A 72089-nucleotide genomic window follows, 5' to 3' on the forward strand; every position below is an offset into this window, starting at 1 on the left:
AAGAAGGTATGTAGACTTGTTAAGTCTCTTTACGGACTAAAACAAGCACCCAAACAATGGCATGCGAAATTTGACCAAACAATGTTGTCAAATGGTTTTAAGATAAATGAATGTGATAAATGCGTGTACATTAAAAATGTTCCAAATCACATAGTCATTGTTTGCCTATATGTGGATGATATGTTGATAATGAGTAATGACATTGCCAACATAAATGCTACTAAGCGTATGCTCAATAGCAAGTTTGATATGAAAGACTTGGGAGTTGCTGATTTAATTCTGGGAATTAAGATCAATAAGACTCCTCAAGGTCTGGCATTGTCACAATCTCATTATATTAAGACAGTACTTGAAAAATTCAAGCACTTGGGCTTTAAAGTTGCAAAGACTCCAATTGACGTGAATCTTGCATTAGCAAAGAACAAAGGCCAAAGCATATCACAATTGGATTATGCTCGTGTATTGGGATGCTTAATGTATATCATGAATTGTACACGACCAGACATAGCTTGTGCTATAAGTAAACTGAGTCGATATACGAGCAATCCAGGCCAATCTCATTGGATGGCAATGAAACGAGTTTTGGGATATTTAGAACATACCCAGAACTTTGAATTGCACTACAGTAATTTCCCTGCGGTGATTGAGGGATACTGTGATGCAAATTGGATCACCGGTTCAACTGATTCTAAGTCCACGAGTGGATATGTATTCACTATTGGTGGAGGAGCGGTATCTTGGAAGTCGTCCAAACAAACATGTATTGCCCGCTCTACAATGGAGGCTGAATTCATAGCCTTAGATAAAGCCGGTGAAGAAGCTGAATGGCTCCGGAATTTCTTGGAAGACATTCCATTTTGGCCCAAACCGTTGGCACCAATATGCATACATTGTGATAGTCAAGCGGCAATTGGAAGGGCTGGGAGCGTCATGTATAACGGTAAATCTCGTCATATACGACGAAGACATAAAACCGTTAGGCAATTACTCTCTAGAGGAATTATCACAATTGACTATGTAAAGTCAAGTGATAATGTGTCGGATCCACTTACAAAAGGCCTAACTAGAGAGGTAGTTGAGAAATCATCAAGGGGAATGGGGCTATGGCCGAGAACAAGTCATTGTGGCGGTAACTCTACCTAGAAGACTGGAGATCCCAAGATCTAGGTTCAAAGAGATCAAACAAAGTCATTAATGACGGTTCAACATTGTCAAATAAAATTTTAGTCCATTCTCGTGATGAGACAATGTTCAGTACCAAGGATAAAGCATTAAGGCTTTTTAATGATTTCTAAATTTGATACGAGGTATATCAAATAGTGTATCTACAGGATGACACGTTTAGGAATCACCTATTTAAGTGTGAAGTGTGAGCCGCTTCAAGGAGAACTTTGTAAGGCCAGTTCTCTACGCACTTATGAAACCAGGCGGTGTTCATGGCTGAAACGAACACAACAATGAGAACCAAAGACGGTTAAGGGTTGATTGTGTGACTTATGGTTGTCTAGGTATACACCAAAGATCGACGGTTCAAAGATATCAAATCTACCGATTGACCGAGTATATCCGACATAAGTTTACTACGGAAAGTTCAAAGGAAAACCTACTTATCCAGATGCAATTAATCCTTGCTTGTAAATCACACAGTTTTTTCATGCATACTTCCGTGATATAGCCATTCCCCATTCATGTGGGGGATTGTTAAGGTTTTATTTTAAGATGTAATATTCTTAAAATGAGGGTGAATGGGAAATGGAGGGAAAATGAAATTTTGAGTAAAATTTTAAGTTTCCCCCTCTTAACAATGAGACATTGTCCCATATTGGAAGTGGAAGTCATTTTTGGTGGGTATATATATAATTGCTCTTCTTGTAGCTCTTAAAGAGTTAAGAAGAAAGCAAGCCTCGCGCCCGTCGTCGTCGTCGCTCGCTCGGCTCGGCTTCGGCTACGGCTACGGCTTCGGCTTCGGCTTCGGCTTCGGCTTCGGATTTGGATTTGGATTTGGTCAAATGATCGATTGATTGATTAATTTTTTGGACTAAATTTATTTGTTAATAGTAAATATTAACGTAAGATTATCCGTATTTGTAAACGGATATTTTCCAATCCGTGTATTGATAATTTGGCAGCCGGATAATGGTCTTCCCACCATGAAGTGCTTTCTCCACAAACATGAAGTGCTTGCTCCACAAACATGTAATGCTTGCTCCACCATGAAGGGTGGACGTTTGGTCTTGCACTCCTTCTTGGCTGCTATATATATGAGCAGCAAATGTTGAAGAAAGATACTCAACTCAACATACAATTCGCTCAACAAATTGGCTATACATTGCATTCCTTCCTCTCAGAACTTCCATACGTTTTTCTGAGTATATACTCCTTCGTTCTGCATTGTTTTTTTAACTTCAAACAAAGCAACTGTAAGTGTGATTTGCTACCGAACTTTGTGTTCGCCGAAACACTGGGGTTTGAAGTACCGCTACACCAGTGTGTTATTCGTTCTATCCTGGGAGGAAATAATCCATTACCTTGGGTACTAGGAGGGGATTAAATTCCTTAAGGAAACACTGTGAATTCAGTGGGCTCGAATTTATTATTATTGTTTCATTACGTTAACTTATATTTTGCAGAATTAATATTTACAAATACAGCAATATTGACCGGGAATAACAATCTTAAGGAATTTAATATTTATTTCTGTACTTGTGTTATTCTTATTATTCTGCAAACTAAAACCTTTGTGGTTTGTGTACTCCCGTTTTGGAGAGTTAAGCCTTCGTGGCGTTTTGTTGGATATTAAAATTTACGTGATTTTTACTCCAGTTTGAAAACGTGTATTAAACGTTTGTTTGTGTCATTCTTTTACTAAAAGATGATGACTGAAAACGAAAACCAAGCTGTTCCGATGGCGACTGCCAACGCAACGACAAGCCGAACACCGGCGTTGGCACCGGCAGAAAAACCCGGAAAATTTTCCGGGATTGATTTCAAACGCTGGCAGCAGAAGATGTTCTTCTACTTAACTACGTTATGTCTACAGAAGTTCATCAAGGAAGATGTTCCTGATCTGCCGGATAAAACTCCAGATAATGAACGCTTTCTCGTGATTGAAGCGTGGAAGCATTCTGATTTTTTATGCAAGAATTATATTCTTAGCGGACTGGATGATAATCTGTATAATGTATACAGTAGCATGGAGACATCCAAAGAATTGTGGAATGCGCTTGAAAAGAAATATAAGACTGAAGATGCCGGGATGAAGAAATTCGTTGCCGCAAAATTTCTGGACTACAAAATGATAGATAGCAAGTCTGTTATTACTCAAGTCCAGGAATTGCAAGTGATTATTCATGATCTACTTGCTGAAGGTCTTGTAATCAACGAAGCATTCCAAGTAGCAGCAATGATTGAGAAGTTGCCTCCGTTGTGGAAGGACTTCAAAAATTATTTGAAACACAAACGAAAGGAAATGTCCCTTGAAGATCTCATTGTTCGGTTGAGAATCGAAGAGGACAATAAAGCTGCTGAAAGGAGAGGCCGTGGAAATTCAACAATAATGGGAGCAAATATTGTTGAAGCTAACAAAAAGAGGAAGAAGGCTTCTGGTCCGAAATACAACCCAAGCAAGAAGCGGTTCAGTGGAAACTGCTACAACTGTGGGAAAACCGGACACAAATCTACGGAGTGTCGTGCTCCGAAGAAAGACAAGAAAAGGGGTCAAGCAAACATGGTAGTAAACCATGATGATGTTGATAACTTGTGTGCCATGCTCTCTGAATGTAACTTGGTGGGAAATCCTAAACTGTGGTGGTTTGATTTAGGAGCCACTCGCCATGTTTGTGCAGTTAGAGAGGCTTTTGCTACCTATGCTCTTGCTGAACCCGGAGAGACAGTTTATATGGGAAATGCTTCAACAGCAAAAGTTGAAGGATATGGGAAGGTATTTCTAAAAATGACTTCTGGCAAGGTCATGACTTTGAACAATGTCCTTCATGTTCCCGAAATGAGAAAGAATTTAGTCTCTACTGGACTTCTTGTTAAGCACGGTTTTAAGTGCGTTTTTGTATCCAACAAGGTTGTAATTAGTAAGAATGGAACATTTGTGGGAAAAGGTTACCTCACCGAGGGCCTTTTCAATCTAAATGTAATGGTTGTTGAAAATAATAATAATATTTCAGCTTCTTCTTACTTACTTGAGTCAAATGATTTATGGCATGTACGTTTGGGTCATGTCAATTATAAAACCTTGCGAAAAATGATTAACTTGGAAGTACTGCCCAAGTTTGAATGCGAAAAATCAAAATGTCAAATATGTGTGGAATCTAAGTATGTTAAACATCCTTATAAGTCAGTTGAAAGGAATTCAAATCCTTTAGACTTAATTCACACAGATATTTGTGACATGAAGTCAATACCATCTCGCGGTGGAAAGAAGTATTTCATAACTTTTATTGACGATGGTACTCGATATTGCTATGTTTACTTACTGAATAGTAAAGATGAAGCAATAGACGCATTCAGACAATACAAAAATGAAGTTGAAACGCAACTTAACAAGAAAGTAAAAATGATAAGAAGTGATAGGGGTGGTGAATATGAATCTCCTTTTGAAGAAATATGTTTAGAATATGGAATTATTCATCAAACAACAGCCCCTTACACGCCCCAATCTAATGGGATTGCGGAAAGAAAGAATCGCACATTAAAGGAGATGATGAATGCGTTGTTGATAAGTTCTGGTTTGCCACAGAACTTGTGGGGGAAGCCATTCTTACGGCTAATCGAATATTAAATCGAGTGCCCCATAGCAAAACACAATCCATTCCTTATGAACAATGGAAAGGAAGGAAGCCCAACTTGAATTATTTTAAAGTGTGGGGGTGTTTGGCAAAAGTGCAAGTTCCTAAACCCAAAAGGGTAAAGATAGGACCGAAAACCGTTGATTGTGTTTTCATAGGATATGCGACAAATAGTAAAGCATATCGATTTCTGGTTCATAAATCAGAAAATCCCGACATTCATAATAATACGGTTATAGAATCAGATAATGCTGAGTTTTTTGAAAATATATATCCGTATAAAAAGGAATGTGAATCGTTTGGTGAAGGATCTAAACGACCTCGGGAAGAAACAAAAGAAAGTACATGTAATCAGGAGAATCCAAGACGTAGTAAACGTCAAAGAACGTCTACTTCATTTGGACCAGATTTTGTGACTTTCTTATTGGAGAATGAGCCTCAAACATTTAAAGAAGCTATGACTTCTTCGGAATCATTGTTTTGGAAAGAGGCAGTCAATAGTGAAATAGAATCCATATTGAACAACCATACATGGGAATTGGTTGATCTTCCTCCTGGAAATAAACCTTTGGGTTCTAAATGGATTTTTAAGAGAAAAATCAAAGATGATGGCACTATTGATAAATTCAAGGCAAGGCTCGTAGTCAAAGGGTATAGACAACGAGAAGGTCTAGACTACTTTGATACATACTCTCCAGTTACAAGAATTACGTCCATACGGATGTTAGTAGCATTAGCTGCAGTGTATGGTCTTGAAATTCATCAAATGGATGTTAAGACGGCTTTCTTAAATGGAGAGTTGGAGGAAGAAATTTACATGGAACAACCTGAAGGGTTTGTGGTTCCAGGTAAAGAAAAGAAGGTATGTAGACTTGTTAAGTCTCTTTACGGACTAAAACAAGCACCCAAACAATGGCATGCGAAATTTGACCAAACAATGTTGTCAAATGGTTTTAAGATAAATGAATGTGATAAATGCGTGTACATTAAAAATGTTCCAAATCACATAGTCATTGTTTGCCTATATGTGGATGATATGTTGATAATGAGTAATGACATTGCCAACATAAATGCTACTAAGCGTATGCTCAATAGCAAGTTTGATATGAAAGACTTGGGAGTTGCTGATTTAATTCTGGGAATTAAGATCAATAAGACTCCTCAAGGTCTGGCATTGTCACAATCTCATTATATTAAGACAGTACTTGAAAAATTCAAGCACTTGGGCTTTAAAGTTGCAAAGACTCCAATTGACGTGAATCTTGCATTAGCAAAGAACAAAGGCCAAAGCATATCACAATTGGATTATGCTCGTGTATTGGGATGCTTAATGTATATCATGAATTGTACACGACCAGACATAGCTTGTGCTATAAGTAAACTGAGTCGATATACGAGCAATCCAGGCCAATCTCATTGGATGGCAATGAAACGAGTTTTGGGATATTTAGAACATACCCAGAACTTTGAATTGCACTACAGTAATTTCCCTGCGGTGATTGAGGGATACTGTGATGCAAATTGGATCACCGGTTCAACTGATTCTAAGTCCACGAGTGGATATGTATTCACTATTGGTGGAGGAGCGGTATCTTGGAAGTCGTCCAAACAAACATGTATTGCCCGCTCTACAATGGAGGCTGAATTCATAGCCTTAGATAAAGCCGGTGAAGAAGCTGAATGGCTCCGGAATTTCTTGGAAGACATTCCATTTTGGCCCAAACCGTTGGCACCAATATGCATACATTGTGATAGTCAAGCGGCAATTGGAAGGGCTGGGAGCGTCATGTATAACGGTAAATCTCGTCATATACGACGAAGACATAAAACCGTTAGGCAATTACTCTCTAGAGGAATTATCACAATTGACTATGTAAAGTCAAGTGATAATATGTCGGATCCACTTACAAAAGGCCTAACTAGAGAGGTAGTTGAGAAATCATCAAGGGGAATGGGGCTATGGCCGAGAACAAGTCATTGTGGCGGTAACTCTACCTAGAAGACTGGAGATCCCAAGATCTAGGTTCAAAGAGATCAAACAAAGTCATTAATGACGGTTCAACATTGTCAAATAAAATTTTAGTCCATTCTCGTGATGAGACAATGTTCAGTACCAAGGATAAAGCATTAAGGCTTTTTAATGATTTCTAAATTTGATACGGGGTATATCAAATAGTGTATCTACAGGATGACACGTTTAGGAATCACCTATTTAAGTGTGAAGTGTGAGCCGCTTCAAGGAGAACTTTGTAAGGCCAGTTCTCTACGCACTTATGAAACCAGGCGGTGTTCATGGCTGAAACGAACACAACAATGAGAACCAAAGACGGTTAAGGGTTGATTGTGTGACTTATGGTTGTCTAGGTATACACCAAAGATCGACGGTTCAAAGATATCAAATCTACCGATTGACCGAGTATATCCGACATAAGTTTACTACGGAAAGTTCAAAGGAAAACCTACTTATCCAGATGCAATTAATCCTTGCTTGTAAATCACACAGTTTTTTCATGCATACTTCCGTGATATAGCCATTCCCCATTCATGTGGGGGATTGTTGAGGTTTTATTTTAAGATGTAATATTCTTAAAATGAGGGTGAATGGGAAATGGAGGGAAAATAAAATTTTGAGTAAAATTTTAAGTTTCCCCCTCTTAACAATGAGACATTGTCCCATATTGGAAGTGGAAGACATTTTTGGTGGGTATATATATAATTGCTCTTCTTGTAGCTCTTAAAGAGTTAAGAAGAAAGCAAGCCTCGCGCCGTCGTCGTCGTCGCTCGCTCGGCTCGGCTTCGGCTACGGCTACGGCTTCGGCTTCGGCTTCGGCTTCGGCTTCGGCTTCGGCTTCGGCTTCGGATTTGGATTTGGATTTGGTCAAATGATCGATTGATTGATTAATTTTTTGGACTAAATTTATTTGTTAATAGTAAATATTAACGTAAGATTATCCGTATTTGTAACGGATATTTTCCAATCCGTGTATTGATAATTTGGCAGCCGGATAATGGTCTTCCCACCATGAAGTGCTTGCTCCACAAACATGTAATGCTTGCTCCACCATGAAGGGTGGACGTTTGGTCTTGCACTCCTTCTTGGCTGCTATATATATGAGCAGCAAATGTTGAAGAAAGATACTCAACTCAACATACAATTCGCTCAACAAATTGGCTATACATTGCATTCCTTCCTCTCAGAACTTCCATACGTTTTTCTGAGTATATACTCCTTCGTTCTGCATTGTTTTTTTAACTTCAAACAAAGCAACTGTAAGTGTGATTTGCTACCGAACTTTGTGTTCGCCGAAACACTGGGGTTTGAAGTACCGCTACACCAGTGTGTTATTCGTTCTATCCTGGGAGGAAATAATCCATTACCTTGGGTACTAGGAGGGGATTAAATTCCTTAAGAAAACACTGTGAATTCAGTGGGCTCGAATTTATTATTATTGTTTCATTACGTTAACTTATATTTTGCAGAATTAATATTTACAAATACAGCAATATTGACCGGGAATAACAAGTATACATTGTTGAGTGGTCTATTTCTTGATCTTCTCTCCTTTTTCGTGTTACAAAGAATACTACCTTAGTTCTGTATTACAATTAGTCAAGTTAGTCACTATGTTCATGTAATTCTTTACTGATAGTCACAGAAAATAACAATAAGCTAACTGCACGTCACTGATGGTACACAAACCAGCTTTACTGCACCTTCAAATGCATAACATACTTAAGATGGTACAATCGTTACTGAGAAACCAGTCACCAGTAAACTAGAGAATCTATAATAAATTGTGCTATTATCTCACATAATTTCTATCTATGATAAAAATGAACGTTTTAACTACTCTTGTGATAGGAGGAGAATGATAATTTTGAATAGAAGGGAACACTGATAACTGGTACTCTGCTCTTCTATCTCATAGCCTTTTACTTCTCAAGAAATGGAATTTCTCCACCTTCTAGGTGTCTTTGTAGTCTGTTCAGCATTTGGGACCTGACCGTTGAAGTCATGTGTTTCTATATTCGTCGTTTTTGTGAGCTTGCCTAACTTTTTCCACCCTGCAGTCCATGCTGAGGCTTGTTTTGGTTTTGCAATCTTATCAAACTGTCTCTGTAAGTTATCCATGTCGTTTTGGAGTTCTCGGTACTTAGTCTTCACAGTTTCTAGTTCAAACTTAAGAGTGTTGATGTCCTTCTTGGCTGCTGTCCATCCCTCTTGAAATGATTGTGGCGTTGCTTCAAGCAATGACTTACGGTTAGATACCAGAGGTTGATAATGAGATTCTCCTGGATCTTTGAGAGAGATATTAGCCATTGCATTGCTTATTTTCACCTGCTCAGAGAAGAGAACTTGCACCACCACTCGTAGTGGGAGCCTTTCGTTCTGAGCAGCGTGCATGCAAGCATCGACAGAGAGTTTCTGGCAATCCATCACCCTGCACAGCCTCTTTCTTTCATGTTCTGAGAGCGTAGGATGGGCCTGTCGCACGTGTTGTATATCAATGAGCTTTCTGATAAAAAGAGAAGCATGTTGGGCTGGAATTCTAGAGATGCAGACAACATAATTGCAAAGGTGTGGTATTTGCAGATGATTTACTTCTATCCGATCATTAGATATTTAGCATATATAGCATTTCAGAATTCTGAATCATCGTCACTTTTACTTGAGAAAGGATTGTGTATAATTGTAGTTTTGTTTAACTATTACAAAGATATACAAGCATGCTAATGTTGATCTTTGTAACATTAAATTAGAGCAGAAAAGAGAACTATATTCATGATTAATCAGGAACGATTGGTTCAAGAATGTAAATGATTCACAGAACAATAAACTTGAATGGATTGGATCAAAGTACCTTAAGATAGGAATCAATTGCTCGATAAAGTCCATCATCACATGTTCTTGCTGAATCTGGCAAAGCCTCTGCCAAGACCTGAAATTTTGTCAAAGAAAGATTTCTATCTCTGGATACTTCTGTTAGGTAACTATCTACGAGCCTTGCCACTCTCATCTTGGCATTTAGATTTGTACCCCTTTGAATTCCATCGTGCATATGTTTATCGGAGAATGAATATCTACTAGGACTTGAATTTTCTGTCTGCTCTTGAACTATGAAATGTTCCAAAAGCCTCTGCACAAGATCAATGTCATACATGGTTTCACTTTTATTATAAGATGGTATGAGAAGATCAGCCAATGTAGCCTGCTCAAATTGCATTCCTACGCGTTTCTCCAATTCTGTTATCAAAGCTGGAGCTACTTTCAGCATGTTTGCCATTCTCAATAGTCGAAGAAGGAAGCTACACGAAACACTGTCCTTGTGTTGTGGGATTATGCTAATTAGGCTTTCAACAATCATCCTTTGATCTTTGGCCTGGACACTTGGTACTTCATCTCCACTTCCCGCTACTATCATATGGAGGCCGCCTCTCCAACTACCACTGCTAGTGCCATTAATGCTATTACTGATGTTGCTGCCATCATCCGCCAATCCGGATCCTTCTCTGATCAAACCTGGCAACCACTTAGCTGCATACTGCATAATTGCAGCACCTATCAGTTCATGTCTCATGCCCTTTACCTTGATCGCGGTAATCACTCTCACAAAGTGATCAATCCTGAGAATTGAAACATCTTCAAACCACCAATCAGGGGGTACTACTTGCTGGTTTCTACTTGGGCTGGAATCCTTCATTTGGTTCCAATTTGGGCTGGAACCTTTTGTAGGCTTTCCTGTGTATTGCCATTTTATTCCTTTTGGATTAGCACAAGCTTTCCACGCAATGGACTCGCTGCATCTTCGAACAATTTGGAGGTTTTCTGCCCATGGTGATAACTTTTCACAGCTCTTTAGCACCAATATAGAGTCTCTCCATGAAGATAAAACCACATAGCTGAGGAAAGCTTCAGTCTTGAATATAAGGTTGCCTTCTTCCAAATCCTCAGTCATTTCAAGATACTCAGCTGCACATCTTAGGCCAGAAATATTGGTTGCAGATAGATCAATAGCAATACCATAGCAGAACTTTGCTGCTAGCTCAAACGCCTCAGGTCCACCTGGTAGTTCATCTAAACTTATCTTGTCCAATTCTGCACCCCTTGATTCATATATTGTTCTGTTCATTTTTCCACTTCTAGAAAGCAAAGGATACTTTTATGATATTTAGGAGTTGGGGTATAAACAAAGAGGAACTAGTTAGCCACTTTAACTTTTCCACAAGACAAATAGTACATGAGATAGAAATTTAAGTGTTTTCAGTTTATGGTACTTACCTTGTGTAAATGGAAGCTAACATCTTCAATTTGAACTAAAAGGTCACTTGGGATATCAGTTGCTACATACCTATTTCAAGAATATATATAAATCATTGACCATTTTAATCATTTAGTCTGAAATAAATTCAGGTACTCCAAAATAATGACATTGAGAAAAACACAGGTCATCATATCATTGAACAATTTTAAAGCAAACAAGTCTGTTAGTACATACCAAGACTGGCCTTTTTGCTCAAAACTATCAGTCTTAACTCCATTCTTGCTAGCAGTGAGAACTCCATTGCCATAATCTCTTCCACTAACAGACTCAGTTTCTGATTCCCACATGGTGAGAAAGCTTTAAGGACTAGAAACAAAATTCACAGCAGAGAAATTTATCAAGAAAGTGACAGTAAGTTGAGAGGGGGAAGCAGAGAAGTAGAGTAAGAAAAGAGCAGAACAAGTAGAGAAGCTGGATTGATGAGTAAAAAGGGAAAATCCCACATGGGAATGCTTGGAATTATCTCATATTTGTCGGCTTCTCAGGAATATTCAAGGCCTCCAACAGGCTGTGTAGTAATGGGCACAGTACTGGTACTATTTTGTGTGTGTGTGTGTGTTTTGTGTGGATCAATTCACTGCTAATTCCCTTTTCCAATCATTGAAATATTAAAATTTCTCAATAGGTGTGAGTCTTGAATGGAAAAAAGAGAGGTTAATCTTCATATGTTTGTTATTTTTGGCGTAAAGCTATTTTAAGCTCTCCCCACATTTAAATCTTTTACAACTTTGTGTAGACTAGTTGGAATGTCCAAAACATTCTTTTTCATGAGAGAAGGACTAATGAAGTTTTTTTTAATGGAGTGGGTGAAAGTCTTTTACAAATGTAGACATCAAATTTATTCTCTAATGAAGGAGTATGGACCACCATTTTCCTTTCAGTTCAAGTGTAAATAATTTAGGGTAATATATTTCTGGTAACTCTCATTCTTCCTTTCATTTTCTTGTCCTCTTCTTTGGATTGGCCATTTATATCAAGATATAGTTAAGTCTAGGTATGGGCTCTTCTAGTGAAGTGGTGAAAAGTGTCATTCTCATGCATGCCATTACTGACTTAAAATGTATACATACAAATAATGGATACGTAATGATACTTCTTACATACTGTTCCAAAATTTTGGTTCTGTCTTTAAAAAGATTTTTATGAAAAGTAGGATTTTCAGCTCTATATGTAACTTTGTCACTTTGGCCTACTTATGTCTTCACTAATATATCAACTTCCATTTTTTTTTTGAGCTTGAAGGTTAGTTTTAGAACAACGATAAAATCATTTATGTATGACCATGTAGAGCACAATTTCGAGCCATGGAAGCCGTTACTAATGCTTTTTTTTTTTTAGTAAAAAGTTAATCTACAAATATTTTGACCAAGAAACAAGCTCCTTTTTGCGGAAAATTAATAACTTAAGTGGTAAATAGATTACAATGGGGATGTTGTACTACACTCCTGATGAATGGTGCATAGCAAAAGTTGCGGGTCCCAAATGTTTCATGAATTGTGGTTGTAATGACTGTAACAGTAGAGAAGTATAGAAGCCATTTTGGAATCATCAACATTTATTTATATGAAAGTGAGATTTAGCTAAGGGGTCAATCTGTCAGATTCATGACCCATGTCTCTTTATTTCACTGCAGCTAGCCTTTTTAATTACTATAACATATAATATACACAAAATATAGTGTTCGTTAAAGCTACTTTTCTTAGTCATTTACCCATTGCAAAGATTGATGGATTGATATTACGTATTCCAAAAAATGAGAGCTGCAAATTGATCATAATTCCCCCCTTCTTTTAATACGTTAGGATAAACTGAGAAAGAAATGGAAAGTTGCTGTAATAGTTAATAGGGGATCAAACATAAGACAACCAAATTGATTTAATAATGACTTAGATCCGAACTTGTGACATTATCATGACATCTTGATTATTGGATTATTCCTTAACTAAGTGATCTGATTGATAAGCGGTATGATCAAATCAGGAGCTAAAAATTATCCTAAATGATGTAATTTTTATTCAAGAAGCTGAGAAAGAAGATTCATATATGATTGAAATAATTTAAGATAATATATAGGTAAAACAAGATATATCATTCATATAAATGCATACAATATAAACTTGTCAGAGTGAGAATGCAGCCGCACTATAAGTATTATTTTAGTCTGATTAAGTTGACGAATTTACAATTATTAATAAGATAATAATAGTATGTGGCTATCATATCTCTAGCCATTCTCAAACATGTGGTATGTTCATGGTTGTCTCATAAATTCATATTGAGATGGCAGACATGCCGCAACTTCTTTTTATGAGACTAATAATGGAGTTCCACGATATCTCATGCCGAGTAAGAAGCCCATTAATACACCTCCCATCGTATTTAACTTATTTCTTCTCTTAAATCTATCAAAAAATATAATCTCTTATATAATCCATTCGTGGATTGGTTTATGCTCTTTTTCCTCAGGACATGATGAGGTCTTCCACGATCAACCATTAATCTTTCTTTCAACTCAAAATAAATTACTCAGCTTATATCTATGATGCAGTTAAACAAGATTTGATTCCAAATGCATTATCTCTATGACCCTTGAAACTTTTGTTACAACGGGCTCAGAGAAATAACTACGAAAACACACCTTATTTACATTACTCACACTCCAACTGACAAGTTAAAAATGTTAAGAATTCACAAGCCAAACTAGTCGTCTAGTATTATCTGACACAGAACTCTTTTTATTAATAATTTATTCACAGCCAAAGGTTAAATGAGATCAGTCGCCAGTTACCACTTCATGCAGTTGGGATGTCAATAGTTGTTGCAACATGCTGTGCTCCGCCTTTGCTCCAAAGCTAAGGTCATACCCGTCAAAATGCTGTACAGAGGTGGTTAGCTTGTATGTTAGGGGGACATTCTTGATCAATTGTTCTGGCTGGGCTGCATATTCTACTTCTCTTTGGCTCTGATATCTTCATGTGTGAAACGGCCACTGTGAGAGCATCAATAAAACCAGAGTCTTCACCTTCAGGCATCTTGGACGAACTACCAGATGTTAAAGTTGAACCAAAGTCATCACTCAGAGAGCTAAAAGCTAAGTTTCTTCTCTCCCGTTCTATCCTAGTAGTAGCAGTCAGCTTGCTTTTGATTGGTTTTACATGGTTCTTCAATGTGGGTTCTGTGTAAAATAAAATCCATGGATGCCCTGTACATACAGAAAAATGGTATCATGAAATCACAAAGCAATGCAATCAGGCAAGCGTGAGATTTAGACATTTAAACCTTTTCGCTGTCAAGACTTTTATGAGATGCCATCATTCTTATAAACACTGTGGAAAACAAAGATAGCCACCATGAACCCCCCCCAAGTCCAAAACCTAATTGTGGTGTTTTTGGACTCAAACGACACAATTAGGTAAAAAAAAAAAAAAATGGTAGCGCGGTGAATAACCGCGCTATATATAAAATGGTACTCAGTTTTTTTTTTTAACCTATTTGTGTCGTTTGAGCCCAAAAACACCACAATTAGGTTTTGGACTCCCAAAAAAAATGTCAGGTAACACTTTTACACCAAAGTTCCAACAGACCTTGTCAGGTAACATTTCAGAGCAAGAATGTCAAACTGAAACTGTTTTACCCACTAAATTAGATCTATCAACAGGAATCTACGCCTAAATACAGATGACTGTTCCATCAACACCAGGGGAACTCCCATCTAATACCTTTTCCAAAGCTCATTGACTGACACAAATACTTTTACAGCACAGCGTGGTTCTATAAGATTGTTTTTCCAAAATGAGTTTTGAGATATGTTTGAGCAAGTAGTTTTTTGTGTTTACGAAATTGTAGAGGCTTTCTCGATTAAAAGGAACTTTAATTAACCAAAATTGAATCTTTGGAACATGTCCATCAGCATAGCTTATAGCTTGTTGACAGGGAATAAAATTATTAGGCCTATGGAGCGAGTTGTCTTCAGCTGGAAATTCATAAATTTTGTAGATTCTATAGTGTTTTTGATGCTTAAACACGGAATCCTCACCCTCCATGCTCCCTCCCCTCCGGGGGGAGGGGGGGGGGTTTAAGGCTTAGGATGGGGGCAGCAAATGGAGTAATTTCTGAAGAGGAAGTGTAACAGAAGACTTCAACATACATTAGATGCAAGTTATTCGAAGGATTTATGATTCTTATGCAAGTTATTAAATATACATCCGTTCCTTTGTACCAACATCACATCAATTTATTCTACTCATATCATCTATAAATGAAAGTATGATGCATATCATCACAGCCACACCATGCAACTAAAATGACCAGCAAACATAAAGTATCTGGCACAATAGTAACCATAGTAGAATATTCAGTCTTAGAAGGTACTTTAAGAGCGGATGAAATCAAGTCTCATCTAATTTTTTTTTTTGGTAAATTTAAGTTTTAGCCTAGTCTTCCATATTCTCTTTTCTATTATTTTCGTAGGCTGGCCTAATAATACTACTATGCATTACGCAACAAAAGGTTTTAAATTCTATGTCGCAATTTAATCGTCTTATTTTGGTTTTAGGTGAGCCAAAATTTGCGTCCAATTTCCTAATAGTATCCTACTACCACTCTCACTTCCAAATAAATAAGCTCTAATTCGTTCATCAAAAAGTACTTTTTTTTAAAATAACCGTGGTGTCAGGGCTAGCTCGGGTGCACCTCGACTAATTCCACGGGGCACCTGCTACCTCCCGCCAATAACAGGTACCGGGTAACTCTATTCACCAAGGCTTGGACAGATGTTCAAGCAGAAAAGAAATCACCTATTGTTTTTGTTTACACTGGGATTTGAACCTGAGACCTCATAATTCTTAACTCACTTCATTGACCACTAGGCCAAGTAGATTTCTCCACTTTGGATCCACATCTTCAAAATAAAATAAAATTTCAATTGTCACCTAAATAAGTGTGTTGTGCTTGGTTACATTAAGAAAATTATTGAGATATAGGAAGTATAAACATTTAAGTATATATGATTGCTCTAATACTACAAGTTACATGACACAGACATCCATCTGAATTGCCCTTGTGTTTCCCCTGTGGGGTTACTTGACAATTCTTGAATCATCTCACCATTGTCTTTTCATAGAGTAGGATGGTACACCAAGATATAGATGATCAATCAGTCATCTGTCATACTCTATTTGCAAGGCAACACATACATGCTGCTAAATAATGATCCAAAGGTAGATCCCAACCCCTTAATTCTGTCTAGTCCTCTTTGAGTACATTTCATCCAAAAGAAATTACCGACAAAAGAATATAAGATATAAAGCGAACAGGCAACAAAGCAACAGCTAAGAAACGGAAGAGATCTGAAGGTTACTCACTTAGTACTTCATCGGCACTGTACCTTGCTGAAACATCCCTTGTCATCATACGAGAAAGCAAATCACGAGCAGGTTGTGACACAGATTCCCAGTGTCCACCAGTGAACTCAAGATTCTCCTCCTTAATTGCGCTGAATAGAGATTCCAAAGAATCACCTTGAAATGGGAGCCCGCCCATCAAAAGTGCATGCAGGAGGACACCGACACTCCATACGTCCACTTTCTCAGTGTAATCACCAAGCAGAACCTCAGGAGCAACATAAGCTGGACTTCCGACCACACCAGTCAAACTCTGACCTACAAGCACCATAAAATAAAGAATTGGGCATATCAGATACCTCATTGCTGAACAAACGAAACAGCTGAGTATATACACATTCATACATGTGTATGTATATGTATATGTATATGTGTGTGTGTGTGTGTGTGTGTTTGTGCAGACATATCATCTTTTTTAAATGGTAAAGGTTTCATTAATAAAGGTAGCAAGATGGTACAAACAATACAAGACGAAAAGAAGTGTGCACATATATCATCAAATCCCCAAATGTGCATCTTCAAGTGTTTCAGCCCGACCCCCAATCTCCAGCTGGTTTCATGATAATCTTTCATCATCCAGCTCGAGCAAGAATGAAAACACACACATGTGCATATCCCCCTTCACCTAGTTTGGAGCAAGGAATCTTCCAAGAGGAACTAGAAAGACTTTAAAAAGAGAGATTTCATGATGGCCCACAAGAGACAACATTAACAAAGCTAACATCCTATGAGACAAACAGTTGAGACTTATATGAAAAACCCCATCATCATATCATTCGAGAGAGATCTTAAACTTCACAAACTTGCATGCAGTTTCTTTCTAGTGCTATTATTTTACAAAACACATTGTATAATCTGTATGATGAAATTAATCTTTATACAGATATATGCAGCTTTGTCCGTCTGCAGACTGCTTAAAGCCTTAAATGTGAATATAATAGGTGCCAAATACTGATAAAAATATAGGTGCCAAAAGAGATTTATGAATTGGCAGAACAAAATGAAAGCTATCACTTAGCAAGTCAAATTCAAAGAAAATAGGTCATCTTGAATTACCATCTGAAATTCTCATCGCTAGCCCAAAGTCTGAAACCTTAACTTGTCCAGAGGTTGTAAGGAGGACATTTTCAGGCTTAACATCCCTGTGCACAACACCCATCTCATGACAGTATCTAATAACCAGCATCAGATCTTTGATCACGTTAGCAGCTTGTTGCTCAGGATATCTCCCTACCCTAGCCATTTGGTCAAGCAACCTTCCTCCTGAGCAAAGTTCCATAACAAGATAAAAAGATTCAGCATCCTCATACACAGCCTTCAGTGTCACAACGCCTGGATGCCCAGAGAGATGCTGCATTATCTCCACTTCACGGTGAATGATCTCTTCTCCCTTACGGAGAGTCTTGCAAGCATGCTTTTCTCCACTCAACTTCCTACGACATAATAATACAGACCCAAATTTCCCTTTCCCAATAACTTCTCCCATCTCATAATCCTGCTCAATCTTCTTCTTCCTCCCTAATCGAGTGGCTGAATCAAGGCAACCTATTTTCCTTTTAAGACCCCGTCCAGGTGAGCGTGAACGTGCACTCCCACAAGGTGGGGCAGTGACTACTCCTGTGATTACACTCTTCCTACAACAGTTAGCATCTTTAACCACAATTTCCCTAGATTTCTTTTTCCTTCGCGAGTAATCCTCAAGCGATAAATGTGACCTGACTACTGTCAATGGACTCACATCTTTTTGACAAGTGACGGAAATATCTACCCCCTTTCTCTTTTTCCCCAAGTTCTCCATGCAAAAATTTAAGCAATTAAGCTAGCTCTAAATCAAAAGCAGTCCTCCAAACTACATCTAACCAAAAAACACCTAGATTGTCAAAACTATAAAGCTACTACCTTGATGCCCCAATTAACTAATTCAGTTGTAACAGCCCAACCGGATAACAAGATCTACCAACCATAAAACAGGTGCATAAAAAGTTCCAACTTTTTGTTACATTCTGCAATTTCAAGAAAAAAGGGGTATGAAACAAAACCCACAAAATTATCACAAAACAAATGAAACAAAGAATACCAATTAAAAAAATTAAACAAGAAAAGTAAAGGGCTAAGTACCTCTTAATGCGAAATGCCTCTTACTCCTTTTCCTGCGACCCATTTGAGCATACAACTCCGAGGTAAAAGACATATTTATCCTCCTTTCACAGAAGGTAGTTAGTGAAACCCTAAATCTCTGAAAAATAGTTCGATTAACAGAACATGTAGCCTAAAAATCAGAAAACAGGGATTGATAGAATATTCTAGTAGGAGTAAAATTTTCTTTTTGGTACCTTCATACAGAAGGAACGGTAGTGTGGGGGGGGGGGGGGGAAGGAGTGAAGAAGGGTTTTTGGTGAGAGGAAGAAAAAGGAGATCACTTTCCGGTACAGACACGTGATTCTGAAACTGCCACCCTCACTATTGGCGCCGATCTGCTCTTTTGGCGTGTCATGTTACGCCACGTCAGTAGATCGGGCGGTGGAAATCAATTCAATGTGGGTTACACTATGAAGGTTGTCACTAAAATTGTACGACATATTTTTGCAATACCAAATCTTACTCCCCGTTTGGCCATAAATTTTATCAAAATAAATTTGTATTTTATTTGTCAAATACATATTTGGCAATAAATTTTATTTATATTTTGGCAGAATACAAATCCCAAAATTAGCTAGGCCAAAATATCATTATTATATTTTTTAAAAATTATTCCAAACTTTTGTATTTTATAAAAGAACCCATAATTTATTATTTTGTAATAATGTTGTTTGGTTTCTCGGTCACCTAATAGTGTATCATGTAGTTCATTATAAAAATGATAATTTTGTATCAAATTTATGTATGTTCAGGACTATGGTTTGCGATAATATAATGAATGTTATTGATAATGATACTGTTGGGTATTTGTGATAGTTTTTAAAACTTGTGGGTATAAGTCATGTTTCATGTTTTTCCAAAATAAATTTGGAAATATGTTTTGAAAACTGATATCCAAACACATTTTCATCTTCAAACAAAATTTTATCCAAATCAAAATTTTCAGAACAAATTTGAGAATCTATGGCCAAACGCTAGCTTAATGTTAAACTTGCTAACGCATTTTTTGTGAAAACAAATATGGGGTTCCTGGCCAATAAATAGTCGAGAATGAATTATTAACGTGAAAAGAATTTCGTGGGATTAAAACTCTACACAAAAGTATTGTCGTGCAAATGAAAATAGGTCTTCTATTATTGTAAAATGGAAGGCAGATACAGTGTATCAGGGTTTCTAATTTTAGGTTCATCATGTCCTACTGAAGTGGCTTTATGTTTTTAAAATTTTTTGTCATGTCACCAAAGATTATCGGGTTTGAGCCGTGAAAGGAGTTATTAATGTCTTACATTAGGGTAGACTATCTATATCACACCCTTAGGGGTGCGACCCTTTTTCGGATCCTGCATGAATACTGTATATGGGTAAAATCAAGCCCATGGTGCATCCTACCCTCCGACAAGATAAGTCAGGCTCGAGATATGGCAATAAGGGACCGAAATCGAACCTAAATCCCACCGGGTTAGAACCCGGGGCATGATGCCTGCCTTCGAGGATACCGAGGTCGTAATCCCGGAATCGATTCTAGCCTCGAACGACTTCGAAGAATATTGTCAGATGATCCAGCATATCCAACAAAAAGGCCGAAATATGCGTGACCGACCGAATGTCACGGCGGGAATCTCGGCACGTATCGATAAGGAACCGGCAATTAGCGAATCAGAAGATTTTTTTACCTTTTATCGAGTTGTACCTAAAATAGGACTTCACTATTATATAAAAAGGGTCTAACAATTCATTTGACACACTATAACATGCACTAAAAAATAATAAATTATTATTTTCTCAGTCTTGAAGCTCTTGTTCTTTTTAATCGACACCGGTCGTGGTGAGCCCGACTCGAAAGCTACTATTCCATCAAAGCTAAAACTATCCAACTCGTGTGGTTTGAATTTATTTTATTTTTACTTATTCAATAGAAACTTAATTTATCGCTTTGTATCAAGTTAATCCGCGTATCATTAAAACCACTTACAAATTTAATTATTATCCGATTTTAAGGGTAAACAAATACGAAATGCTTTTTACATCAAACTGTTTTTTTTTTAAAATTCTTTCTCTAGTTAATTGGAAGAGATGGGAGTTGAAAGAAGTTTGCAGCTGATGAACAAATCTTGAAGCGCAGAAGCGTCGATCAGAAGCATAAAAGAAAAGGAAGGGTTCTTTAGACGCCCTTCATATAGTGGCGTGAGGAAGTGATATAGCAGCAACCATCATTAGATGTTGCGGCTTTCTTTAACGTCAGAAAGGATAGAGCTGTCAATACAGGCGGGGTCGGGCTAGCCCAACCCAGTTTACATGGGCTTTAGTAATTGACGAATTGAGCTGGGCTAGCCCGCCATTTTGATGGGCCTTATAATGGTCAGTCCATCCCAGTCCTATGTAGGTTGCAGGCCCCCACGGGCCGGCCCATCTTTTTATAAAATATAATTTTATATTTTTTCTTTAAGTTCTAACCTAAAAAAAGATAAATATTTAAAAGCTAAAAAATCTTATTGGAAAAATTTCACAAAACGTAATACTAACTTTTTATATTGTTTCAATATATCACAATAAACACTAAAAAAGTAAAAGACAAGACTATATTTCATTCACTAAAAGTCAAAACTCAAAACAAATTATTCAAGAGAACGTCTGTGACGCTTATGGGATATCTATCACATCATCTTCATAAAACACATTTGAATTCGCTTGTGAGAAGGTTGTCTTAATATCTTCAGTTTCATCTACATCTACAATTCGTATGTAATATTAATTAGTTAAATATTAAGAATAATTAAAATTTTAAAACTAATTAACGTTTTAAGACTTTGATCTTTTAATATGACAAGCTTAATAAACTTTAAGCTTGAGATACTCGTCTTCTTATTTTTTGTGTCATATACTTTTTATATTTTAAATACATATTTTTATTAGGCCCACGGTCCGGCCCAGCCCTGCCTCAGTCAAACCTCATGGGCCACGGGCTTACTCGAGTCGAGCTTAAAAGCTTCGTTTTTAAATGGACTCAAAAAATTCTAGCCCAACTCAGCTAAATTACGGGGTTGGGCTAGACTGCCAAATTTATATTGACGGCTCTGAGAGGTGTAGTATATATTTGCAATCCAACTTTTTACTTAGATAGGAAAAGAGAGAAGAAATAGATTACAGTCAATTTACTCAACCCTAGCTATCCAATAGTCACAGTTGATACGGAAAATAAAAGAAAAGGTGCGTTAAAATTGTCAGAAGTGGGATTTGAACCCACGCCCTCTCACGAGGACCAGAACTTGAGTCTGGCGCCTTAGACCACTCGGCCATCCTGACTTGTTTGCTTTAAGTTTAGTTATTTACCATAATATCAAATTGCTTCCCATCCCAATTTATGTGGCACCTTTTGGATTTAATTTATTGTGAGTTATAGTACTCTATTTTTATGTAGTTCCAAAAATATTGTAATTTATTTCGAAAAAATTTAAAATTCTATTGTCCGGATTCAAACTCAAGGTTGCTTGGCTACGCTAAATGGGTAAAAATTTAATTGCTCCTAGTGTTTATACCAAATAATTGAAAAGATATTTGCCTTTCATGTACATATATTAACTTATTTATAATTAACTGCAAATGTATTCTCAATTTAATTTTAAACCACTAAAGCTAAATTATTTGGTTTGGTGTAAACAACATGTGCTGACAAAAATTATGAAACTACTATTATACCTTCCTTATTATTTTGACGAAAAGTATATATGTCATTTTTATCCTCAATAATTTCTAACATGGTAAACTAGATAGGAGTATAGTACTTTTCATGCTAATACATATGTAAACATGAAATCCGTCAATTTAAAAAATTCAATATTTTTGGAATAATCTATATATATATATATATATATATATATATATATATATATATATATATATATATATATATATATATATATATATATATATATATATATATATAATAAAGGAATAAAGTTACCATATATAATTGGCATTGTGGTTAAGCCAAGTGGCAAGCTAATAAATGCCAATAGTATATGGTAACTTTATTCTATATTTGACTATGTTAGTCAAATAGAAATACAAGATTGCGTGTGTGTGTATATATATAAAATGAATTTGAATTAAAGGATAATTTTGAATTTATAGATAAAGTTTTTAAATTTGAATTAAAATAAAAAAGAAATTTATCTTTTATTATTTGTTATCATACTTAATTCGGTTAATGTTCATATGCAATCATGTTTGGAACATTTGTTATCTTTTCTAATTATTTAAATACTACTTACATAAATATCTGGCCAGATATATTGTTTATTTTTTATAGCTAATATACATAGATGATATACCGACAACACACGATTATACAAATATTATATATGGATTATATATAAATTATAGATCCTTCAATTTTTTAATATAAGTAGTTGGGTAAGCACCTATTTAGGTTGATTAGATAAAGCCAAAAGAAAAATATGACAGAATTTCAACCAAAGACTAAAAATATAAATAAAGTTCTTATATGGAAAATTTCTATTAAAACTCATCCTTTTATAGCGAAATAAATTAATTTTTTGTAACAAAATAAAAAAGACATAAAAAATAAGATAAAAGAAAATAAATATAGAAAAAAATGTATGGAAATTCTAAAAATCAGAAATAAGAGATGACAACGAATTTCTTCTTCTGTTTCATCTTTGTTGAGTATAAAAATTTGAAAGCTAATCTCATCTATTTCAAATATTATTTTCAACTCAAATACATAGATTATAGGATTAGGATATCTTAAATATTTTTTTTACTTTACATTGTGTGTCGTTTTTAAAAAAATCACTATTACTAACAAACTGATATAATATTCGAATTTGAATTTAAATGCAATTTGAGTAGTTTGCATTAAGGTTAAGCCAAGTATGGTGATGAGAAATAACTACTTGGCAATTTTAAGATAATATATGCAATGTTATATGATAACAATCAACTAATTTAACATTTAATGATTCAAAGAACAAAAAATCTGTATACATAGCATATTCAAAATTTAAAATTTGTGGCTAGAGATATCGATAAACTCAAAATAGAGTCATACTAAAATAAAGTTTCACCGGCTAAAGAATCATTTAAAATTTTAGATAGCCGATTAAAGTGGATTTTAAATTAAGGATAATATCTATCATTATAAAGATAATCATTATTGAAATATATATAATGTTTCAGAAATTGAAATTTCAAATTAGAAATATTTTTTGAAGGATAACAACATACCAAATAAGAGTTCAAGTCATAGTAAAAGAGTCACGTCATAACAAAAGAATCAATCATATTGTGTCAACCTTTGTGTTTTGCCATAAATACGAGCTATTATTTCGTTTTGTGGCTATTTTTAGGTTCCAATGACACCAATGAAAATGGTACAAAAATAAAATTATTACTACGAGATTTGAGAAAATGTTGGTCTTTTTCCATTTAGTGTTTCTTAATTAATATCTAACGATTATATATAATTATCTAGAAGGTTTAAATTTTAAGGTTATTTACATATAATTCAAATAACTCAGATATTTAATATTTTCACTAGCTAAATAATTTTTTAAATGTTTAGATAGCCGACTAAAATGAGTTTTGAATTAAGGATAATATTTTCACTTCCATTATTATAAAAATAATTATTATTAAAAAATAAAGTTTTAGAAAACGAAATTTTAAAATAGAAATATTTTTTGAAAGATATCAACACACTAAATAAGAGTTCAAGTAATAGTGAAAGAGTCAAGTCGTATCCAAAGAGTCCTTCATAGTCTCAACCTTTGATTATTTTGTCATAAATATGAGTTATTATTTTGCTTCCTGACTATTTTTAGGATCCAATGACACCAGCGAGAATGGTACCCAAAAAAATAGAATTATAACTAGGAGATTTGAGAAATAGTTAATCTTTTTCACGTAACATCCAATGATTATTTATATTTATCGAGAAGATTTAAATTTTAAGATTATTTACATATAATCCAAATAACTCAAATATTTGACATGGTTAGTGTTCGCGCATTCGCGCGGGTGCTAATACTAGTGTAAAAGTATGACTAAAATGAAACATTAAACAACTAATTAAAAACTAAGTTTGTTAGAAAACACATTACATCAATATTCATTGTACTCCCTCCGTTTCATATTAAATGAGGTACTTTCCTTTTTAGTCTGTTTCAAAATAAATAACACATTTCTAAATTTGGTAATCCTTTACTTTTGAGATAACAATATTACCCTTACCATCCCTCCTTCAAAAATCTGATACGGACCCACTAAATTTAAGAGTAAATAGTTTGTGATATAACTTTATTGTGTTAGGTTTAACAGTCAAATGTTGAAAAAGTGAAGCCATTAGTGTCAGATCTTTTCCATTTGGCAAGTGGCTTCTTCCATTATGTTGCAGTTATAATTATTTTCCAAGAAATTGGAATATTGCGAGCCATATGTAACTTACTTACGTGCTTCATTTTTTATCCCAAATTATCAATAATGACACATTGATTGAAGTTATAAAGCGACATTATTTGACCAAAGTCACTAGATAATCGATCACAAATACTGTCATGATGAACTTTACAAAAATAAGTTGCAGATAACCTTGATCTATAACTCTAGCTTAAAGCAGAGCTAGAGTTTCATTAACAATACCAATGTGTCGCAACAAACTTGAGTAGGAAGAGTTCCATGTCGTTCTAGCATGTCTTTTTTCGTATGTGGCACTTTGTAATTGTTTTCACCTTTATCTTTCATCACTTCAACCATGCAAGATTGTAGAGTCAGAAACACGTGATTCAGCCGTTCAACTTTCATGTCATTAAACGATTTCTCGACTGCATTTACTAACTCGTCAATAGTTTTAGAAGCCATTTGATGTTGAAGAGATTGAATAGCTCTGGAGAATCTGAGGTCCAAAACATTTAAATATGGACTGTTAGGAGGTTGAAAGCAAAGCCTAATATCAAATCCATCTTGCTGAGTAGCTTCGGTAAATTGCAAGTCATTAACACTAAGGTGAGGTCTCGCATTATCTTGTTGGATAAAAATAGGAGCATTTAACTGCGAAAGTGATCATTTTGATCGAATCGTCGGAAGAACTTTTTCAATTAAACAAGTCCTAGTGACATCTTTAGTGACTGATAAAATAGGCTTTATTTCTAAAGTTCCAGCTACTCTGTTTTTGCTATTCCTTTTGACGGGTTCCTTGAACACAAAAGGAAATATTTCTATTTTTCCTGAAAATAACTCAGTTCCATCTTCAGCAAGCCTAGGGTGCGTAACAACAACCATAAACATAACTTTTGTTATGAAATTTTTACTTTTGCAAGATCTATATGGATTTGGCTCTTGTTCTTCAGGGAGAAGATAAAACTTTTCAGATTTTTTCGACAAAAATAACCATTTTTCATCTATATGAACATAATTAAACATGTCTGAAAATATAGGATTTGAATTTAGCGTACCGGACTCAATCATTGATAGACAAAATTGAAGTCTTGCCTTCTTATTTTCCTCCGTCAAATGAGGCTTTATGGCATTGGTATGTGGCCTTATAGCTCCTTCTTTGATGCGTCGAAAAATAGTTGACGTTGACATATCCATAGCACATGCCAAAGATCGAATATTTGTTCGGCGGCAAAGAGGAATTTCTTTTACCATATTAATGTCGACATGAATTCGTTTTCTCCCAACTCTACCTACAATATGCGGAGACACATTTAATGGAGTACCGTTAGCGACACTTAATTTTGTCTGTTGCCAAATTCTTTCAACAGTACTCCTTGAAGTATTCAATAAAATCACTGCTTGCTTTAAAGACCCATGTTTAGCAACTCCATTTTTGCTTTCCTTCAAAAGCCATTCGGCAATAGCATGATGCTCCTCAATTTTTAGTCGTCTTTTTCTAATAGTTGAGTATAATTGCGAGTCACTCATTTGTATATAATTAATGTCATATGCTAGATAAAATAGGATTAAAGGAAATAATCAGAATGTAAGAGAAAATTAGAAATACTAGGAGAAAAAATAGGATTATGAAGAGAAACACTGAAAGCATATGTGAATAATCTCAAATATCTCTACATAAATAGACAAGCTTATCACCTAATTAAAAAAGAGAAGTTTTGGAGCCACAAGAATGAAAGACATTTTTTTTTTTGGCGCCATAAGAATTGAAGAAATTTCTGAGAATAGCCAGTAGCTAGTAGTCTAGAGTAGCGAGTAGACCGTGAGAATTGAAGGAAAAGTTTTTTGACTTAGTTAATGTGGCAGAGAAGATGGGACATGTGGGTCAAATTTGATTTAGTATCTACTTTATAATGATTTTCATTAAAAAGCTAGCATGTGGGCCCTTAAGAGTAAAATTGGTACTTAAAGTGATTTGGCAATAATCTACTTATATTTATTAAACTCAGTGCCCAGTCAAACAACCTCATTTAATATGAAACAGAGGGAGTAGTGGATTTTGTGTTTTCCCATTAATGTTCCCGACTTATGAAAGCACATAGTATGAGTTTTTGCGGCAGTTTGGTTTACTTTATACTTAGAATCAAGCAAGATTTATTTGCATATAGAGATAACGGCTGTCTTGGATTGAATGAACACATAAAATCACAGACAATACTTAACGACAAAGGGAACTTCGAGACCCAAAATCTTGTGAAATATCATCAAACACTCGGAAATAAGAGCCCAATTTCCACTTTCCAGCAAAGTAAGAAAGGGGAACAGTAAAAAAGCAAACACTGTTCAGTTCTTTCTAATCTTGACTCTTTCCAAACAGGAATTTCCATCAAGTTGGTTACTCTGGTGCAACTCCCAGTAATCCCTGTACTTCATTGGAATATAAGCTGCAGGTTTGTTATCATTGTCTACCAGTGGAGAAGCTGGGCTCACAATAGTTTCCAGTGATGGACCATGAAATGTAGCTATTGATATCCTTGCTATTTTGTTGTTCACCACTGCTCTATTTACATTGCTAAGGGTGTTCGTCTAATTAACCACCCTTCGCCCTTACTAGCTCTGCCCTTGGTTATATGGGTTCTATTGATTTCGACTTGAACTATGTCTACGTATGAAATATATATAATTCACCTCCACCTACTAACATGGAATTAATAATTAAACAAAGCATATTGTGAACAATTGGGGGAATTAATTAGGGGATTTAATTACCTCAAGATGATCGGCAGTGTTAACCAAGAGAGAGTTGGGATTGGGAAGGGCATTGACATGAATCCATTTGCCTTGACGCTGAAGTTGGAGACCCTCAACTTGGTTATTGACGAGAATTGTTAAAAGGCCTTGATCCGAATGCGGTGGCAACCCCACTGCAAGTTCAGGCTGAGGACAACGTGGATAGTAATTTGCAACAAAGGTTTGAAGCCCCAACTTCAAATCCAAGGCTTTGTCCAAAAAACTTTCTTCAAGCCCCAGGCTTTCAGATATCCCTGATAGTAACTTTCTTGCTATTTCCCGGCTTTTTTCACAATACTCCGACACAATATCACTAAACATAATCTTGCGTCAATATAAAAGGCATATGAAAAAGTGCAGTCAAAAGAAAAACTTATTTGGCTCTCCAGATAGTAACTGCATCAAATAGAGAGTATATTTTTATGTGACATTATAATCTAAAATTCTTTTCTGCCGGTTAGCATACTGAAATTGAACTTAGGAAACCGTTTTGACGAAAATTTGAAAAGGAATAGCAATTATATGGATACCTGTAGCCGTGGGGTTTGGAGGGGAAGTGAAAATGAGGATGGACAAGGACATTAAGATAGTCTCTCCAGAAGAAGGCATTTTCTTTAGAGGCATTGAAATTTGTCCCACATCTTATAGGATCCAATACATGCTTCCCAGCAAACTCCTGCTTTTCTTCCTCTAGCAAGTTAAAAAATTCATGGGTTCCATCATGTTTACCCGAAAAATGGATAGAGTTGAATTTGTACGTATTTCTAAGGATATGTGGTATAGCTTAATACAAATCGTAAGGATAAATAGAAATATCAAATACAGATTGTAAAGAATGTAAAATAAACGAGGTTGGAAAAAAGATGACTATTTGGACTAAGCAAGATGAATCAATTTATGAAGCTTAAAAAAGAATTCTTTAATATAGGAGTAGATGGTGCTTGAGTTACAATATAAGCGAAAAAAATATCCTTTACACAAATGTAGACATCCTTTTTATAGTGGAAGATCCTACTTTTAGATATAATTAAAAATATATAGTGGGAGATCCATAATAAATCAGCTTTTTCATGATTCCTGCCAAGATTCTCTCCTCTAGTGGGATTGCAATGGCTCTTGTCTGTGAGCTCGATATTAACTCGAGCTCTCGATCTTGACTCAAGCTCGATTCTGACTCGGGTCCCTGTATTGATTCGGGGTCAGTGTTGGTCGGTCTCTGAATCATAAACTCGATAACTTTACTTTACATCATAGTTCGATTTGGATTCAAGCTTGATAATAACATCGAGTTTGACGTCGATCGGTCCTTCGGGCTCGAAGCTTGGTGACCCGACTTCGGACCTCAACCTGATACTATGAAGACGCTTCTCTGATCTGATGTATTACCATTCAAACCAATCCTTACGAAGGACTAACCGGTTTTACCGTATACAGATAGTCCCCTCGTTTCTCGGAAAGGATGCGGTGAGAAACAATATGATTTCCCAATGGCTCGATCCGATATAAGCTGACGTTTACATCGGGCTCGATCATGACACACGTGATAGCTATCCCGTCGGTTTAGTTTTCCAAGGCATTTAATGCGTGTCAGACGGTGGTTGGCCACCACTGATATTGAACCGTCATTGCTCAATCTATAAATAGCCCTTCTTTTACTGAGTTGTCCGTGCAACATGTGAGTTGGCCGTGCAGATCCAAATATTAATACTATGGCACATGAGTTGTCCGTGCATCACGTGAGTTGGTCGTGCAGATTATAGCGCTTGGACTGTAGGAGCCCCTCCGGAGTATGTACACCCCCAGTGAGCGTGAGTACCCATTGAGTGTGAGTGTTGAGGGCTGAGAGCCGAGTGGTTGAGTTGTTGTGACGAGTTGAGTGACTATTTGTCACGACCCAAAACTAACCCCTATCATGATGTCGCCTATCGTGGAACTAGGCAAGCCAGCTCATTTCCAAAACAAAACGATATTTTTTCATTTCAAAGATAATTTCAAGGTTATTTAACATAAAACCTCCATTTAAAGAGTTCAAATCAAAGAAAAAGAGAAGTGCGGAAAAGAAAAGCCTGACATCGGGGTGTCACTAGTCATGAGCATATACTATAATCTATCTAACAATATCAAGGCTAGCTCAGCCCAAAAAATAGCTAAATACAACTAGAGGAAGATAAGAAGGAGAAGAGCAGGGGCTGCGATCGCCGCATTTATCACTTTTATATATCCAAATTTTCCAAGTTCTTCTTTTGAGTTCATCTATAAATCTGTGATTTTTTACTGCAAAGTCTCTCTTAAAAAACACCAAATCTTTGTTACCTCCTTCTATTTTTGATCTTTAAACCAAAAATGGAAAAAAAATCAAAAACCATTCCTCAGAAAGAAAAAGCTTCTTCTTCACAGCCCGCCGCCGACAAAACACCGGTGGAGCCCCGGCTTAAGGAATACATTCCTGGGGCGTGTGTTCTTATTTCTGATTTTAAAATCGACAAAGGCTCATCGGTTCCCAGCCGATGTGAGCGAGTATCGAGGTATATGTGTTCGAAAACCAAGGGGTACCTCAAACAACTAAAGAAAGATTGCAATTGGGAGAATAAAGAAATAGTAATCCCGTCTCTTGAAGAAGATATTACCACTTATGTGAAATGGTTTTTAAGTGTGTATACTTACCCTTTCACGTTAGGTCCCCTCGACCCTATTATTATCGATTTCTGCCTTCAATACTAAATAACCCTAGGCCAGATCGATCCTTCTTTTAGGCAGATCGTTATTTTGATCTGTTTCTTTGTAAACAAAATCGAGGGGATGCCTTTCACCCTCGATAATCTCATTCGATTATACTGTCCTCGCCTCTTTCGAGACAGGTTAATAAAACTTCAGCGCTGGGCTACCAAGGTCCATCACTCACTCGACTATTAAGCGTACATGCTACATTACTTTGAGTTCAAATCATTCACTTGACTACTAAGCCTACAGGCTACTTCTATTTCGAGTTCGAGCAAGCACTCACTCGACTACTACGCCCACGGGCTACATTACTTCGAGTTCGAAATCACTCACTCGATTATTAAGCCTACGGGCTACATTACTTCGAGTTTGAAATCACTCACTCGACTATTAAGCCTACGGGCTACATTACTTCGAGTTCGAAATCACTCACTCGACTATTAAGCCTACGGGCTACATTACTTCAAGTTCGAAATCACTCACTCGACTATTAAGCCTACGGGCTACATTACTTCGAGTAAGCACTCACTCGACCATTACGCCTACGGGCTATATTACTTCGAGTTCGAATCATTCACTCGACTACTAATCCTACGTGCTAATTCTATTTCGAGTTCGAGCAAGCACTCACTCGACTACTACGCCCACGGGCTACATTACTTCGAGTTCGAAATCACTCACTTGACTATTAAGCCTACGAGCTATATTACTTCGAGTTCGAAATCACTCACTCGACTATTAAGCCTACGGGCTACATTACTTCGAGTTCGAAATCACTCACTCGACTATTAAGCCTACGGGCTACATTACTTCAAGTTCGAAATCACTCACTCGACTATTAAGCCTACGGGCTATATTACTTTGAGTAAGCACTCACTCGACCATTACGCCTACGTGCTATATTACTTCGAGTTCGAATCATTCACTCGACTACTAAGCCTACGAGCTAATTCTATTTCGGGTTCGAGCAAGCACTCACTCGACTACTACGCCCACATGCTACATTACTTCGAGTTCGAAATCACTCACTCGACTATTAAGCCTACAGGCTACATTACTTCGAGTTCGAAATCACTCACTCGACTATTAAGCCTACGGGCTACATTACTTCGAGTTCGAATCATTCACTCGACTATTAAGCCTACGGACTACATTACTTCGAGTTCGAAATCACTTACTCGACCATTACGCCTACGGGCTACATTACTTCAAGTTTGAATCATTCACTTGACTACTAAGCCTACGGGCTACTTCTATTTCGAGTTCGAGCAAGCACTCACTCGACTACTACGCCTACGGGCTACATTACTTTGAATTCGAATCATTCACTCGACTACTAAGCCTACGGGCTACTTTTGTTTCGAGTTCGAGCAAGTACTCACTCGATTATTATGCCTACGGGCTATATTACTTCGAGTTCGAATCACTCACTCAACTAATAAGCCTAAGGGCTACTCACTCGGTTATAAAGACTACGAAGTCCAAATTCGATCAAATTTCCTAAATCTTTATGAAAACATTCATAAGGCATGAATAAAATCTTCACAAGGCAGGAAAAAAAACAAGATGCAAGACGGGAGAAGAAAAGATATTTGTATATATTTACAGGATTGTTTACATGATTGTTTGCAACGTCCGAAACAGAAACCAAGGGACTAAGTTTCTTAGTTATCCCTGAGGGCGGTCTTTTCTCCATCGGGCTCCTCTCCGCTCTCGGACCCACTCTTGCTCTCATCAACGTCATCATCATCATTGTCATCATCGTAAACCAAGGCTTCTGCATCGTCTTCGAGCTCTTTAGTCCTTTTTATCTCTTCAGTGAGGTCAAAACCTCAAGCATGGATTTCCTCGAGGGTCTCCCTACGAGATCGGCACTTAGCAAGCTCAGCAACTCAATGTGCTCTAGTGTTGGCGGTCTCGGCTGCCTCTCTTGCTTGTACATGAGCAGCTTCAGCATCGGCCCAATAAACGGCCACTAATGCATCCGCATAGGACTTTGCCTTTTCGGCATCAGATTTGGCCTTGGCAAGTTCGTAGGCCAACCGAGCCTCGAGTTCCTCAATTCTTCTCGCTTGAACCGAGCTCTTCTCTTTCATGCCTTGAAGTTGGCTTACAGTCGATGACAATTGGGCCCGAACAGTCTCATTTTCTACAGCAAGACGGTCCATGCCATCTTTCCATCCCATGGTATCCGCCCTTATCATATCAACTTCTTCACGAAGCTTCCCGATCGTCTCGAGTTTCTGCTGCAGCTGTGAGATCAAAATATTAGCCTCTGATCCTGAATCAAGCCCATGAGTTCTTAATATTATCATTACCTGCTCGGTCAGGTCGGTCTGGTCTTGATGAGCCTTGGCCAACTCAGCTCGAAGGCCTTTGATTTCTTCTCTTCTTTGCCCTAAGAGGAGTTTTAGGGCGTTCCTCTCCTCCACGACCCGTTGGAGGTCGGCCTCGTATCGACGCAGCTCGGCTCAAGACTGAGAACATACTTCTCGATGAGTTGTTGCAGCCTACGAAGAAAGAAGAAAAAAAGTTAGAATAGAATAATGAACATGAATGCGGTATCAACGAAGGAAGTTAGAGCTTACCCGATTTAGAGCTTGTTGCACTTCACAGAAAAGGCCCGAAACATCACTGGGGACAACAACATCCTCAACAACAGTAAACAAATCACAGAAGGGGTCCTCCCCTTCATGTGATCGTTTTATCTCGTGGGCCCCCAAAGCTTGGGCATCCCGAATCGCCCCTTCGGAAAAGGTAGGGAGATTGGGCGAGTCCCCGATTACTATTTCCCCAAGCGACTCGCTTGGGGCGTTCTTCTCAGTCCGGAGAGCTTCAGGATCGGTCTCTTTTGATATACCCACTGATTGTTGACTTAGGTAGGAAGCATCCTCGATCTCTAACGGTTCGGGGACTCTGCCCGAACCTTCCTCGGATATCTCCTCAGTCTAAGGCGCATCTTTATAAATCACCATCGATGCAACTGCCTTAGGGGCATCGATAGTTTTCTTCGTTCGGGCCACCAACATGGACCCATCATTTTCTTCTTCTTCTTATTCTTCATCCTTTAGACGAAGAACTGATTCCATGGTTAAAGGGATGGTATTCTTCCTCGGCTTACGAGCCATCCTCGTCTTCGATTTTGGGTCTTCGGAAGTAGAGGTCCTTTTTCTCTTATTATCTTTCACCGGCTTTGGATCAGAGGCCAAAGCCTCTTCCTTAACGGATGAGGGCCTCAAAACTGCATCTTTGCCCATACCCACATACAAGAAAATTGGTTTAACCATATAGAAAGCATCTCGTTCGAACTACCAAAAAGAGGTTCACCATGAATTTTGGCCTCCCATCGGCCCTTGGACAAATCACGCCACAAACGCTTGGCGTATATGGAGGTTGAGGCTAGATCCCGTACCCAGTTCTTGAGATCGGGGACTACACTGGGCATCCAGAGAACCGCTGCATTACTCGTTTGTTTAGACCTTGAGTGAAAGCTTGAACAACCCAATCGTCTATGACTGGTGGTAGATCCATTCGTTCCATTTGGAAACGAGATACAAATTCTCTTAGCATCTCGTTATCCTTTTGTCTCACCTTGAATAGGTCTGACTTCCTGGTCTCAACCTTTTTGGCCCCAGCATGTGCTTTTACGAAAGAATCTACAAGTAAAGCAAAAGAATCGATAGAGTTAGACGGTAAATTATGATACTATATCATTGCTCCCTTTGTCAGGGTTTCACCAAATTTTTTCAATAATACATATTCGATCTCATCGTCCTCTAGATCGTTCCCTTTGATGGTACATGTGTAAGAGGTGACATGTTCGTTGGGATCGGTTGTTCCATTATATTTAGGAATATCGGGCATGCGAAACTACTTTGGGATCGGTTTAGGAGCCGCGCTTGGGGGAAAAGGCTTTTGTGTAAATTTTTTGGAATCTAAGCCATTCAGTATCGGTGGTGCCCCCGGGATCTGATCAACCCTGGAGTTATATGTTTCCACCTTCTTGTCATTTTCTTCGACCCTCCTTTCTCCCGATTCTATTCGTTTGGTCAGTTCTTCGAACATCTTAGCAATTTCGGGATTAGTCCCCGACTCCTGCTCATTTGATTTCACTATTGCCGGTTCTATTGTATGGGCGATTTCTCGGGGTTGACTGGGTTCCGGTCTACTCGGTACCTGGGTTTGACTCTGCAACTGAGCTATCACTACCTGTTGAGCTTGCAATATTTCGAAAATCATACGCAAGCTGATTCCGTTTTTCTCAAAGTTATGAGTGTCTCGAGGTGCAGATCGAGCACCACCGTGAATGCTATTTTCAGGCTCAGAGCGTTGGTTTTCCTTAATAGCCACATGCGAATTAACGTCTAATGGTATTTCGACTCGAGCTCCGACGGCGTTGACAAGTGGTCTTTCGGTACCGGCTGTCAAGTTGTTGTTCTCATCCTGAAGACCAACTTCGTTGTCGATAGGTAAAGTCATTTGATTGATAGTTGGTCGTTGCTAATTTGAAATCCAAGATACTTTTGGAAACAAGCGCAAACGGTGTGTTTTTGCAGATTCGTATCAAATAACCACTGTTAACCTTAGCCCAACAGTGGGTGCCAAACTGTTTATCCGAAAAACGGATAGAGTTGAATTTGTATGTAGTTCTAAGGATACGTGGTATAACTTAATACAAATCGTAAGGATAAATAGAGATATCAAATACAGATTGCAAAGAATGTAAAATAAACGAGATTGGAAAGAAGATTACTTTTTGGACTAAGCAAGATGAATCAATTTATGAAGTTTAAAAGAATAATTCTTCAATATAGGAGTAGATGGTGCTCGAGTTACAATATAAGCGGAAAAACTGTCCTTTACACAAATGTAGCCATCCTCTTTATAGTGGGGGATCCTACTTTTAGATATAATTAAAAATACATAGTGAGAGACCCATAATAAATCAGCTTTTTCATGATTCCTGCCAAGATTCTCTTCTCTAGTGGGATTGCAACAGCTCTTGTCTGTGAGCTCGATATTAACTCGAGCTCTCGATCTTGACTCGAACTCGATTCTGACTCGGGTCCCTGTATAGATTCGGGGTCGGTGTTGGTCGGTCTCTAAATGATAAGCTCGATAACTTTACTTTGCATCATAGTTCGATTTGAATTCGAGCTTGATAATAACATCGAGCTCGACGTTGATCGGTCCTTCAGGCTTGAAGCTTGGTGACCCGACTTCGGACCTCAACCTGATATTATGAAGACGCTTCTCCGATCCGATGTATTACCATTCAAACCAGTCCGTACGAAGGACTAACCGGTTTTTACCGTATGCACATCAATCACTGCCTTTATCAAATTTTCTGCTATACCATGGTTCACTACCTGCAGTATATACGACAATTAATATTCTCTTGGTAAAAGCAAATTAAAAAGAGTGTTGGGAGTTGTTACAATTAAACCACATATATATAATCTTCAACGAACTCGAACCAATTAAGTTTAAATCCGAAAATCTGCTTCTGCATACTACGTACCATGAAGAAACCCCAATCTCGACAAGCGTTGCTGAGATCGTGGAGGGCTTTTGCACGTTGATGTGGATCACCGGAGATGAGTAGAGAAAAATCAACGATGGGGAGTGAAATTGCATCATCGAGGTCTGTGGCAGAGGAGTCACCTGAATTGATAGTAGAGTGAACATAGTTAGAAGGTATGAAGAGATCAGGCGATTCAGCTAGTTTTTTCACATTGGCTAGTTGAATAGGACTAGTCATGGAAAGTTTGAAAACAGGCCTTTGTAGTAGTGATGATTGTTGCTCGGCTAATGAAAATCCTTGAATAGAAGGATGATTTATGCTTACATTTCTTTGTAATCTATTACTACTAGTACATATTAAAAGACCACTAACTCATATCAAGTCAATAAAAGATGCTTTTAGGATCTATAATTAAACTGAATCAAAGGCAACTTGCAAAATATTATAGTTGTATACGGTAAAAACCGGTTAGTCCTTCGTACGGACTGGTTTGAATGGTAATACATTGGATCAGAGAAGTATCTTCATAGTATCAGGTTGAGGTCCGAAGTCGGGTTACCAAGCTTCGAGTCCGAAGGATCGATCAACGTCGAGCTCGATGTTATTATCAAGCTCGAATCCAAATCGAACTATGATGCAAAGTAAAGTTATCGAGCTTATGATTCAGAGACCGACCAACACCGACCCCGAATCTATACAGGGACCAGAGTCAGAATCGAGCTTGAGTCAAGATCGAGAGCTCGAGTTAATATCGAGCTTACAGACAAGAGCCGTTGCAATCCCACTAGATGAGAGAATCTTGGCAGGAATCATGGAAAAACTGATTTATCATGGGTCTCCCACTATGTATTTTTAATTATATCTAAAAGTAGGATCCTCCGCTATAAAGAGGATGGCTACATTTGTGTAGAGGACAGCTTTTGCTCACATTGTAATTCAAGCACCATATTCTCCTATATTCGAGAGTTATTCTTTTAAGCTTCATTAATTGATTCATCTTGCTTAATTTTAGAAATCATCTTCTTTCCAACCCTGTTTATTTTGCATTCTTTGCGATCCATATTTGATATTTCTATTTATCCTTACGATTTGTATTAAGCTATACCACATATCCTTAGAACTACGTATAAATTCAACTCTATCCGTTTTTCGGATAAACAGTAGTGTATTACATTTTGTTCGGCTACAAGTCTACAACAAAAATATAAACTAACTACAATTTTTCTGCCACAGCTAACCATTTGGTTGGGCATTTCTTTTGGAGACCAGGTCTGATATGGGGATGGTGGAGGCTGAGGAGGATGAAACTTGACTGTTCGAGTATGTTTGGTACGCCAAAAGTCAATTTTTTTTAAAATATTTTGCATAGTCTTGGAATTACATTTAACCAGTTCAAAGCCACCCGAATTTATCCAACTCAGATGAGTCAGAACTCACCTATTTCACTATTTGCACCCTAACAAATTGTGGTATCCAGAGAGAGAAAAATAAATGAATAAATAAATAACACAAAGAAAGTTTGGAGAAGCAACCTTCAACATCAGTAGGAGTCATCAACTTGGACATATATGGAGAGATGGAGATATGTAATGATCCACTTTACTAGCATCAGTCCTATCTGAAAATGACATTTGAATATATTCACGGGTTCTTCTTGAAGAAATGCAGGGCCGGGTACAATATATCCTTGTGGTCCGACCCTTTCTCGGACCTCGCGCATAGCGAGAACTTAGTGCACCGGACTGCCCTTTTATTCACTTGGTTATTAAACACGTAGGAAATCCCCCGTCATATAGAGTCTAATCAGTAATGGTACTGATGGATTTCTAATTTTAGTCATGGGTGTATATATTTAATTTTTTGACATATTTGTATATATGTCACGAAAGCCATAAAGCCATAAATTCAGTTGAGTTCGCTACCAAGGAATGTGTCGATCGTACTAAATGTTTACTGATTAAAAGATCACAATTTACACTATAGTATAACAGTTTGAATTTATACCATTATATTTTTACATTAGAACCATTGTGACCTGATCGTTGCCAAACTCCTCAGATAGCCGGAGTGTAGTGCACCCCTTTTTATTGTTCCATTAGCCCAGCTTAGTTCTCTGTTATCTATATGAGAAGAATCTCATCAAGCACTTGGAAACAAGAGGTCAGTTCCCAAGGAAAAGAAAGGGAAAAATACTCAGTTCCTTGGAAACTTGAGTCTTTCCAAGCAGGACTTTCCATCTAGTTGGTTGCTTTGTTGCAACTCCAAGTATTCACTGTACTTCATTGGAATATAAGCTGCTGCGCTGTTTTCATTATATACAAGTGGAGAAGCTGGGCTCACAATTGTTTCCAGTGATGGACCATGAGCTGTGGCTATTGATATCCTTGTTACTTTGTTGTTCACCACTGCTCTATGCATATTGCTCTTGTACTTTCCATTACTGAATATCTAACATGAGAAAAAGACATTTCATTAATAATCAAATTGAAGTAACTTGTTATTTCAAACCACTATATAATTTACCTCAAGATGGTCGCCGGTGTTTACCAATAGAGAATTAGGTAGGGCATTGACATTAATCCATTTGCCTTCATGCTGAACTTGGAGACCTCCAACTTGGTTCTGAATGAGAAGAGTTAAAAGGCCATGATCTGAATGGGGTGGCATCCCCATTGTAAGTTCAGGTTGAGGACAATTTGGATAGTAATTTCCCACAAAGATTTGAAGGCCTGACTTCAAGTCTAGAGCTTTGTCCAAGAAACCTTCTTCAAGCCCCAGGCTTTCTGATATACCTCCTAGTAACATTTTTGCCACTTCCCGTATTTTCTCACAATACTCCGACACAATATCCCTTTTAAATTTTCATAAGTTGGATTAGTAACTGGAACATAGTTCTTTACGATGTCAGATGTAATAAGTTAGATCCAATTGACAAAACACTATCTAATAAGTTATATTCATTGTCTAACTATGGACAATTCAAATAGTAGCAATCTTTGTAAAATGAATAGGTGGATACCTGTAGCCTTGGGGTTTGGTGGGGGAGTGAAACTGAGGATGCACAAAGACCTTAAGATAGTCTCTCCAGAAGAAGACATTTTCTTTAGAGGCATTGAAGCTTGTCCCACATCTTATAGGATCCAATACATGTTTCCCAGCATACTCCCGCTTATCTTCCTCTGGTAAGTTGAAAAATTCATGTGTGCAATCAATCACAGCCTTAATCAAATTTTCTGGTATGCCATGGTTCACTACCTGCACTTTGCATATCAATTAGCTAGATATTCTCTAGCACAAAACAAGGTAGGGAATGGGAATCGAACCCTGACCAACAAGGTAAAAGTTGAGGTAGCCAACCAACAGGATTCGTAATACTTACCATGAAGAAGCCCCAATCTTGACAAGCTTTGCTGAGGTGGTGGATGGCTATGGAACATTGATGAGGATCACCCGAAGTGAGTAGAGAAAAGTCAATGATGGGAATTGAGTTTGAATCAGAGGAGTCACATGGATTATTTGTAGAGTGAACATAGTTAGCAGGTATGAAGTGGAGATCAGGCGATTCAGCTAATTGTTTGATATAATTGGGTGTTTGAAGCAGTGGAGCAGCTGTGGTCTCCATCTCTGTTACATTGTGGAGATAAGCCCAGTGATGATTGTAATGTTGCGTGCCTAGTTTGCTTTATGTTATGATGATAATATTTGCTGTCTACATTTGATTGTCACTTATCCAGATATTTTGTTTTATGTTTCAAAGTAGCAACACAAGCTGTTGCAAACATTTTATTGAATGACAAGTGGAAGGGCAATAACGCAAACGTTTTTCCTTTTTCTTTTGTGTGTCAAATTCATCAAAAGATAAATTAACCCATTCTTATTAATAAAGGAGTTTTGAATGACCTTTTTTGGGGTAAAATTCACTTGTCGAACAAATAGAATGCTTCAATTTACAGAACTTATAGTATTTATTATGCGAGACATAATTTAAGTAAAAGTTCTCCTCAGTCCTCATCTATCCATAAAGACCAATAACTCATGTCCAGTTACATAGAAAGGGGCAACTTGTAATATAGCTTGTAAAGTGAACCAAAGGCAATTTGCCACGACAAACATTATTATATGTCAATTGACAAAGTGGAAGGTAACAAACTTTAAGAGAAAATTTTCAAAATAATCTAGTAACTTTGGCAGCATATTATGTTTAACAAAATCAAAGAATAATGTGTGCTTCACAAGGTCTTTTATTTTAGTGATGGTGAAATAATCTTGATTCGATCCAAGCAGGATTTTCCGTCGAGCGGATTAGTCTGTTGCATCTCCACATATTCACTGTATTTGGTTGGAAAATAGAGTGGTGGAAATCTTTCATTTTGGATTAAAGGTGAAGCAGCTGGGCTCACTGTGGCATTCATAGCTGGGCTATTTGCAATTCCTATTGATATCCTTGCTACTTTCTTCACTACTGCTCTGTGCAATACACTCTTGTATTTCCCATTTGTAAATATCTGTCCATGCCACAAAAAGAAATCAGATTGCATACAGTAAATACAACAACAAACTCAGTGTATTCCCACAAGTGGGGTTTGAGAAGGATAGCGTATACACGGACCTTACTCCTACCTTGTGAAGACAGAGAGACTGTTTTCGATAGACTATCGGCTCAAGGAAAGCAGCATAGTCACAACAGTGTTGAAATTGCACATAGTGTAAATGTTAAAAGAAAATGAAAGTATGAAACTATGGTCACTTGAGTTTTTCAAGAATTATTTTGACCAATGTTTAGTGTAAAATTAGAAATAGACAAATTCGTCACTAAAACTACCATAAACATGTGATAAAGCTACCCAAAAAAATGAAAATTTAACCATTTCAAAATTCGAAGTATCAAATAATTGCTTACAGTAGCCTCACGAAGAATCTCAAACGAAAAATGTAGGATTAAATGAGTAATACTACTTAATAAAAACCCAAAAATTGATTTTATCTTATACCTCGAGGTGATCAGCAGTGTTAACCAAAATAGAGTTGGGAATGGGATTGATGTTGATCCATTTTCCATTGCGTTGTAGTTGTAAACCTCCAACTTCATTTTGTATGAGAAGGGTCAAAAGCCCAAAGTCTGAATGGGGTGGAAGGCCCATTACAAGTTCGGGCTGGGGACATGCTGGATAATAATTTGCAACAAATACTTCGATACCCGAGTCCAGATCCAGGGATTTTTTCATCAACTCGTGTTCCAGTCCTAAACTTTCTGATATTCCTGAGAGTAACGTTCTTGTCACTTTTCTGCATTTCTCACAATACTCCCTTAAAAGCTCTCTGTAAAATGAAACGAGAAAACAAAAATAAAAAATAAAAATTAGGGAAACGAACCTTATTTTCATGACGACTATTAATAAATTAAAAGAGCTTTATTAAAAAAAAAATGAACTAAACAAAACGCACGACACTCTAATTTGCACATTGTTCTCCTTTAAAAAAAGGAGAAATGAAATTTTAAGACAATCTCACAAAAAAGCTCTTGATAAATTTTGAACAAACTATAAAAAAAATTAAATTAGAAAATATGAAAAATTATTCGTAAATAAACAAGTCATTAATACAATTGAGTTAGATGATAAATATGTAATTTTCTATAACATACTTTCTCGGTTCTGATAATATTTTATTTTTTGTTGTTCTAGAAAAGAATGACAGTTTTCTAAATTTGAAAATAATATTATGTAATTTAAATTTTTATTTTACACTTAATAAAAAGTTTATATAGTCACAGTGATAGAATGATACAGATCACAAATTTTAAAAATCTTATAACCACATATATTATGGTAGGTTTATGACCACAAGTATTAAAATCTTTTTCTTTCTCAAATTTCACGTGTATTCAAATTTTGCATCATAAAATTAAAGCAAAAGGAGCACTATATAGTATGGAAGTTTAAAAAATAAAAATAAAAAACTTTGGGCCCTTTTAAGAAGTTTGACTTTAGGCCACATATTTTATTGGATGGATGTAGAGTGCACAGGCCAACCTCAGACACGGGTGACCCGTTGACAGATGACTTCACTGAACGCACCTTAGACGTGACATCGACCATTTCCTTTTAGCTTGATTTGTGATCATTCGTGGCCAAATTTCAAATCTGGATTTTTTTTGAAGTAATAGTTTCGATAGGACGATTCTCCTGTTGTACAATTATTGGCTTTTCCAAATTTACTTTGATGAGACATGCTACTACATTTTAGGGGAAACAAGTGTGTGCAATCTTTTACTTCATCCGTTTCAATTTATGTAAACCTATTTTTTTTAGTTTGTGTCAAAAAAAAAATGACTCATTTCCTTATCTGAAAACAATTTACCTTTATACAATGATTTATAACCACACAAAATATGTGTGCTTCATTTTATACTCCAAGTTCAAAAGTCTTCTCTCTTTCCTTAAACTCCGTGTCCAGTCAAATGAGTTCACATAAATTAAAACAGAGGGAATATATATGTGCAGAATTTACAATCTGCTGTATAGATTAAGGTAAATAAAGGACACCCAAACTATCCTATCCATCGACATGCATGAATTATTTTATTTAATTAACTTGAGACTTGAAATATAACTCTTCAAGAAGTCCTTCAAAAAATTAAAGAGAGAAGCAAAACAGTTTGAATTCATAAAAGCTAAATGAGCAATTTATAATTCAACTTCTCCGTTTCTCATTTAAAATGTCATTATTGTTTCTTTGTTTATTTACTACATCAATCAAAATGCCATTCATTATCCCCACTAGCCAAAAGAAAAAGAGGTACGAATTTGAACATTGCTTTTTAACGTTTCAAGCTAGCTCTCCTTTTTAGTATAGTGTAGTAGTTTTTCGTTTCATGCTATCTTGTCACCTACTTAATTACGTATTAGTTTTTAAAGAACAATTACGTTTGTTCAACCATGCATAATCTAAAGGGTATATAGCGAAATGACAGGAAGTTATTCTGAATGGTATAACTTATTAATTCTATGTTATTCACTGACATAAATACGCATAATTCGATTTGTAAGTTGTTTTTTTCTGGCAATATGATATGATAGTTTTAAGATTTGACTTCTTCTTTGTACCAAATTAGCATATCCTATTAAATGCAGTCAGATAATTAAAGAACAATATTTATTCACTCATTGAACTTCTAATTAGTTACTAATTTTGAGACCTTGTAATCATTTGGTCAGTGAATGTCATGTATCGATCATATTAAATACTTATGTAAAAGCCAACAGATAAGTTTTTTCTGTCAAAAAGATCTTCTGCATATATAATTAATTATCACCTGAAATGCTTGGGTTGATGAGGGGAGTGAAAGTGAGGATAAACAGAGAGTTTAAGGTAATCTCTCCAGTAATAGATTGTCTCCTTTGAAGTATAATTAAAGCTGGTGCCATACTTTATAGGATCAAATACTTGTTGCCCTATGTACCGACTCTTCTCCTCCTCGGCCATCTCGAAAAACTCATTTGTCACCTCTATCATCTCCTTCATCAAACTTTCTGCTATTCCATGGTTCACTACCTGCATCACACATTACAAGCATTCATTTATGTACGTGCAACAGCTAGTTAAGGTCGCTTGTTTATTATACGTATACGTACCATGAAAAAACCCCAGTCTTCACAGGCTCGTCCAAGGTCGTGTATGGCTTTGGAGTGTTGATCAGGATCTTCTGAGGAAAGGAGGGAAAGATCAACGATAGGGATTGAATCTAGATCTGCATCACTCGTGCCAAAGGCCGGGGAGTGAATGGGGCTATTTGGGTGAGCATAGTAACAAGGCACTACTGCTTTCATCACATTCGGCATTTCCGTAAGTTGTTTAACGCTTGTGATAATATTAATGTCAAATTCCGCAGCCATATTTTGCTTATTGTCGATCAAAGCTGCGGTCTTAATTATATTGGACATATATACTGCTGAAATTTAAGAAATGATGTTCAGTCATACGTACTACACGGATAATTATATTTTATTAATGGTCCATATGAATTCACACATCAACTTCGTAATCTTTTTGAATTATATTTTCAGTAAGTATGTTCCAATAATTACAAATGTTTTTAGCAAAAAACATTTTAAAATGTTTGAAATTTTTTTCATGGAGTCCTATAATATCTCGGGGGTGATAGTGATCTAAAAAGGAGGCAGAAGAGTCCCACACTTCAGCCGTCTCTTTCCCCTATTTCCACGTGAATAATATGAAATTATGTGTTCAGACGTTACTTCTCCATATTATTTTATTGTTAAATTGTGAGGCGTGATCCATGCTCTTGGTCCTGTGTATTAATTAGAAGATGTAGACGTACGATGTATGTTAACACCTACAAGGTTTTACTTTTATAATTTTAACTTTACTTGATAAGTCATTTCATATGTGAGGAAATTATTTGAATAAAGGGTATGGAGGATGCATGGTAAGATAAGATACGGGATCCAATAAAACAAGAAATCTTTTACTCATATATTTAATTTTCGTCATCATATTAAATTATAAAGTTTCGTACCTATCGTGTGGGTTTTAAGTATTTAAATATTATTTAAAAAAAATGAAGTAATCGTGTCTGGCTTTGTTCCAAAAATTGATCAAGTTGACCTTTAGTAGTATTCGAGCAATGACAAGTAAATTGAGACATATATAGTAATTAGTATGGAAGTTAACTTGCTAACTATGGAATATGATACGTATTTAAAGTTGAGGTATTATTACTTTTAGTTCGCATCAGAAATTATTTACATTCGATATACGAAGAGTCGTATATCTTGAGAAAACAAAACTCAGGCAAAAGAATTCTACTTTCTACGTATATATGATCAATTCTTTTTTGGATTTCAAGTTTTATCTAAGTTATATTGCCACATACTTTTCATAAAAAGGATTATATTATCAGTGTAATTTAATATATTATAGAAATAAAATTGCTTGCTTATGTTTCCAGGTAAACTTGATTTTCGATTAGACTTTTCTAATCAATAATATGGTATTTGTGTTTTCAAAATGGATATTGAACTTTAATTGTATTGATTGACGAGATGCGATGTGGTGTTAACGAGAGGTTATAGGTATGGAGACAGATCTTGGAGTCTAAAAGTTTCAAGTTGAGCAGGACCAAAATAGAATACTTGAAGTGCAAGTTCAGTTGCATGACTCAGGAAGTGGACGAAGACATGAGGCTTGATTCACAAGTCATCCCTAGGAGAGAAAGTTTCAAATACCTTAGGTCTGTTACAAAAGGGAATGGGGAGACTAACGAGGAAGTCTCACACTGTATTGGGACGGGATAGATGAAAAGGAAGCCCGCTTTCGGTTTTCTGTGTGATAAGAATGTGCCACCAAAACTTAAGGGTAAGTTCTATAGAGTGGTGGTCAGACCGACTATGCTGTATGGGACGGAGTATTGGCCAGTCATGAACTCCTATGTCCAGAAGATGAAGGTGGCTGAGATGAGGATGTTAAGGTGGATGTGCGGGCATACCAAGTTATAAAATTAGAACTGAAGTTATCCGGGATAAGGTGGTTGTGGCCCCTGTAGAGGACAAGATGCGGGAGGCGAGACTTAGATGCTCCGGTGAGGAGGTGTGAAAGGCTAGCATTAGAGGGTCAACAGAGAGGTAGAGGCAGAGCGAAAAAGTATCGGGGAGAGGTAATTAGGCAAGATATGGCTGTTGGCCCAAGTGAAGGCTAGTTTTGAAGATTGACAAAGAAATCTCAGGCATGAACCAGGTCTATCCCTTGTGTGCATAGACACGGGAAGATTCGAGCATGTGGGATGTACGTGAAGGAGATAAGCTTAACTTGGTAAAATTGATATCTCCTGATCGAAAAGGTTGCATAATTGATAAGGAGAAGGACTCCTTAATCAAAGAGAACACTATCCAAGACAATGGAGGAGTTAGAAGTTGAGATCAACTACAACTCTCCCACCAAGGAAGAGTAGCATTAGAACTCTAGTTATTTTCTACTCTACTAACTCTATAAATTGCAAGATGTTCTTATTAAACATCGATGCACACATACTGAAGTTAAGCACGAATTGAGAGCAAAATAGCAAGGCATTTTATGAGCAATTCCTGCGAGATTTAAGAGTGCGATCTTGAAGCTACACGAATCAGATTGAAGAACCAACTCCAAGTGTCTGTCTTTTATTCTAGTTCAATTGTAGTAGGTGTTTTCATATTGTACCTTTCAGCTTTATCTAGAGGCAATTATAAAAGGTACTCAGAGTATTCAAGTTAGAGTTAGCTTGAAGTTGTCGCAGCAGTTAGAGGCTGGTTGTTACAACGGGATTAGAGTTAATCCTAGGTTTACAAAAGTATTTTGTAAATGTAGTTTTTGGCTCAGTGATTTAGTTGAGAGTTTGGAAAAATCCTACTGAGAAGTAGGTCGTGGTTTTTTCACCTTTTGAGCCAGGTGTTTTCCACGTAAAATACTTGTGTTCTTTACTTTTCGCATTTACTATTTCAGCAATACTAGGTTAAGGAACACATAGAAGAACCCGATCCTTCTATAATCAGTTTAGGCAAAAAATTGGGTACCACACAAATCACTACCCCCTCTCTTGTGTGGTATTGAAGTTAAAAATATCAATTCGTATCAGAGCGGGTTATCCTTGAAGAGGCTAACACCTTAGGAGAAGATCAAGATGAGTGCACCACCTGAAAATTGGGAAGGCCAATCCACTGCTAGGCCACCACTTTTCAACGGCCAGTATTACTCTTGGTGGAAAAACAGGATGAGAGATCACATTATAGGAGAAGACTATGAGCTATGGGATATTGTCACAGATGGTCCAATGGCTACCATGAAGATAAATGTCGAAGGAGAAGAGGTGCCAAAGATAAGAGCTGACTGCACTGCTGACGACTTGAGGAAATAGGAGAAGAATGCTAAAGCCAAGAAATGGCTTGTTTGTGGACTCGGTCCAGATGAGTACAGTAGAATCCAAAGATGTACCACTGTTAAGAAAATCTGGGACACTTTGCAAGTGGCCCATGAAGGAACACCTCAAGTGAAGAGGTCCAGAGGAACACTACTATATTCTCAATATGAGAGTTTCACCATGAAGGAAGGGGAAACCATCCAAGAGATGTATACAAGGTTCACCACACTTACAAATGAACTTAAGTCTCTTGTAAGGATTATTTATGAAGAAGACAGAGTTGAGAAAATTTTGACAAGGGTTCTGCCAGTTACTTGGGAGAGCAAAATCACTGCCATTCAGGAATCAAAGGACATTGCCACTCTAAAGTTGGATGAGCTAATTGAAAATCTCACTGCTTATGAACTTAGAAGGCAAACCATGAAGATGGATGTACCGAAGAAGGAAAGGAGCCTGGCACTCAGAATCACTGAAGGTTCTGATCTAGAAGATGATGAAATGGCTATGATCACAAAGGACTTCAAGAAGTACCTAAAGAGAGAAAAGGGTCCTTCAAGAAGTGGAAGCTACAACAAACCAAAGGCTCCTGAAAGGCAAACTAATGAGGGATGCTACAAGTGTGGTAAGACTGATCACCACATCAAGAACTTCCCTCAATGGGAAATTGAATGGAAGAAGGAAAGAGCTGAACGAAGAAACAGGAAGAAGGAACAGGTTCAACCCAAGAAGAACAAAAGATCAACAAAGGCTATGGTTGCTGCTTGGGGAGAAAGCTCAGATGAAAGCTTAGATGATGAATATGAACAAGCACTTATGGCCATTGGAGAATCTGATGAGGAATCTGAGGTAAGTGTAATTCATCTCAAAGACAAGATTAAATTTTTGTCTAAAGAAAGGCTATCTGAATTACTTCTAGATTTCATTGATGAATCTGAGGATGTAAACAATGAAAATGAACAACTGTCTAAGGAATGTGTGATTTTGAAAGCAAAGTGTAAGAACTTAAAACTTAGGGTTAGTGAGACTATAAGTGAAAATACTTCATTAAAGAACCAGGTTCATGCATTTGAATCAAATGTCCTAGAACTTAGATCTGAACACCTAAAACTGAAATTAGGAACAAGTAAGAAGACAACTGATTGCACACAACTCACTCTAGAAGAAAATGTAGGTAAACTAAAAGATGAGTTGTATAAGAAGGATGAGCATGTTACAATTTTGAGAGAGGATCTAAGCAAAGTCAAGCATGAACTAGACAGAACTTGTAAATGGAACAGGTCCTCCGATGCACTTTCATGGCTACAAGAACATCATAGTAGCAATAGAAGAGGACTTGGCTTTGGGAATATGCCACCTAAATGGGATCCCAAAAGCAAGTACCTTACACTTCCTGAGAACAAGATTTGTACTCACTGTGGTAAAACATGTCACTATAAAAGTGAATGCAATGCAAAAGAAAAGGCAAGCCAAAAGAACAAAGAATATGTTCAAGGGAAGAATAGGCTACCAAGCTGGGCTAAAAAGAATCTGATTCATCCTTTTGCCTATAGAAAGGGATCCAAACTAGTTTGAGTTCCTAAGACTAACCCCTGATTTCCTTTTGCAGGTTCAAGTGAAGGGGAGCAGCCAAATATGGTACAGGATAGTGGCTGCTCAAAGCACATGACAAGAAGCAAGAACCAGTTCCTTTCACTTGAGGACCTCAAATGAGGTAATGTCTCCTTTGGAAATGGGAAGAAATGTGAGATCATTGGGGTTGGAAAGGTAGGTAAGACTGATTCTCACTCTATTGAGAATGTCTACTTGATAGATGACCTAAAATACAGTCTAATCAGTGTATCACAACTGTGTGATAAAGGTAAATTGGTAGCATTCACCTCTACCAAATGTTTTGTGATTAATCTTACCACTGGCAAGATTGTTTTGCAGGGAAAAAGAGTGAACAATATATATATTTTAGATCTGTCCACACTCTCAGAAAATGAACTCACTTGTTTCAGTCTGTTGGACAATGATCCCCTCCTTTGGCACAAAAGACTTGGACATGCAAGTCTGAGTCAACTCAACAAATTAGTATCCAAGGACCTGGTGATAGGGCTGCCTAACATCAAGTTCAAGGAAGACAAAGTTTGTGAAGTGTGTGCAAGGGGGAAGCAGGTAAGATCCTCTTTTAAATGCAAGAAAGTGGTAAGCACCACCAGGACAATGGAACTGGTCCATATGGATCTCTGTGGTCCAATGAGAACATTAAGCGAGGTGGTAAAAGATATGTGATGGTGCTTGTTGATGATTACTCTAGGTTTACTTGGACATTGTTTTTAACATCTAAAGATGAAGTATTTGACATGTTCACTTCTTTTGTTAGAAAAACTCAGAAACAACTAGGTAATCAACTTGCATCAATTAGGTCCGATCATGGCACTAAATTTAAAAATGCTAAATTTGCTGAATTTTGTGATGAGCATGGCATATATCATAATTTTTCTGCTCCTTGGACTCCACAACAAAATGGAGTAGTTGAAATAAAGAATAGGACACTTGAAGATATGGCTAGGACTATGCTTCTTTATAGTAAACTACCCCATAGCTTCTAGGCAGAAGCTGTAAATACTGCATGCTACATCATAAATAGGTGCATGACTAGACCTCTTGTAGAGAAGACTCCCTATGAGTTACTTAAAGGGAGAAAACCAAACATATCCCATCTTAGGGCATTTGGATGCAAGTGCTTTGTGCGCAATAATGGTAAAGACTCCCTAGGTAAGTTTGATCCCAAAAGTGATGAGTGAGTATTCTTGGGATATTCTTCACATAGCAAAGCTTATAAAGTATATAACAAAAGAACTATGTGTGTTGAAGAAAGTGTTCATGTGGTTTTTGATGAAACTAACATTCTTTCTGAGAGACAGGAACATGATGATGAAGCAATTGGGCTGGTGAGAAACTTAAATGAAACCACAGCCCAGACTGAAGCTGTACTGGAAGAAGAAACAGGTGATGGAACATGTCCTTCTATCCAAGGCAACCTGACAGAGGGAATAGAACAAAGAGGAAATGATCCTCAAACCTCAATGGAACTTGTCCATGAACCTGTTCCACAGCAACAAAACACTGAAGGAACATCAAAGGAAAACCAGCTGGTTGTGAAATCCTACAAGTATCAAAGTTCTCATCCCATTGAGAACATAATTACAGATCCAACCTCTGAAATCAAAACCAGATCTTCATTAAAGAATCTTTGTGCTTTTGATGCTTTCTTATCTCTTATTGAACCTAAAAATGTTGCTGAAGCTTTGCAGGATGTAGACTGGGTAAATGCAATGCAGGATGAACTCAACCAATTTGAAAGGAGTCAAGTGTCACGACCCAAAATTTCTCACCTTCAGGATCATGATGGCGTCTGACATTTCACTTGCTAGACAAGCCAACGTTAAAATAATCTAAACTATTTTAAGCAAATTTAATTAAATAGAAATCAATTACTAAGATAAAGTGCGGAAGACCATAAATACGAAATTATCAAAATACATCCCCGAATCTGGTGTCACAAGTGCACGAGCTACTAAGATAATACAAATAAAGGTCTGAATAAAATTCAAGCTGTTTGTAAGATAATACATAGCTGAGATAAAATAGAAGGGGACTTCAGAACTGCGAACGTTGTGCAGTTATACCTCAAGTCTCCACTAGTAGTTGTAACCAGGCAATTCTAATGTACGCCGCTGGGACCAACTCTAAAATCTGCACAAGAAGTGCAGAGTGCAGTATCAGTACAATCGACCCCATGTACTGGTAAGTGTCGAGCCTAACCTCGACGAAGTAGTGACGAGGCTATGACAAGACACTTACATAAACAACCTGTACAAGTATATACAAACACAGAGTAACAATAATACAATAAATAACAATTTATAAATTGGGAGGGAAAATGCGAAGAGGGACGATATGATAATTTCAGCAGGAGGTGCATCACTCAGTAGTCAATTAATTCATCAACAATAAAATGGAAAAATGATAATATAAAAATGGCATGACACCACCCTTCGTGCTTTTACTCTCATTTGGCACGACATCACCCTTCGTGTATTCACACTCTCTGAAAATGATACGGCATCACCCTTCATGCTTTTACACTCTTCCTTACCATGAAAATAATAATATAAATTCGGAAGAGTATTTAAATGCGGGATAAACACTTATCAATCAATTTAATACCAGAATACCGACTTCACCTTCCAAAATATTCAACAATAATTAAATGAATAATAATTTCATGAATAATGATCAAATAATCAATAATAAACTTAAGCAGGAATATCTTAATTAAATAGACAATTATTCACAATAAACAAATTCCACCCGCATGCTTTGACTCAACCACAACGCATAAGTACTCATCACCTCACATATACCTTGTACCCGCACATTAAATCATGTAGCAAATAGACAAATAAGTCCTACTCTCTCAAGTCAAGGTTAACCGCAACACATACCTCGCTTGCAACCAAATTCAAGAATCCAATAAACCTTTGCATCGCTAATTCGCATCCAAAATTTTCAAATCTAGTCATAAACAATTCACTATACTCAATACAAATCGTAGGAATTAATTCCATATCAATTTACTAATTTTTCGGATTAAAATCCGAAATGCATCTAAAAAATCATCAGTGGGGCCCACGTCTCGAATCTCGAAAAAACTTACGAAATCCGAACACCCGTTCCGAGACGAGTCCAACCATACAAAAATTACCAAATTTCGATGTCAAATGGACTTTCAAATCTTAATTTTTCGTTTTTGAAAAGTTTTACAAAAATTCCAATTTCTTCCATCTAAATCCGAAATAAATGATGAATATAGACATGGATTTATGAAATATAATCACTTTTGGTTATAGAACACTTACCCAATTCAAAGTCGTGAAAAATCCCCTTGGAATCGCCTAAATCCGACTCAAAACTCAAAAATGAGTAAAAATGGCTAACTTCTGATTTTATGGGTTCTGTCCAGGCCTTTCCGCATCTGCGGATGCTTGACCGCATCTGCGGTTTCCGCTTTTACGGAAATGGGGCCGCTTCTGCGGGATGGGGCGCTTCTGCGGACAAGAAGCCGTTTCTGGGGCTTCGCAGATGCGACAAAAAGTTTCGCACCTGCGCAAACTGCCCAACCCCTTCCCTTTCACTTATGCGAGGCAAAAGTCGCTTCTGCGAGCTCGCATCTGCGGTCTAAAATCCGCAGGTGCGATTACACTAGAAGGCCAAAATTTCAGATTTTTCCTTAAGTCCAAATTTTGATCCGTTAACCATCCGGAATCCACCCGAGGCCCCCGGGACCTCAACCAAATATACCAACAATTTCTAAAACATAACACGGACCTACTCGGGGTCTCAAATCACATCAAACAATATCGAAATTACAATTCACACCTTGATTCGAACTTTTAAGTTTTCAAACTTTTCAATTTACAAATCTTGTACCGTAACATGTTAAATGAATCTGGAATGACTTCAAATTTGGCACACAAGTCATAAATGACATAACCGAGCTATTCTAATTTCCAGAATCAGATTCCGGCCTCGATATCAAAAATTCAACTCCGTGGTCAAACTTAGAAATCTTCAGCCTTTAAATTTCTAGTTTCCGTTAAATGGTCATAACTAGAGCTAGGGACCTCCAAATTAAATTCCAGGCATACGCCCAAGTCCCAAATCATGATACGGACCTACCGAAACTGTCAAAATACTTATCCGGATCCGTTTTCTCAAAATATTGACCAAAGTTAACTCAGTTGAGTTTTAATGCTCTATTTCACATTTTAATCAATTTTTTCATATAAAAACTTTCCGATAAATTATACGGATTGCGCATGCAAGTCGATGAATGATAAATAGTGCTTTTCGAGGTCTTAGAATACATAATTAAATATAAAATTTAAAGATGACTTTTTGGGTCATCACATTATTCATCTCTAAAACTAACTTTCATCCTCGAACGGAATTAGAAAAGTACCTGAGTTGGTGAAAAGGTATGGATATTTACTCCGGATGTCCGACTCGGACTCCCAGGTAGATGCTTCTACCAGCTGACCTCTCTATTGCACTCGAACTGAAGGGTAACTCTTAGACCTCAACTGTCGAACTTGCCGGGCTAGAATAACTACCGACTCCTCTTCATAAGTCAAATCTTTGTCCAATTGGACTGAGGTGAAATCTAACACATAGGACGAATCACCATGATATTTCTGGAGCATAGACACATGGAACACCAGATGAACCGTTGATAAACTGGGTGGTAGTGCAAGCCTGTAGGCTACTTCACCCACTCTTTCAAGAATTTCAAAGGGTCCAATATACCTAGGGCTCAACTTGCCCTTCTTTACGAACCTCATTACACCTTTCATAGGTGAAACTCGGAGCAATATTCTTTCTCCAACCCCAAATGCAATATCACGAACCTTGCGGTCGTCATAACTCTTTTGCCTAGACTGAGCTGTGCGAAGTCGATCCTTAATAACTTTGACCTTATCCAAGGCATCCTGTACCAAATCGGTACCCAACAACCGAGCCTCTCCCGGTTCAAACCAGCCAACTGGCGAACGACATCGCCTTCCGTATAATGCCTCATATAGAGCCATCTGAATGCTCGACTGGTAGCTATTATGATACGCAAACTCCGCAAGTGGCAAGAACTGATCCCAAGAACCTCCAAAGTCTATAACACAAGCGCAAAGCATATCTTCCAATATTTGAATAGTGCGCTCTGACTGTTCGTTTGTCTGTGGATGAAATGCTATACTCAACTCAATCCGTGTTCCTAACTCACGTTGTACAGCCCTCTAGAAGTGTGAGGTAAACTGCGTACCTCGATCAGAAATGATAGACACGGTCACACCGTGAAGGTGGACAATCTCACGAATGTAAATTTCAGCTAACCGCTCTGAAGAATAGGTAATTGCCATCGAAATGAAATGTGCTGACTTGGTCAACCTGTCCATAATGACCCAACCTACGTCAAATTTTCTCTAAGTCTGTGGGAGTCCAACAACAAAATCCATAGTGATACGCTCCCACTTCCCCTCAGGAATTTCTAACTTCTGAAGCAAACCACCAGGTCTCTGATGCTCGTGCTTAACTTGCTGACAGTTCAGACACCGAGCTACATATGCAACTATATTCTTCTTCATTCTCCTCCACCAATAATGTTGCCGCAAATCTTGATACATTTTGGTGGCACCTGGATGAATAGAATACCTGGAACTGTGGGCCTCTTCCAGAATTAATTCATGAAGCCCATCCATATTAGGCACACAAATATGACCCTGCATTCGCAGAACTCTATCTTCCCCACAACAACCTGTTTGGCATCACCGTGTCGCACTGTGTCCTTGAGGACAAGTAAATGAGGATCATCATATTTCCTCTCTCTGATGCACTCATATAAAGAAGACCGAGTGACTGTGCAAGCTAAAACCCGACTGGGCTCTGAAATATCTAATCTCACGAACTGATTAGCCAAAGTCTGAACATCTGTAGCTAACGGTCTCTCACCATCCGAAATATACGCAAGACTGCCTATACTCATAGCCTTTCTACTCAAAGCATCAGCCACCACATTGGCCTTTCCGGGGTGATACAAAATGGTGATATCATAATCTTTCAACAACTCCAACCATCTCTCTGCCTCAATTTGAGATCTTTTTGCCTGAATAGATACTGTAGGCTATGATGATTAGTAAATACCTCACATGAGACACCGTAAAGGTAATGTCTCCAAATCTTCAAAGCATGGACAATGGCTGCCAATTTCTAAGTCATGAACAGGATAATTTTTCTCATGAACTTTAAACTGCCACGATGCATATGCAATCACCCTGCCATCTTGCATCAATACTGCACCAAGCCCAACGCGAGATGCATCACAATACACCGTATAAGATCCTGAACCTGTGGGTAATACCAATACTTGCGCCGTAGTCAAAGCAGTCTTGAGCTTCTGAAAGCTTAACTCACACTCGTCTGACCATCCGAATGGAACACTTTTCTGGGTCAGTCTGGTCAATGAGCTTGCTATAGATGAAATCCCCTCCACGAACCAACGATAATAACCTACCAAACCTAGGAAACTCCGGATCTCTGTTACCGAAGTAGGTCTAGGCCAATTCTGAACAGCCTCAATCTTTTTAGGATCCACTTTTATGCCTTTCGCCGATACAACATGCCCCAAAAAGGCAACTAAGTTTAACCAAAATTCACATTTTGAAAATTTGGCATATAACTGATTATTCTTCAAAGTCTGAAGCACACTCCGAAGATGCTGCTCATGCTTCTCTCGACTGCTGGAGTAAATCAAGATATCATCAATGAATACAACTACAAAAGAATACAAATAGGGTCTGAACACCCGATTCATCAAATCCATAAATTATGCTGGGGCATTTATCAACCCAAATGACATCACTAGGAATTCGTAATGCTCATACCGAGTCCGAAAAGCTTTCTTAGGGACATCAGATTCCCTAATCTTCAACTGATGGTAACCAGACCTCAAGTCGATCTTTGAAAACACCTTGGCACTCTGAAGCTGGTCAAATAGGTCATCAATTATTGGCAGTGGATACTTGTTCTTGATAGTAGCCTTGTTCAACTACCGATAATCTATACACATTCGCATTGAACCATCTTTCTTCTTTACAAATAATACTAGTGCACCCCAGGGCAAGACACTGGGTCTAATGAATCCCTGATCTAGCAAGTCTTGTAACTGCTCCTTTAATTCTTTCAACTCCGGCGGGGCCAAATGGTATGGTGGGATAGAAATGGGATGAGTGTCCGGAGCTAAATCAATACAAAAGTCAATATCTCTGTCGGGTGGCATCCCCGACAGATCTACAGAAAATACATCTAGAAATTCACGAACAACTGGAACTGAATCCATAGAAGGAACTTCCGCACTGGGATCACGAATATAAGCCAAATACGCTAGACACCCCTTCTCGACCATACACCGAGCCTTCATATATGAAATAACCCTGCTGGTGGAATGACCAAGAGTTCCTTTCCACTCTAATCGAGGTAACTCCGGCATGGCTAGGGTCACCATCTTGGCATGACAATCCAATATAGCATGATAAGGTGATAACCAATCCATACCCAATATGACATCAAAATCTACAATATCAAGAAGTAGAAGATCCACACTAGTCTCAAGACTCCCAATAGTAACCACACACGAATGATAGATATGATCTACCATGATAGAATCTCCCACCGGAGTGGACACACACACAGGAGCACTCAGAGAATCACGAGGCATCACCAGATATGAAGCAAAATAAGATGACACATAGGAATAAGTAGATCATGGATCAAATAGAACTGAAGCATCTCTATGGCAAACTGGAATAATACCTGTAATCACAGCATTGGATGACTCGGTCTCAGGCCTAGCTGGAAAAGCATAAAATCGGGGCTGGGCCCCACCACTCTGAACTGCGTCCCTGGGATGGCCTCTAACTGGCTGGCCTCCACCTCTAACAGCCTGACCTCCACCTCTAACGGTCTGACCTCTACCTCTAGCTACCTGACCCCTACCTCTAGCTGGCTGAGCAGGCGGTGAAGCAACCAGTGCTGGAATCATAGCACGAGAGCCCTGCTGCTGCATGCTGCCCTGAGATCTGAGGCAGAATCTAGCAATGTGCCTCGGATCACCACAAATATAATAGGACCTCGGCTGTTGTGACTGCTTACCCTGAAATTGTCCCTGTCGACCTGAGTAACCATCCTAAAAACTCTGGATCGGAGGTGCACTGATAGGAGCTGGTGTTGCACTGTAGGATGCCTGGAGTGCTGAATGAAATGGCCTGGGAGGATGACCCCTACTAAAATTACCCCTGCCTCCAGACGAGGCACCACTGAACCCACCGAAATGACGAGGCCTTTTATCAGACCCCTGCCCTTTATCTTGTGTAATAACCATCTCAATCCTCCTAGCAACATTAGCAGCCGCCTAAAAAGAAATCTCACTTCCGGTCTCCTTGGCCATCTGAAGCCTTATAGGGTGAGTGAGTCCCTCAATAAACCTCCTCACTCTCTCTCCCTCAGTAGGTAGTAAAAGGAGAGCATGCCGGGCTAAATCCACAAAACGGGACTCATACTGAGTAACAATCATACTGCCCTGCTATAGACGCTCAAATTGCCTGCAGTAATCCTCTCTTAATATGATAGGGAGGAATTTCTCTAGAAATAGCCGTGAAAACTGCTCTCAGGTCAATGCAGGCAATCCAACTGGTCTGGTTAATGTATAATCTCTCCACCACCTCTTGGCGGAACCCGTCATCTGAAATACAGCAAAATCGACCCCATTGGTCTCAACTATACCCATGTTCCGCAGTACCTCATGGCAACGGTCAAGATAATCCCGTGGGTCCTCAGAAGGTGTACCACTGAAGTGAACTGGAAAGAGCTTAGTAAACTTATCCAGTCTCAATAAGGCCTCAGAAGACATGGCGGGCCTATCATCGGTCTGTGCCGCAACAACTGGCTGCACTACCCCAATTGGTGGGGCTGCTGGAGCCTGATACTGTGGAGCCATCTGCTCCGGAGCGGGGGTAGTGGGAGTCTGTGCTCCTCCCCCAGACTGTGAGACGGCTGGTGCCACTGGAAATGTACCATTCTGGGCCACGCCCTCCATAAGACTCACCAAAGAGACTAGAGCGTCCTGAAGCACTGGAGTAGCTATAAATCCCTCCGGGACCTGAACTGGTCCAACCGGTACAGTCTGAACGGGAACCTCCTCCTGAAGATCCACTTGAGGTTCCATAACAGGTGCTGCTACTCGAGCTCTAGACTGAGCTCTACCTCTGCCTCTGCCTCGGCCTCTAGCACGACCTCGGCCTCGACCTCTACCCCTGGTCATAGTTGCCACCGGGGGTTCTGGTCCCTGTCCGTCGGTAGATGTATTACGTGTCCTCTCCATCTGCGAGGGAATAAGAATAGAATGATTCAATTATCGATGATAGAATAATATCGCACGATAGAATAAGAAAGAAGTGATATTGTTCCTAAACTTTATAACCTCTGAAAGATAAGTATAGATATCTCTGTACCGATCCTTCAGACTCTACTAAGCTTGCTCGTGAGTCGTGAGACCTATGTAACTTATTGCTCTGATACCAACTGTCACGACCCAAAATTTTCCACCTTCAGGATCGTAATGGCCCCTAACATTTTACTTGCTAGGCAAGCCAACGTTAAAATAATCTTAAGTGTTTTAAAGCAAATTTAATTAAATAGAAATCAATTGCTAAGATAAAGTGCGAAAGACCATAAATACCGAATTATCAAAATACGTTCCCGAATCTAGTGTCACAAGCGCACGAGCTACTAAGATAATACAAATAAAGGTTTGAATAAAATTCAAGCTATTTGAAAGATAATACACAACTGAGATAAAATAGAAGGGGACTTCAGAACTACGAACGCTGCAGTTATACTTCAAGTCTCCACTGGTAGCTGTAACCAGGCAATTCTAATATACGCCGTTGGAACCAACTCTGAAATCTGCACAAGAAGTGTAGAGTGTAGTATCACTACAACCGACCCCATGTACTGGTAAGTGCTGAGCCTAACCTCGACGAAGTAGTGACGAGACTATGACAAGACACGTACATAAATAACATGTACAAGTATATACGAACTCAAAGTAACAATAATACAATAAATAACAATTTATAAATTGGGAGGGAACATGCGAAGAGGGACGATATGATAATTTCAGCAGGAGGTGCATCACTTAGTAGTCAATTAATTTATCAACAATAAAATGGGCAAATGATAATATAAAAATGGCACGGCACTACCCTTCGTGCTTTTACTCTCATTTGGCACGGCATCACCCTACGTACTTTCACACTCTCTGAAAATGACACGGAATCACCCTTCGTGCTTTAACACTCACAAATGGCACGGCAACACCCTTCGTGCTTTTACACTCACAAATGACACGATAACACCCTTCGCGCTTTTACACTCACAAATGGCACGGCAACACCCTTCGTGCTTTTACACTCTTCCTTACCATGACAGTGATATTATGAATAATTAAAATGGCACGGCATCACCCTACGTGCTTTTACACTCTTCCTTATCATAAAAATAATAATATAAATTCGGAAGAGTATTTAAATGCAGGGATATACACTTATCAATCAATTCAATACCAGAATACCGACTTCACCTTCCAAAATATTCAACAATAATTAAATGAATAATAATTTCATGAATAATGATCAAATAATTAATAATAAACTTAAGCAGGAATATCTTAATTAAATAGATCACAATAAACAAATTTCACCTGCATGCTTTGACTCAACCACAATGCATAAGTACTCGTCACCTCACATATACCTTGTACCCGCACATTAAATCATGTAGCAAATAGACAAATAAGTCCTACTCCCTCAAGTCAAGGTTAACCGCAACACTTACCTCGCTTGCAACCAAATTAAAGAATCCAATAAACCTTTGCATCGCAAATTCGTGTCCGAAATCTTCAAATCTAGTCATAAACAATTCACTATACTCAATAAAAATCGTAGGAATTAATTCCATAAGAATTTACTAATTTTCCGGATTAAAATCCAAAATTCATCTAACAAATCATCAGTGGGGCCCACGTCCGTTCCGAGACGAGTCCAACCATACAAAAATTACCAAATTTCGATGTCAAATGGACTTTCAAATTTTAATTTTTCGTTTTTGAAAAGTTTTACAAAAATTCCAATTTCTTCCATCTAAATCCGAAATAAATGATGAATATAGACATGGATATATGAAATATAATCAGTTTTGGTTATAGAACACTTACCAAATTCAAAGTCATGAAAAATTCCCTTGGAATCGCCTAAATCCGAAACTCAAAACTCAAAAATGAGTAAAAATGGCTAACTTCCAATTTTATGGGTTCTGTCCAGGCATTTTCGCATCTGCGGACGCTTGACCGTATCTGCGGTTTCCGTTTCTGCGGGATGGGACGCTTTTGCGGACAAGAAGCCGCTTCTGGGGCTTCGCAGATGCGACAAAAGTTCCACACCTGCGCACACTGCCCAACCCCTTCCCTTTCGCTTATGCGAGGCAAAAATCGCTTCTACGAGCTCGCTTCTGCGGTCTAAAATCCGCAGGTGCGATTACAACAGAAGGCCCAAATTTCAGATTTTTTCTAAAGTCCAAATTTTGATCTGTTAACCATCCGGAATCCACCCAGGCCCCCTGGACCTCAACCAAATATACCAACAAGTTCTAAAACATAACACGGACTTACTCGGGGTCTCAAATCACTTCAAACAACATCAAAATTATAATTCACACCTCGATTCGAACTTTTAAGTTTTCAAACTTTTCAATTTACAAATTTTGTACCGAAACATGTTAAATGAATCCGGAATGACTTTAAATTTGGCAAACAAGTCATAAATGACATAACAGAGCTATTCACTAGAATCGGATTCCGGCCCCGATATCAAAAAGTCAACTCCGTGGTTAAACTTGGAAATCTTTAGCCTTTAAATTTCTAGTTTCCGTTAAATGGTCATAACTTAAGCTAGGGACCTCCAAATTAAATTCTGGGCATACGCCTAAGTCCCAAATCACGATACGAACCTATCGAAACTATCAAAACACTAATCCAAATTCATTTACTCAAAATGTTGACCAAAGTCAACTCAAATGAGTTTTAAGGCTCTATTTCACATTTTAATCAATATTTTCATATAAAAACTTTCCGAAAAATTATACGGATTGCGCACACAAGTCGATGAATGATAAATAGTGCTTTTTGTGGTCTTAAAATACGGAATTAATTATTAAATTAAAGATGACCTTTTGGATCATCACATCAAGTTTGGTATCTGGTACCAAGACCCTTGGACAGATAAATAATTGGCACAAAATGGGTATTCAAAAACCAACTTGATGAAGATGGAACTGTTACTAGGAACAAGGCAAGACTGGTGGTTCAAGGATATAGCTAGGAGGAGGGCATAGACTATGATGAAACCTTTGCTCCAGTTACAAGGTTGGAAGCAATAAGACTCCTAATAGCCTTTGCTATTTACATAGAATTCACCTTCCACCAGATGGATGTCAAGAGGGCCTTCCTCAATGTCTATCTAAAGGAAGAAGTGTTTGTCAAGCAACCTTCGAGGTTTGAAAACAAGGAGAGTCCTAATCATGTGTACAAACTTGACAAAGCACTTTATGGGTTCAAGCAGGCTCCAAGAGCATGATATGAAAGATTATCAAAATTTTTGCTTGAGCATGACTACAAGAGAGGTAAAATTGACAATACTTTATTCTTGAAAGAAAAAGTTAAAGATCTCTTGGTAGTTCAGATATATGTTGATGATATAATCTTTGGAGCAACTACTGATAAGCTAAGTAAAGAATTTGCTAAACTAATGGGGAGTGAATTTGAAATGAGCATGATGGGTGAGCTTAATTTCTTTTTAGGCTTGCAAATTAAACAAAATCCAAATGGAACTATGAACCATCAGCAGAAGTATGTAAAAGAGTTTCTTAAAAGGTTTAAAATGGAAGATTCCAAAGAAATTGACACTCCTATTGCAACGGCTACAAAATTGGATATAGATGAACCTGGTTCATCTGTTGATCAAAAGTTGTATAGGGGAATGATTGGTTCATTGTTGTATTTCACTGCTAGTAGACCTGACATTGTTTTCAGTATAGGCCTTTGTGCAAGATTTCAGGCAAATCTAAAGGAGTCTCACTTGACTGCTGTCAAGAGAATTTTGAGATATCTAAAAGGCACCACTGATCGCTGTCTGTGGTATCCAAAAGGTAGTAATTTGAATCTAGTGGGATATGCTGATGCTGCTATGTAGGTTTTCTAGTGGATAGAAAGAGCACCTAAGGTATGGCACACTTTCTTGGCTCATGTCTTGTGTCTTGGGCTACCAAAAAGCAAAATTCAGTGGCCTTATCTACTGCTGAAGCTGAGTATATTGCGGCTGCTTCATGTTGTGCTCAATTATTGTGGATCAAACATCAATTAATGGACTTTGGAATTGATGTTGGTTGTATCCCAATTTTTTGTGATAACACTAGTGCTATTAGTATGACCAAGAACCCGATTCACTACAAGAGAACTAAGCACATAGATGCTAGGCATCACTTTTTGAGGGATAACTACGAAAAATGATTGATCACTGTGGAATTTTGTGCTACTGACAAGCAAGTAGGTGACATCTTCACAAAAGCCCTAAATAGAGATCACTTTGAAAGGAACATGTTAGAATTAGGGATGATTAAGATCACCTAACAGGACCAGTTCAGAATTCACAACGAAAAGAAAATTGAAAAAAAATTAAAATAAATAAATAAATTGCTTTTGGTTAGAAAATCTAAAAATGTGTATATAATTAGATTAATTTTTTCTCAGACTCATACTTTCAATAGTATACTCTTGTGCCATGTGTTAAAATGACTCATTAATCTCTAATGATATTTTCTCTATTTTGGCAAATTTAGACTTACACAAAAGAATTATCAGTGAAGAACCTGGTTCATCAAGATAACACGGTATATTTTCTACACTTTGCATAATTTGAAATAATAATATTTGGATCATGAGCAGAGTCCTACTTAATTCCAAACTCCCTTTGGACTTATCCGTTACAAGTGAACCAGTTCCATTCAAAAGAGTCCCAACCGAATTGAAGTACCTAGATTCTAAGGATACACTCCAAAATCTTTTCAAAACTGAAATTCAGTTTGATTTGACTTCCACACCCACTATCATCCCTTCCACCACCCCAAACTCTAAGAAAATAGTAAAGATGCTTGCTCGCAAGGTTGTTGCGGGGAGAGAACAAATGAAGAAAATAAATAAAAAATTGAAAGCGGGTAAGGAAGAAGAACCCCAAAAATCTGATGAATCATTCAAATCTGCTACTGAGGGGGAAGAAACTGTTTCTTCTGAAATTGAACAGGTACAAATTTGGAGAATAGGTTTGTACTAGTAAGGTTTATGGCAGGCGTTGAAAGTACTGAATCTGGAGAAGTTGGTGGTAAAAATGAAAAAGGGAAAAGAAAAAGAGAGCAAGGGAGTTAGGAGTGCTGTGAGGGGAAATGATGGCTGATTCTTCACACACTCCTATTAGTTTAACCAAAGACACAGGTGCAATGGTTGTTTGGGGAGAAAAATCTGCTGAAGTAGAGGGGAGTGTAAAGAAAACAGGGGGAAGTGGGTCTAGCAAAGCTGCTGAAGGGCTTGTTCAACTTGAGAAAAATAGAGATGAACCTGGTTCATCTGTAGAGGAAACCCTCGCAGACCTACTGAAGAAAGTGGGGCTAAGGATGCTGAGATTGAGAGGCTGAAGAAGAGGTTGGCAGAGGTGGAGACTGAGAGAGATGCTCTCAGAACTGAAATGGCAAGAGAAAAGGAGATGAATGATGGCATTCTTCAGAATATGCTGAAACTCCTCCAAGCCAAAAACCAAGCACCTAGTCCTTCCCAGCCTTAAGCCTCCTAGCCTAGTGTAGATCAATCAGTGACCCAGTTCGGGAGTTTTTTTGCTCATATTTCTAGTGTTTTTATATCTTCTTATGCTTTGTGGTAGGATCTTATCAATCATCAAAGAAATTCACTGTCTTTTGCTCTAACTGTTTGTTTATATTTCTTTAATGGTTAAAATGCTTAGCTTGATATATGATGATTAACCCATGATTGCATTTGAAGTAGCCCCAGTGGCCATGAGTAAGTTTTAAAATCTGTTTATCTTACTTATTTGTGCATTTTTTCGATGGTGCTAAAAGGGGGAAAAAGGTCGTGCTTTACACTTTGAACAGTGATGTTTATAACCTAATGTACCTGGTCCTTGATGATAAGTGATAAAAAGGAAAAATGTTCTAACATTGTGTTGATGTTGTGCTAAGTTGAAACAGGGCCTAAGCTTATAAAGAGCACAGAGTTTGTCATCATCAAAAAGGGGGAATTTGTTGTCCCAAGTGAAGGTTAGTTTTGAAGATTGACAAAGAAAGCTCAGGCATGAACCAGGTCCATCCCTTGTGTGCATAGACACGGGCATATTCGAGTATGTGGGATGTACATGAAGGCGATAAGCTTAACTTGGTAAAATTGATATCTCCTGATCGAAAAGGTTGCATAATTGACAAGGAGAACTCCTTAATCAAAGTGAACACTATCCAAGATAAGGCAGGAGTTAGAAGTTGAGATCAACTACAACTCTTCCACCAAGGAAGAGTAACATTAGAACTCTAGTTATTTTCTACTCTACTAACTCTATAAATCGTAGGATGTTCTCATTAAACTGCGATGCACACATACTGAAGTTAAGCACAAATTGAGAGCAAAATAGCAAGGCATTTTATATGCAATTCCTATGAGATTTAAGAGTGTGATCCTGAAACTTCACGAACCAGATTGAAGAACCAGCTCCAAGTGTCTATCTTTTATTCTAGTTCAATTGTAGTAGGTGTTTTCATATTGTACCTTTCAGCTTTATCTAGAGGCAATTGTAATAGGTACTTAGAGTATTCAAGTTAGAGTTAACTTGAAGTTATCGCAGCAGTTAGAGGCTGGTTGCCACAATGGGATTAGAGTTAATCCTAGGTTTACAAAAGTATTTTGTAAATGTAGTTTTTGGCCCAGTGATTTAGTGGAAAGTTTGGGAAAATCCTACTGAGAAGTAGGTCGTGGTTTTTTTCACCTTTTGAGCCAGGTGTTTTTCACGTAAAATACTTGTGTTCTTTACTTTCTGCATTTACTATTTCAGCAATAGTAGGTTAAGTAACACATAGAAGAATCCGGTCATTCTATAATCAGTGTTGGCGAAAAATTGGGTACCACACAAATTACTCCCCCTCTTGTGTGGTATTAAAGTTAAAAATATCAGTGGCATTGCTCCAGCTTATTGAGGACATAACCATGGACAGGAAAGAGTGGAGGTTGAGAATAAAGGTTAAGGGTTAGCTAGCCGGGTGTTGTCCTTGTTTGTAACAGTAGCTTTGATACAACACTTGATGTTTTTCGTATTTTTTTTCGTATCCCTATACTTTTGTTAACACTTGATGTTGTCTTTGTTTCAGTTTTTTGATTGCATTATCTATTGCTAGTTTTGTATTTTTGCTTCGATTTTCAGATCGGTTTTCTTGTTACTGTCCCTCCCCTTTTCCCTTCTTGAGCCGAGGGCTTACCGGAAACAACCTCTCTGTCTTCTTAAAGTTAAGGGTAAGGTCTGCGTACACTAACTATAAAAAAGGGCCTAATTGCGGGGGTTATTTTTAAGGTTTGCGGCGGTTTGAAACCCCCGCAATATGTTATTGCGGCAGTCATTAAAACCCCCAAAATAAGAGTCGCCGCAATCGATTTGCGACAGTTTTTTGCTGACCACCAGAACTAAGTAGCGGAGGTTACTTCGCTGCGGTTAACCCCCGCAGATCTAAAATTAAAATTATTTTTAAAATAATTCAGTTACAAATGGAGGCAATTTTAAACCTCCGCAATATAATTTTTATGCTTTTTATTAGCTTATATTTAAATCTCCTGTCAGTCATAACCTCAGTAATTTATTGAATTTTTTAATTCATATATTATTGACAAGATCGCTAATTAAGCTGTAAATCATAATCAAAGCAAAAAAAATATAATTTATAGTTAAAAGATATCGATAACATATCGTAAAATCACAAAATATTATCATAAAATATCATTAGTCTTTAAAACTAAATTGTCAACATTAAGTAGCATCATCAGACTCAAAAACTATTTTAAACACAACATTCACTCCAACATTCTAATATCCACTTCAACCACGCAATTACATCGTCACAATTAATTATCTAAGACAATTACAATGAAATCAATGACTGTCACTAGAATTACTATCACCACATGATCTTCTTGCATCCATGGGCGAAAGGGGTCCACTGTTCGCATCACTTGGCTACATAAAAAAAGTAAAGTATAAAAATCATGCCAGAATCAAAAATTGCAGTAACTCTCGGTTCTACTAAATACTGTAAGTAAATAAGTATAACTCTTCAAGCTTCCTTTGTACTTAAAACTCAAATTTAGATCAACATTGCTGTCTTTTTTTATTGGACTGAGAAAAAAGATGTTTGTGCATCTCATTAGAAAGTGAGACTAATTCATGCTAGAATCAGAAAGAAAAATATAATAGAGAGAGGAGTTATACAAAGAAAACAGATACAACATACAAGAATAGTACTAATCTAAGCCACTCTATCTTTGCAAATAGACAAATTTAAGTGAAAACAATTTGCAGATCTTTACTTACCGTTGTAGGAGAAACCATCGAAGGAGAAGCAAAGAACTCCGCAATCTGTTCTGGTATCGTCCCTTCTTTCATTATCATATATATCTTAAAAGCGTTCATCATTTGATTACATTTATGTTGACATTGGGACGAACATGAACCTTCACTACTTGAAGCACTTGTACCATCAAAACGGGGTCTTACTTATTTAAAAACTCTACTAGGGACAAAGCCTAATCCCAAACACCTCACCCTTCCAGAGTGCTCTTTTCCTAGCACCTTACCAACGATATCATTTGGCAAAATTTGAGACTCGTCTATGGTGGTTTGGCTCAAAGCTAACTCAATTCTTTCCTATACATACAAAACTCATTGTCACAACTAAACCAACAAGAATGCATTTGTCTAGTGTCAAAATATACATATCTTAATTAGTAGAACCATATAAACCTTGACACGCCCATCTGTTTCCAATCTAGGCTTAGTTGTCCAACCTATGTTAGAAATATTATCCTTTTGATCAGCAACTTCTTAGAGTAATTCCCAAGGATTTATTATGGTTCTAGTCTCTGCTTCATTAATTAGAATACTGGATATATAAGATTTTTTAAAATCTTCAAAATGAAACAATTAAATAAAAATAGCATTAGTCATCACGTTTAAGAGTAACATATATATGGGGTAATATTTGAAATTCAGGTCATAAATCATGGAATAGAAGATTCATTTCTTGACAAAGTGTGTGATATTAGAAAATAGTTCTTTGCTCTTCCAACTGAAGAGAGGCTTAAATATGCCAGAACAGTGGATGGCATTGAAGGATATGGAAATGATTCAGTTCTTTTGGACCGACAAACTGTATCTAAATGTGATCCCTCAAGACATAAGAAAACTCCAATTATGGCCCCAAAAACCTGAATGTTTTAGGTATACGTTCTCTCCTTTTTACTCCGAAATGAAGATATTAGAAGCACATGGCTAAAAAGATTACCTTACTTTCAGGGAAGCTTTTGAAGAATATATCAAGTTTGAGTAAACTTCAATTATCTAGCATATTCATTAGTCCTCATGATTTGTTTCTTAAGATAAGCTAAGAATTCACAAAAACTTACGCATATTTGTTTTGCTTCTTCATTAGCATATACTCCATCTTGATTCTTATGAGAGCAATGTATATTTGTGCTCGTCCAGACATTTGTCCAGTTTGAGCCATCTATAAATAAAAAATCAAATCAGAATTAGTTACTACTTAAAAATAATTACATAGTTAATTTACCCTCCCGAGACCTCACTTGTGTTGTTGTTGTTGTTGTTGTTGTTGTTGTTGTTGTTGTACATGTTAAGAAGTGTTAGGGTTAAAAGTGTTAGGGTTTTGCCCTAAATTTCTAATCTATTAGGACTCTCTTTCTTGAAGAAAGGAAAAAAGACTTCTAAAATGATTAAATCTCCTCCATACGCCTTATCCTTTTCTTAGAGAAAAAGCCTTCGATATCTATAAATTGAGGATATCTGCTTCCTACACTAACAACAATAGCATTCACAATGTAGTCATTAAAGAGTCTTCTTTAGGGGGAAATTTTTCTCTCAATAGTTTTTTATTTTTATACTGATTTTTTGTAGGTCAAATGACCAAACCCCATAATAGTATCATATTTTAGTATAATTATTTTATCGTCTGATTAATCGTCCACTAAACTTTGTATTGTTAGCTTCCGCATGCACAATGTTATTAATTTCGACCCCAACAAGAAATACTAGTGCAATATCAAAGATGTAGCACGGGAAGAACTAGGGATGGCAATGGGGAGGGGCAGGTGCAAGGCGGGGCGAGTTGAACCCAGTGGCAGAGGCAGGATCTCCGCGAAGGGGGTTCAGAAAGAAAAAGTTAAAAAAGATTGTAGCTAGTGGAAACTGAACTATGATCTTACAAAAGTTTTGAACTCCATTGACCACTAAGCTACACTTTTGGGCTGTGTCATAGGGATTCAAAACTTAATATATATAGGTAAAAAATAGATTTTACCTTATATATATAGAGTAATATTTCGGCGAAGGGGATTTGGGTGAACCCCCTTCCGCCCCCCTAAATCCGCCCCTGGTTGAACCTTGTGCGGGGCATGGGGTTTGGCTTTGTGCAGGTGTAGGGTGGGTGCGGGGTGGGTTGAAACAGCTTTTGAAAATCTAACGCGGGTGCGGGGCGAGGGGCTAGGGCGAGGGCGAGTTTCAGGAGTTTTGCTTAAAATTTTGAATCTGATATGCCCTCAAGATTTTTTCGCAAGCATTTCTTCTATCTGAAGATCCACTTAAAATTAGTTTATGCTACTATGAGACAAGTAAATTTGCAGGTTTTATCAAAGAGAAAAGAAATAAAAATATTAGAAATATGCTTCCACTGATTTAAAGCTACCAATTTATAATAAGATCAAAATTACTACCAACTTAGAAACAAAACCAAGTAAAGAAGAAAAAAAAATAAGTAGCATCTCTAAGACCCATAACACGTTAGGCAACTATTTCTAGATTTTACGACAGTCTAACAGTGATGGGTCTTGATTTTTTATTTACTACACTATAATATTGATGGGTTATGAATATATAAAGTAAAGTAGGAATTTTTACATTCCTATACATTATTTGAAACTTTATTATCTTCCCTACTCAAGTTTCAATTTAATTACATAATCATATACAATTTACCAATTATGTACATTTTAGGAATTTAATGAGAATACATTAACTCCTATAATCACTCTAACGTACATATCCCACTCCCTCCACGTTTCTCTCTCCATACCCCCCATGTTTCTTCAATATATCCCTCTATTAACGCCCGTTTTCACTCTTCTTCAAAAATCCCTCTCGATTTTTATAGATTCCAGCTCTAAATCCTACCAAAATTGTAGTTGCTTAAATTTTTCCTTAACTTTCAATGAAGAAGAAAGCACTTTCGAATATTAGCCCTAAAAAAGCTAAAGTAGGTGATATTCCTACTTTTGATTTGGGTGTTTCTCACAGGATTCACCCAAAAAAGTTTCAAAATCATCACATGCAAAACCAGAGACAAAGCCCAACTTTTCCCTCGTGAAGCTAGGGCAGAAGCTCGAACAAAACATAAGCATGATAGGGATGCTGGTGAAGCCTCGACATCTGGTAAATCTGTAAAGCGGAAGGGCAAAGAAATTGCTTCCGATGATGATTTCATCGAAGAAGAATTATGTAACGACCCGGCCGGTTATTTTGAGTATTACAACCTTGTCTCCTCATTTACTGCTCAAATTGTACTTTACAGTTGTTGTGTGAATTGTCAGGGTAATTGGTTCGAGTCCGGTGAGGTTTTGGAATGAATTGGAACATTTAGTTCCAAGGTTTAAAGCATAAGTTACAATAGTGACCGGATGTCGACTTATGTGTAAATGACCTCGGAATGGAGTTTTGATAATTTCAATAGCTCCGTATGGTAATTTTGGACTTAAGAGCGTGTCTGGAAAATTATTTGGAGTTACGTAGTTGAATTTGGCTTGAAATGCCAAAAGTTGAATTTTTGGGAAATTTGACCGGGGGCTGACTTTTTGATATCGGGGTCAGAATCTGATTCTGGAAATTTGAATAGCTTCGTTATGTCATTTATGACTTGTGTGCAAAATTTGAAGTCATTCCGGATTGATTTGATGTATTTCGGCACGAGATATAAAATTTAAAAGTTCAAAGTTTATTAGGCTTGAATTGAGATGTGATTCGTGGTTTTAGCGTTATTTGATGTGATTTGAGGCCTCAGGTAGGTCCGTGTTATGTTATGGAACGTGTTGGTATATTTGGTTGAAGGTCCCGAGGGGCTTGGGTGTATTTTTGGATCATTGGTTGAGAGATTTATAAAGTTAAGAAATTTGAGAGTTTGACCATGGTCAATATCGGATCAATGCGACCTCTTTTCAGTGTTTTGAGTGCGCGAGCAGGTCCGTAGCGTGTTTTATGATTAAAATTCATTTATGGTTTGTGTCCGGGAGGTTCCAGATGAGTTTCGGGATGAGTTTTGAATGTGTCCGGGCATTTCGGCACTCTAATATTGTTCTTGCACTTTTGGGGACGCGGACCGCACATTTCTGGATGCTGAGGCGAAGGAGGAACGTGGACCGCACATTTTGGGGTGCTGAGGCGCTTGGAATTTCACGGACCGCGGCATAATTTCGCGGACAGCAGTTGGAAGTTCTGCAGATCCGCTAGTCCGACTTCGGAAGCCTATATCTTTTGATCTACAAGGAAGTTTGAGATGATTCAAAAATGAAAGTTGTAGCCCTTCGTGTTTAGTTTCTAGAAAGGTAAATAAGTCATCATTTGGACATATGTAGAGAAAGTTATGTCCAAAATACTAAAGCCTGGTAGTGCAGCCCCAAAAATTTCGTGGACGCGCCAGTTTTTCGCGACTGCGGGACCCGGGGAGCGGCCGCGCTTGGAATTTCGTGGACATCGCATGGTGATTTCAAAGAATGGGCTATATAATCGAGGCTTAGGTTATTATTTCATTTTTGGACCTTGGGAACTCGGTTGGAGACGATATTTCGTGAGTTTTTCAAGAAATTCATCGGGGTAAATGATTCTAACTCAGATTTGGTTAACATACATGAATATATCATTGTTTTCATCATGTAATTAGTATTTTGAGGTGGAGATTTGGGAAAAATTGTAGAAACTTCATAAAATAAATTTTCGAGATTTGAACACCGATTCAGAGTCGGATTTGTGTGAAATTAGTATGGTTGAACTCGCAATTGGATGGGTTGTCAGATTTTGTGAGTTTCATCGGATTCCGAGGCATGGGCCTCATGGGTGATTTTTGGGGCATAATTTTGGATTTCTGTGGAAATATTAGTATTTTGATATGGAATTAATTCCTATAAATTTTGTGGGTTGAATCAAATTAATTGTGACTAGATTCGAGCCGTTTGAAAGTTGATACACGCAGAGTGGAGTTGCTGGAGCATTGCTTAGCTTGCTCGACATTGGATTTGGCTTGTTCGAGGTAAGTAACTCTTCTAATCTTGGAACTGAGGGTATGATCCTCGAATATATGTATTATGTGGAATTTTTGGGAGGTGATGCACATGCTAGGTGACGGGCGTGTGGGCGTGCACTATAGAAACTGTGACAAAATTGTTTCCGTGAAATTTTGTAGTCAATTAATCTTGGAATTTTCTATGTAGTTTTATGTGTTGAAGAAATTAAGCTGAAAATCATATTAAAAATCATGTTGAGGCTATGTGCCAGTATTACTGGGACCCACATAGGTCATATTGCTGTGAATTATTGTGTTAAATTGAAAATTCATACTCAGTCATATTCATTTCATTGCATATCATATCTTAGTCTTTGTTGTTATTTATTGATACATCATATCATCATTTTTGGGCTATTTTTCATGACATTGTGAGCCCGAGAGACTGGAGAGATTGATGACTGAGTGAGGCCGAGGGCCTGATTGTGAGGATGAGTGTGGATCAGGGCTGCCCGCCTGCAGCATACTTTGTTATTATAGCACGTGAGTTGTCCGTGCAGCACGTGAGTTGTCCGTGCAGATTATAGCGCTTGGGCTAAAGGAGCCCCTCCGGAGTCTGTACACACCCCCAGTGAGCGCAGGTACCTACTGAGTGCAAGTGCCGAGTGCTGAATGACTGGGAGGCATGAGTGACCGTGAGGTATGCCCGAGTGGCAAGAGTGATTGTGAGGTATGCCTGAATGGCACAAGTGCCTGTGA

General features: G+C 37.6%; 4 protein-coding genes and 1 non-coding gene across 8 annotated transcripts; all 5 read right to left on the reverse strand.

The window, feature by feature from the left end:
* Positions 1-8487: 8487 nt before the first annotated feature.
* LOC104102444 (root phototropism protein 3) lies at positions 8488-11559 on the reverse strand. Its single transcript, XM_009610148.4, has 4 exons — positions 11297-11559; positions 11080-11149; positions 9662-10957; positions 8488-9285 (listed from the first exon to the last, which is right to left on the reverse strand). The coding sequence occupies exons 1-4, from the start codon at positions 11407-11409 to the stop codon at positions 8740-8742; spliced, it is 2025 nt and encodes a 674-aa protein (XP_009608443.1). The 5' UTR covers positions 11410-11559; the 3' UTR covers positions 8488-8739.
* A 2106-nt stretch (positions 11560-13665) lies between these two features.
* On the reverse strand, positions 13666-18980 carry LOC104102431 (serine/threonine-protein kinase PEPKR2-like). 2 transcript variants are annotated; one of them, XM_009610132.4, is made up of 4 exons: positions 18643-18980; positions 17581-18527; positions 16486-16782; positions 13666-14324 (listed from the first exon to the last, which is right to left on the reverse strand). In XM_009610132.4, the coding sequence occupies exons 2-4, from the start codon at positions 18320-18322 to the stop codon at positions 13990-13992; spliced, it is 1374 nt and encodes a 457-aa protein (XP_009608427.1). In that variant the 5' UTR covers positions 18323-18527; positions 18643-18980; the 3' UTR covers positions 13666-13989. The 2 variants fall into 2 exon arrangements, with proteins under 2 accessions (XP_009608427.1, XP_009608431.1); XM_009610136.4 differs by having other exon boundaries at positions 16509-16782; positions 18643-18942.
* Positions 18981-21882: 2902 nt separating this feature from the next.
* Positions 21883-21966, reverse strand: TRNAL-CAA (transfer RNA leucine (anticodon CAA)). Its single transcript has one exon. It is a non-coding gene; the product is annotated as a tRNA-Leu (tRNA).
* Positions 21967-38041: 16075 nt separating this feature from the next.
* On the reverse strand, positions 38042-39830 carry LOC104102411 (2-oxoglutarate-dependent dioxygenase 19-like). Of its 2 annotated transcripts, none has more exons than XM_009610118.4 (4): positions 39492-39830; positions 39132-39367; positions 38660-38963; positions 38042-38560 (listed from the first exon to the last, which is right to left on the reverse strand). In XM_009610118.4, the coding sequence occupies exons 1-4, from the start codon at positions 39732-39734 to the stop codon at positions 38306-38308; spliced, it is 1038 nt and encodes a 345-aa protein (XP_009608413.1). In that variant the 5' UTR covers positions 39735-39830; the 3' UTR covers positions 38042-38305. The 2 variants fall into 2 exon arrangements, with proteins under 2 accessions (XP_009608413.1, XP_009608407.1); XM_009610112.4 differs by having other exon boundaries at positions 38636-38963; positions 39492-39825.
* Positions 39831-40095: 265 nt separating this feature from the next.
* On the reverse strand, positions 40096-44008 carry LOC104102395 (2-oxoglutarate-dependent dioxygenase 19-like). Of its 2 annotated transcripts, none has more exons than XM_070177537.1 (4): positions 43747-44008; positions 43542-43666; positions 41104-41431; positions 40096-40617 (listed from the first exon to the last, which is right to left on the reverse strand). In XM_070177537.1, exons 1-4 carry the CDS (start codon positions 44005-44007, stop codon positions 40354-40356), a joined length of 978 nt encoding a protein of 325 aa, XP_070033638.1. In that variant the 5' UTR covers position 44008; the 3' UTR covers positions 40096-40353. The 2 variants fall into 2 exon arrangements, with proteins under 2 accessions (XP_070033638.1, XP_009608394.2); XM_009610099.4 differs by having other exon boundaries at positions 43428-43666.
* Positions 44009-72089: the final 28081 nt, after the last annotated feature.

This window comes from Nicotiana tomentosiformis, chromosome 1 (assembly GCF_000390325.3).
Source record: "Nicotiana tomentosiformis chromosome 1, ASM39032v3, whole genome shotgun sequence".
NCBI classification, from domain to species: domain Eukaryota; kingdom Viridiplantae; phylum Streptophyta; class Magnoliopsida; order Solanales; family Solanaceae; genus Nicotiana; species Nicotiana tomentosiformis.

Coding starts and splice junctions, on each gene's coding strand:
- LOC104102444 (XM_009610148.4), bottom strand. CDS start 11,409: ATGTGGGAATCAGAAACTGAGTCTGTTAGTGGAAGAGATTATGGCAAT. Junction 10,958..11,079: donor TTAGCTTCCATTTACACAAG/GTAAGTACCATA, acceptor ATATCATAAAAG/TATCCTTTGCTTTCTAGAAG. Junction 9,286..9,661: donor CAATTGATTCCTATCTTAAG/GTACTTTGATCC, acceptor CACGTGCGACAG/GCCCATCCTACGCTCTCAGA.
- LOC104102431 (XM_009610132.4), bottom strand. CDS start 18,322: ATGGAGAACTTGGGGAAAAAGAGAAAGGGGGTAGATATTTCCGTCACT. Junction 16,783..17,580: donor AGCGATGAGAATTTCAGATG/GTAATTCAAGAT, acceptor TGGTGCTTGTAG/GTCAGAGTTTGACTGGTGTG. Junction 14,325..16,485: donor CAGTGCCGATGAAGTACTAA/GTGAGTAACCTT, acceptor CTGTATGTACAG/GGCATCCATGGATTTTATTT.
- LOC104102411 (XM_009610112.4), bottom strand. CDS start 39,734: ATGGAGACCACAGCTGCTCCACTGCTTCAAACACCCAATTATATCAAA. Junction 39,368..39,491: donor AAGATTGGGGCTTCTTCATG/GTAAGTATTACG, acceptor TGCAAAGTGCAG/GTAGTGAACCATGGCATACC. Junction 38,964..39,131: donor ACCAAACCCCAAGGCTACAG/GTATCCACCTAT, acceptor AAAATTTAAAAG/GGATATTGTGTCGGAGTATT.
- LOC104102395 (XM_009610099.4), bottom strand. CDS start 44,007: ATGGCTGCGGAATTTGACATTAATATTATCACAAGCGTTAAACAACTT. Junction 43,667..43,746: donor AAGACTGGGGTTTTTTCATG/GTACGTATACGT, acceptor TGTGTGATGCAG/GTAGTGAACCATGGAATAGC. Junction 40,618..41,103: donor ACACTGCTGATCACCTCGAG/GTATAAGATAAA, acceptor TGGCATGGACAG/ATATTTACAAATGGGAAATA.